Raw genomic sequence first — 72,089 nt, 5'->3', positions numbered from 1 at the left:
CGTGAATACAGTAAAAAACGATGGTAACTTTAACCGCATTTAACAGTACATTATCAACATGCTAACGAAACATTTATAAAGACAATTCACAAATATCACTAAAAATATCATGTTATCATGGATCATGTCAGTTATTATTGCTCCATCTGCCATTTTTCGCTGTTGTTCTTGCTTGCTTACCTAGTCTGATGATTCGGCTGTGCAGATCCAGACGTTAACTGGCTGCCCTTCTGTAATGCCTTTGATAATTGTTGGGAACATGGGCTGGCATTATGCAAATATTGGGGCGTACACCCCGACTTTTACGTAACAGTCGGTGTTATGTTGAGATCCGAGTGTTTTCCGGAAGTCTTTTAAACAAATGAGATTTATATAAGAAGGAGGAAACAATGGAGTTTGAGACTCACTGTATGTCATTTCCATGTACTGAACTCTTGTTATTTAACTATGCCAGGGTAAATTCAATTTTTGAGTCAAGGGCACCTTTAAAATGCACCTGAAGAAGCTAAAGTTAGAGGTTTGGAAAGAAGCTTCATTTTCTAGGCACTAGTGGTATTATAGTATCAGATGGGAAGATGATCGACAGCAATTGTGATGTGAGCACACACTGCAAAAAATGCTGTTCTTACTTAGAATTTTTGTCATGTTTTTAGTCAAAATATCTTAAAGGTGCCCTTGACTCAAAAATTGAATTTATCTTGGCATAGTTAAATAACAAGAGTTCAGTACATGGAAATGACATACAGTGAGTCTCAAACTCCATTGTTTCCTCCTTCTTATATAAATCTAATTTTTTTAAAAGACTTCCGGAAAACACTCGGATCTCAACATAACACCGACTGTTACGTAAAAGTCGGGGTGTACGCCCCAATATTTGCATAATGCCAGCCCATGTTCCCAACATTATAAAAGGCATTACACAAGGGCAGCCAGTTAACGTCTGGATATGCACAGGTGAATCATTAGACTAGGCAAGCAAGAACAACAGCGAAAAATGGCAGATGGAGCAATAATAACTGACATGATCCATGATATCATGATATATTTAGTGATATTTGTGAATTGTCTTTATAAATGTTTCGTTAGCATGTTGATAATGTACTGCTAAATGTGGTTAAAGTTATCGTCGTTTATTACTGTATTCACGGAGACAAGACTGTCGTTATTTTCATTTTTTAAACACTTGCAGTCTGTATAATGTATAAACACAACTTAATTCTTTATAAATCTCTCCAACAGTGTAGGATTAGCCGTTAGCCACGGAGCCCAGCCTCAGATTCACTCAGAATTAAACTTTTAACATCAAAATAAATACTTTACTCACATAATTCGAAGCATGCATACAGCATGCATGACGAACATCTTGTAAAGATCCATTTGAGGGTTATATTAGCTGTGTGAACTTTGTAAATGCGCTGTAATATAGTTGACAGCTCGTGTGACAGGAAGCTCGCGTCTTAAAGGGGCGGAGTCGAGTGAAATCAGTGCATAGTTATTGGTGCCCCAAAATAGGCAGTTAAAAAAATTAATTAAAAAAAATCTATGGGGTATTTTGATCTGAAACTTCACAGACATATTCAGGAGACACCTTAGACTTATATTACATCTTGTAAAAAAACGTTCGTGGGCACCTTTAATTCGGGCATCTCTCATTTCAGGGCTAAGGGCCTGCCCAGATGCCCTCAGTGCTGCTGCCTCTTCACTGTATTTTTTTTTTTGCATCTTCCCCCAATGTGGCCCACCTACCCTTGATGTCATTCATTGTGCCTGAGGAAAAAATAGATGCACAGAAAACATAACACTTTAGAGTCAGCATCTCTTTTTTAAAGTAAATTCATACAACAACAATCTGTCCAACACAGATGGTTTTCTTGGCTTGTAAACCCATTTCTCTGTAACAACTCTGTAAAAACAAGATAACGTGTAAAGATGGCCTGATGATTCAAGACACACTGCAGTCTTAAACTGATGAATGCAACTTGAGTGAGTGAAGTACTTGCCAAATACTATTTTGAAAATCTGTTTCACGACCCCTGTAAACCCCTGATGTAAACGGGGCAACTATGTAAAACAACAAACCATTTAGTATAACAAAAGCATCCGTTAAATATTGTCTCTCACCTTTGTTTGACAGTACGTCTCTACAAAAGAGATTATATGGGGAAAGTTCTCTAACATGTACTTTGGCCTTTGATGGCCGAGGCTCAGAAGAAGCTTTCCTTTTGTAATTACCAATCCAGTTCTGAAATAGAAAAACAAAAAATAATGAAAAAGAGTATTACACCAATTAAACTAAATGTTAAAGGTGCTAAAGAGGATGTTTTGTTGTATACATTTTTGCAATATTACTTGAAACTGTCTTTACTAACTGATAAAAGACTATTTATTAGGTGCACTGAAACGAATAATATTAATATACATCATCTGTGCACGAGGTAGGCCCTTAAAAACATCAGCCAATCGTTTATGCGATCATCGCGTAAACGATTGGCCCTCTGGCTTGTCAATCACTGCCATGACGTTCCTTGTGAGAGACATGCGCGGCTGCGCGCTCCAGTAACTTTCCACACTCTACAGGCGGTAACAACTGCAGATTATGAGTTACCTGCGGTGAGTCCAACATAATGAATCCAACAACATGATACAGCAAATGCCGGTGGTAAACACTCGTGTTCCAATACGAGTGTTTATGATTTTTGGGAGGCGTTCCTTTGAAGGAGGGGGGTTGTTCTTAAGTATGCGCTCATTTAAAAAACAGTCTTTGGTTTCTCAGTCGCCGAAGAGATCCTCTTTAGCACCTTTAATGAAACACTTAATTTATACAGGCAGTACAGCAGAATGATACATTTGACATGTTGATTGTTAGTGTGGCACTAAAGTAAACCTTACTTCTATGACACTGGTGTCCAAACCCCTAGCCGATGCCGCTCTGGGAATCAATTCTGACCCAACTCGGGTCATGCCATCTTTAAAAAATGTTTTCAGGGTTTCTTTCTGTTCGTCATTAATGCGAGTTCTCTCTTGTTGAATAACAAAAAAGAAAGAAAAAGCTAGTCAGTAATAAATCAGTAATAAATAAGACAGCGTTACAGATCATACCATCACACTTGTCTAATGCATTTAGGAACAGTAAGGGCTTACCTCTCTGGGCCATCTTCAACCTAAAACATAAACAGAGAGAAACTTGCACAAGATAGATTTGTGAATGGGCTCTCTAAACAGCCCAAAACAAAATTTGGATTGTTCAACAGACATAGGAAATAAATAAAACAAACTTACCACACACTGGAAATTGATGCTGTAGAGGGAGACAAAAAAGTTAGGTAAAGAGATATTAATGTTATGCAGGCAGACAGATAGACAGACAGCTAAGCAGACAGACGAGCAGACCTGTGCCTTTGGGTTTTATTTTTCAAGTTCAATGTTGAGGACAGCAATAAATGTGACATACAGACACCACAGAATATTTACTTCTAATAGATTGCCAGTGTTCATCTTTTACATAAATCAATTTAATTGTAAGGTTCCTCATGTGTCAAACCCACAGAACTTTATCTTACTTTCTATTCAAGATCCCAGGGTTTCCAAACAGCCATAAAATACGTCTTGGGTTTGACTATTCCACTCAATATGACTATAATATACGTTAGCTTCAGTGAAACGTTAACTAGTGTTACACCTGAAAATAAACAGGGAAAATATCACAAAAGATGATGAGTGATATTTTTGATGGCGTTTAGTCGTATGATTTTCATGTTAAAGATACCACTCATATTCACATACAGGTTGGTCACGCAAAAAATTATCTAACTTAAACCTTTCTCACTCTTTTCAAAACATGAATAGTGGCGTACACTCTTACAAAACTCGTAAACAGTTACAAAACAGTATGAAACAGAATACAAAATATATAAACGCCTTTTAGGTTTTCCACATGGCGAAAACCATCTTACCCAACCATGCGTTAGGCCCCAACTACCATGTGCTCTGCGCATAAACATGCACGAACACACTTAGTAAGAAAATAGTAAAAGTTTTACTATTATATACTCGTTTTCTAAATGCATTATATTAACTTTATTGATCCCGTTACCTGAGAATAAACAGGGAAAATGATAAGAAGAGATGAATGATGCTCTCAGTGATGGCGTTTACTCGTATGAGCCAAGTCTCGCGATCTCACTTCATAACGTTCACTCGCATGGAGAAACTCTCGCGATACTGTGTGAAAGAGCGTGACATAAGCAAAGCAATCGAGCTCAGATTAACAAATCGATCTGACTCTATTATAAACATTACATAATAAAACAATTAAACAATAATGTTGAACTATTAAACTAAATTACCCATAGACACGTAAAACATGCTAATTGACAACGTTAATGCTCACATAAAGCAAGTAACGTAATATATAACACGATTATCTCATGTAAGGATAGGTTAATAAAGTATATAACAAACACAATTGCAACACGATTATCTCATGTAAGTTACGCCACCTTAAAACACATTTTCTGTATTGATTTCGATTATTGACTAATTAATTACAGTTTAAATGCTCGGTTTTATCATGTCTTACCTGAAAAATATCAACCGGCGCAACGATGCCGCGTCATCCAGTGAACTTCCGATCTTATTGGATCTGGAATCGTCTCTTGTATTTGTATCGGTGATTAACCATGTAGATCAGTGGTTCTCAACCTTTTTTGGGCCAACGCCCCCCTATCCATTATCCAGGTCCTTTACCGCCCCCCAAACACCATTAGCCTACATCATGAATCCATTTTCCAAACCGTGTTTTTGTCTTATCCTGAATCATTATGACACACCTATAATAAGAGTTTAGCCTATTTTATATTTATATTTGTACTATTAGACTGGTTCGAGTCGGCACCGCTGCGGAGTACAGTAGGCTACCTGCAGTACCAAGACGCCTGCAATTTTGGTTATTTACCGCTAGAGCTCCAAATGTTACAGACTGCAGCTTTCATAATTAAAAAGCATGTCACTGAAAGCCAAATAACAGATCTGATTTGACTGAACAGTGGCAGGCAGCCGGGACAAGCTGGAACCGGAACCTCCGAAATCTGATCCGGCACCTCATTTGGGGGATCCCCCTCTCATATAACACCAAAAGTGGTCCATGCCGGGTTTTGTGTTTTCCAACACATAAGCAACATATAAAGCAGTGGCTGTCAAACTTTTTTTCAAAAAACAACCTTTTTTTTTTTTTTTTTAATTGACGCGACCAAACCAAGTCAAGTCAAGCATAATAATACTAAAATATATAATATACATGTACAGAACAAGAATAAAAACTTGTAAGTAGCTATAAACAAGCCCAAACGAATTAATCTGAAGCGAAACTGAAAGTAAAAACCGATGTTCTCAAGCAGCCTACCTCTCTCGTTCGGCACGAATTCAAATGTTTCCATATTAGCAATGTATTTGGATGCTGAACTTTTATTTATTGTGTCAAATAGGATTTGTACTTCACTCCCATTTCAATATCAACGAAAAAAAATCATCCTCTTCACATGAGCAAAAATGTGTTTGGCAGTTTCAGCGGTGGTCACGCTGAACGGCACAGATAGGATAGCCTACTACGGAGTATGTATGAGCAGTGTAATTTTTTATATGTTTGGCTGACGGTATTTTATTTTGATAATGAACAGGCTGCGATGTCAAGTTTGCAATGAATAAGTTGAGTGCGCACGCGAGGCGCCGGCGCGATCACTTCAACTGGTTTCCTAGAAACAACTTAAATACCATAATTTACAGATATTAATAAGGCATTATTCGATACTGCGAAGTTTACTTTTATACACACACTAAAAACAGAACATTGTGCTTTTGCAAAATAAAGAAAACAGGATGCGCTTTTTGCCATCTCGGTTTCTTTTCCTTGAACTTGTTTGTGGAGTGCCGCGCCTCACAAAAATGAATCAAACTCAGCAGTATATAGGCTACTATTGGGCACAGTTTTTTCTTTCGCTTTGTTAATCAATTAAGTCAAATATATTTTGTTTATTTATTCATTTTAGACTATGCTTTTATGAAAATGCCAGCCCATTTTTTAAGTCTAGTGACACAGGGTTTGAAAACCTGTGATATAAAGAATACATATAAATTATATAATTACATAAATAGACATAAACTTCGATGACGATGTTTTCTGAAACTTAAGCGTGCAAGTCGCATGCTTTGTATTATGAAGGGAACATGTGACTACAGAGAGAGCTATTTGTGTTGTTGGATATCGTTTTATTGAAATGCTGTGAGGAGACGCAGAAGAACTGATGAAATACTGGTTAAACATGCACTGGCAGTCTCCACATGAACGCGCTCGCGCACAAAATATCTAAGAGTTTAAACATCTGATTTCTATGTCGAGGGCTGTTTGTCAGACTTTGTTGGGCCTAATACATAATGCCATGGTGTTTTACGCACAAATGGTCACTACACACCATGAGTATGCCAATAAATGGTTTCCATCACCTTAACGCGCATTTGAACTAACGCAAAACTCAAGATAATCTGCGTCTGCCTATTGAATTTCTTTGATAATTCTGGACAGTAAAAACGACCATAGGCTGCTATACGGTCATCCCAGCGCTAATGTGTGCACTTATTATTGCACTTATTGTGCACTGAGGATTTATTACGCATTTAGGAGAGTATTGCTCTCACAGCTGCTTACATTAGTCTTACTTTGGAAAAAAAAAATGCAATCATGATTTTTCATTAAAAATTATGTTATAATTATAGGCTTAAATACCTTGGTATCAGCTTAATGTTATCATCAATGGTATAATTAATTCAATTCAAATTTATTTGGTTTGTCATGATTAATTTGTGTCCATAATAAGTAAAATAAAAAAATTAAAAAAAAAAAAAAATCTTTTAACAAGAATAAAGACATACGAACAATTATTAAATTATTAATGTATTTTTAATTATTTTTAACTAGCCTATCTTGAAATTATCCAAGCAAAGTTTTGCGCTCAGGTGTGACGGCGAAATTACCTAAATGTGATTACAGAATATATTTAAAATAATTATCCATCAAATTGTCATTTTCTCCTTACAGTCTTGCGAGTTAACAATAATGCCCAGTAAATTACTCTGTGAACAAAGAAAACATTTTGGCATTAGGCATTAAAAATGTAAAAGTTTTACCTTACAAATAGAATTAAGTTTCATTCATTTTAAAATTCGTCACCGGAGTGAATGGGAACATGATTTATTGAAAACATTTGAAAATATAAGTGGTTCTTAAGTCAGTACTTTTTTAATGGCTTGTCAACTTTCCATTCCTTCGCTACGTGGTTCTAGTCAGCGCTGGATTCAAGCCACCACCGGATTGTTGTCAGCGCAAAACACATTTTTGTGCACATGAATTCATGTCAGCTCTTGAGCGCTGGTGTATGACTGGAAAAATAATCGTTGCAAAAGAAACGATACATAGCCTAGCTTACATGTTGCGTTAAACTGGCAGATTTTAGAATGTTGTAGGCAATTCCTTTGCAAGTAATTACAAGTTTAATCTTGTCTTTCCTGGATCTTTGATGTAAACTCGTGAACGCCCCCCAAGAACACCTAAACGCCCCCCTTTTAAAAATCTTGCTTCCAACGCCCCCCGTTGTTCTCTGAACGCCCCCCTGGGGGGCGGTACCGCCCACGTTGAGAAACACTAATGTAGATGGATGATAACAGCCATCTGAGCCTACCAGTAGGCGCAGCAGGCCCCTTCTGGCCCATATCTATGAGCTGATAACCACTGATAACGCCCATTCAATCGAGTGATAACATCCGAAGCGGGTGAGCCATAGTGGGGTCCTGAACAAGACCACAAAGGCCCATCCTCCATGGCCCCCTGAACTGTTGGATTTTCCCTGGAGGCTTCCTAACCTGCCAGCACTGCCCTGCTCACCTACCCATGACTTCCAGGACTCCATGGTAGGATAGCAGGGTATTCTCATATTCAGGGTAGCTCATTTTTTGCTTTCCTGAAAAATGACAGAAGGAAATGTGATTTAATCTGACCTAAAATGTTTTCATTAGTATAACAATAATTTTGAATAAAAGGTTTAAGGATACTTTCACCTCTCTGATAGAGGCTAGCTCCTGAGATTGACTGCTGACCATAATTGTTAATAAAAAAATATGAATTAAAATATAAAATATTATATTATAAAATACAAATATGTTGGAATTGTTTTTAAAACATAAAAACAACACTATTAGGTATACATAAAAAATGTACGTAAAAAAATCACATTTATTATAATCATGGGACATGGGAGGTTATGTGGTCAGAGGACCACTTTATGGCTGAACATTTAATCTCTCAAGTACATACATTATTCTATATAGTTGTATTATAACCATTGTCAAAATAATAATAACAATGTCATGTCTCTAAGGGTGAGAGAAAATGACTAGTTCCTAACACTGTGCCATGCCTTTAACTGTGGAGGGAAAAACACAAAATGAGATAAAAAAAAAAAAAAAAACTAAATTACCTCATACTATTGGCTTTTTTTCTCTCTCTTTTATTTCTTTTAGATTTTTAAGAAGTCGCATTGTCCTCAATGCCAAGTGAGGAAATTGCAGCCAAAATAAAAGTTTCAGCTGTATTGGTTTAAATGTATGAAATTTGATGTAAAATGCAATAAAGTCTAAAACAACAAAGGTGATGGATCCTCACATGTCATCAAATCCATCAGTAACAACTTAAAAAAAAAAAAACAACATAAAATTTATGTAATATTTTATTTTTGTCAAACTAACTTCAATAACAAAGAAATATATACTCCAATATCATATACTTTTTGTCTCAAATTTCTTACTTTACACAGATTGGAGGTTATGAAGTCTCCTGAAAACGTGGCGGATTTTTACCAGCAGACAAAACTGACAGAAAGATATATCGGCCACTCAGGTTTTCCACCACTGGTATCCACCATTTCACCCATTTGCCTTTCCTTTTACACCAGCAGATCTTATCAGGGCTCCAGACAAAAAAAAAAATTAAAAAATTAATTAGGAGCCATTGGCTCCTATAGGGGGAAAAAACGCCAAATAATTTAAGAGCCACACTAGAATGAACTTAAATTTTTTTAATCACTTACTTTTAGTTATCCTGTGTTGTGTTTATATATGTCCCCTTTATAGTTTTGGCATTTTCATCTTGTGACTTTTCAGGAAAATGAATGTCACTATTTTCACTTAATACTATTATAGTTTTTGTTAATATAAAAATCTAATCTGATTCAAAATATTTTCTGCTTTCATTTTTCGTTAAGTTTTAATATTTTTTTTTTTTCTGTTTTTATTTTTATTTTATTTTTTAACATGTCGGTTTAGTTTGTATACTTTTTTATTTCAGTATTAATCATACGCAAATAACAAGCAAATTTTACAGTCGTAACGTGTGAATTTGTATGGTCTGGAGCCCTGCCTATTGTGATTTGTGTAGAAGCATTAGAGACACTAAATGTTGGAGAAGACCACTGTCCTTGTCCAGCACCTTCAGTCGGGAATTTCTGAAAAATCCGGAAATTTGTGTAAATAAATTAATATTTGTGACTGTCAAATCACTATAAAGAGACACTTCTCCTGCACTCCCTTGTCTGGTCTCATCCATACATACACTAAAGACTCCCTGCCTGCCAGGGGCGGAGCCAGGGGGTGGCCAGGGGTGGCCGTGGCCACCCTTGGCCTAAGCTTGGCCACCCCTTTGGCCACCCCACTCACAACCACTGCTTCAGAATCAATTTTTTTGTTGACAAGAATTGCGTTTATTTAAACGCAGAACCGTCTCTTTAAGACCACAAAAAAAAAAAAAGCGAGACTTTTCAGATGCGCACTCCAACTTCGCCTCAGCGCCAGGCTCAAGTCAAACGCGCGCAGAAATTTTTTATAATGCATAAATAAATGTAAGAACTGTGCATTTGTATTAGAAGATGCTAATTTTGCAATAATTTATAAAGTACAAACAAAAGTTATAACATTTAAATGCTTAAAATAATTAATTTTACATTCTGGCATTTATGTGCTGTTGACTTCTGCATCAGTAAATGGGAATTCAAAAGAGAACACTTTTTTTTCTTTGTATGAGATTAATTTAGGTATGATAGAACTGTTGCAATTATTTATTTTGACTATATAGAAAGTTTAAAATTTAGTTATTACTTTTTTGGTTAATTTTTGAAACAGAATAATCTTTGAACTACAGTATGTAGTTATCTGCATGTCTCGATATGCAACAATGGAGAACAAGTTATTGGGGGTTTTGAGAACTAGAACAAGCTGACTGGACAAGTTGAAATTTAGCTATAGTGTGAGCCACTTTACTAATATGCCTGCAAGTGAGGAACGCAAAAAAATAAAAATAAATAAATAAAATAAAATTACAATTATTAACCAAGTCTACATTCCATCTCCATATTGTTATCTACTCGCCAGTCTGCATTCCTTCCAGTTCCATGCCTCTGATCTAATAAACTCTCTTATATTAACTTACCCTGTATGCATCCTTCTGTGTGACACTGACATACCAATTGTTATCATAATAGTATGCCTTCTTGCTGTAATTTAAGTATTTTAATAGTTTTAATATATCATAACATCACAAGGCAGGGCTAGGGACAGACAACTGGAAAGGAAGTATCTGGTTTACCCATACATGTGTGATAAACATCCATGTTTGTTTTTTTCCCCCTCCCCTTTTTCTTGAAGCAGAAACTGGTTCAGCCAGTTTATGTGTGAAAGGAAGAACATGAACAACAGCAGGAGAGAAAAGCTGTTTGAGGAAATGGATTTATGAACTGTTTGTATTTGATGTTTTTTCATTGTTGAGAGGTAGGTTTAAACCTAAGTTTGAAAAAGACAATTTAATATTTAATATTGTCTACTGTTATGTGAATCCGTTTTGGTATGCTTTGTTCTTTAGTTATTTTTTGTATACCAAATTCTTGCTGATAACAGAAATGTAACAAATGTTAAAAAGAGCTGCTCTATACCAACAGAAGAGGAGGTGCAACCAAAAAATAAAAATACTTATTAGCTCAACACAGAGCTCAAACTTTATTAATTAATGTTCTATTAATCGAAACCAAGTCAATCTCATCAAGTCAGTTTTTTTAAGCATTTCTACATTAATCCAAAATAACTAAAGGCAATAATAATTTAAACAATATATTTTATTTTTGTATTGATGTTTTTCTTTTTAATAGTCAACTTAGGCTATTTTGGATCATCAGTCATGCTGTGGGCTGGGTGACACCTAATGCATTCGCGAGATTTCTATAATATTCATGTAGAGCCTGTGTCCTCTCAGGTACTTGCCTACAGTAGTAGGACCTGCTTGGTGTCATTGCTTGCTGTGCCATTCAACTCTACGGACTGGATGTGTGCACTTTTTTTTCCTCAGGTGAGTTCCACAGCTAGAAGCCTGGGTTCCTCCAGCACTGTTGATGTCTACATGTGCGTGCATACCCCTTCGGTCAGCCCCTGTGTTGGACTAGGTGCCGCCATGTGTGGATTCCCCTCCCTGGGTAATCCTACTTGTGTTCCACAGTAAGTCTCCTTCGGGTGCAAGTGTCTTCCCTTGGTAAGCCCCTTGCCATCTTTGATGTGTAATTCCACCCTGCGGGCTGGATACCTCAGAGTTCTCCCTATCACCGTTGTGCTGGTTGATTTGTCCTTGTAAGACCTCCTTGTAATCATATTCCTGTTGGGGTATGCTTCCCAGTGTATTCTGTATTTAGTGTAATCCTATGCTTGTGCTGAGTCTCACGACAGGGTGCTATCACTTTTACACGTCACTGGAAGACAGCTATTGCGGCGTTTTGTAAGGGACCCCATTTGTCAGTCTCTTCTGACGTAACGTCAAACATGACCGACTGAAAGGGAACATCTAGGTTACGTATGTAACCCTCGTTCCCTGAAGAAGGGAATGGAGACGTTACGTCCCTTTGCCACAATTGCAGCTTTGCTGAAATGCCGGGTCGTTGACTCGGCTCCTCAGCAGAGACTTGAATGCGAGTTGCTCACGCTGCTCCTTACATACCCACACTGTGTGGGCAGAGTTCACGATGCAAATATCACAGAGCAAGGTACTCAGTGTACCATTGGCTTATTTTGTTAACACTAGAAGGTGATTGGGCTCTCAGGGCGAGACCCATTCGTCAGTCTGTTCTGACGTAACGTCTCCGTTCCCCCCTTCAGGGAATGAGGGTTACATGCATAACCTAGACGTTGCATTAGTAACCAAGTATGTTTTTTTTTACCCTTGTCTGGTTGATTTTTTTTTCTGATTTTTTTCTTATTTCTTGCTTTTAATTGTTAAGAAATCAAATACACTCCAGGGGCCGTATTCACAAAACATTTTATCTTACCACTAAGAGTTCTCCTAAATAGCAGTAAAAGTTCTTAGCTAAGAGTTTTCTCTTAAAACCTATTCACAAAGCTGCTGAGACAAACTTTTACTAAGGAATAGAGAGAAGTCTTAAGCTAAGAGTAAGGGTGGGGTTGACCTTGTTGCTATGGACTATACATACAGTGAATGGCTAATGGGGGAGGAGTCAGCGATTTAATCATAGAAATATTGTAGAATGAGGTGTCATGTTTCCATATTAAAATAAAGGTTTTAAAATATAAATGTTGCCCTATTCAAATAAATATTTTTTTAAATAAAAATGTTGCCATAGTCAAAATAAAATGTTGCCATAAAGGTTTTAAGTTAAGTGTCAAGTTTTAAGTGTCACTAATTAAACTAGTATATACGGTTAATTGTCCACCTCTTGGATGTCTGCATCTCAAGAGAATCAGAATTCAAGCAACAAAATATGTTTTATGAACAAAGTTTGGGAGGAACACATTCAAACATTCTTTCTAATCAGCTCGAGAGGAGGAATGTATACACAGACAAGAGTCGACTCGCCTATAGTTATTTCGACAGTTTTCTGGATCCCTCCACCAACCCGCTCCTCACTCGGCTGGGGATACAGGGAGAACTTTGGGTTTGGGCTAAATTCCAAGCTTGGAGCCCTCAATCCCCTTGGACAGCACACCAAATACGCTTATTACATATATATTTTTTTACTCTATTCAATCATTTGTAAATGTGAACTCATGAAAACCACTGCCACAGGTAATCAAACAATATTTGTTTATTTGTTAAAAATTTATTTTTGGCGTCTCATTGTAGATTCAAATCTATAAATCAAAATGTATTGCATTTATGAAGAAAAGGTTCAGCACCCAAGGCTCTATCGCTATTGCCTCATGGTGTTCAGTGTCTTTGGGTGGATTAGGACTGTTTGTGATTTGGTCTTAGTGATTTAGGAGTCCTCTTGACTACTCCTAACGTTTCACAGACTTAGGAGCTAGATTTAGCGCTAAAATGCTTTGTGAAATACTCTTAAAGCAAAAATTTAGGACTCCTAAAATTAGGACTGACACGCCCATTATTTTAAAGAGTTTCTCCTAAATCGGCAAGTTAGGAGCTACTTTTAGTCTTAAGATGTTTTGTGAATACGGCCCCTGAACAATAACAAATTATTTGTATTCTAATTTTTCCCTATATTAAACAAAATATAACCTATTTTATGCCTTATTCTGTGATTAAAAATTAGATTTTTTTATATTATAGATTTTATACAATATAAAAATATATAGAATAAGGCATAAAATAGGCTATATTTTATTGTTTCTATCCTGTAAAAGCTATATGTTACTTAACATGTCTGTAATATTGCTGTGGAAGTAATTAAGATTTAGGGGTTATTCAAGTAACTTGTTTATGCTTTTACACTTTTAAATTTCTTTTAATGTTCAGTGGTTTAAGAGTGAGTTGCATAATGTCACCTCATTGTACCCAGTTTCTGAAATGCTTATTATTGTATTTCCTTTCACTAACCATTTACTTATTGTTTACAGTTTAATAAAAGTTACCCACATTATTCATGCAAAGCAGCATAGGAAAAAGATGGATGGTGTTCACATATTGTTCAGGAGAAAAATTAAATGTGGATGGTATTGTTGTCATCTCAGCAGAGATAAAGTGAGAACCTTATTCTTTTTACAACCTCTCATGTAAACAACAGCTCAAAGTGAAGAGAGATTGTGTAAGATTAACAAGACAAACGTGTCACAATAATAACGAACATAACCAAGTAAAGAATTTAACAGAACAAACAACAACTAACAAAATAAACAAAACAAACAAACAAACAAAAAAAAGATATAAAGACACTTGTTTGCTGGCTAGCCCACAGAAATCTGTTGTCTGCCTCTTTCTCCTCCTTGTTGGCATTATTATCAGTCAGCTCAATCAATCAGCCACTCTCAAAGAACAGGTGTGTCCACCTGAGAGAGAGAGCGTGCGTACACGCTCAAAAAGGATAGAACAACTGCAAGAAAAACAAGGGAGGGGCAAAACAAAAAAAGACAGACCAAGTCACCGACTGTAACAACTCTAAATATGCTTTGTTTTCTATTTTGATTAGATGTGGACATATTCAGAAATGAACAAAAACAGCTCCACCTGATCAGGTATTTTTCATCCATCTGACATTGTTTTCCTCTCTTACAGGTTAAAATACAGACCTGTTGAACCAGTTTATGTTTTAAGTGAAATTAAGTTTAAGAACTCGAGACGACGAACATAAACAATATCAGGAGATGTGGAGTTTGTGTTTGATGTTCTTCACTGTTGAGACAGAGGTAGGTTTGAACCAACACATTACTGGATTCATTCTAATGCATTAATTAGCATAATAGCCTATGTGTTCAGTGATTTCTGAGAAATAAAATGAACACATCAGGGTGGCAGGGGTCAGAGAATCTCCACTTTGAACATTAAGTTTGTATCAAGGAAAGAACTCACACTCAGGTTGCTTATTGGAACAGCTTCTGAAACTAAAAATGGCAATGTGTGTTGTCTTCATTTTTATTTGTATTGTGTAGCAGTAATGTAATATAGAGACTTTTATGTTTGCAACTCCTCGTGGACTTTTTTATTCTTTAATTGATTCATATGAAAATATTTTTAAAGGTGCTACAGAGGATGTTTTGTTTTATACATGTTTGCAATATTACTTGAAACTGTCTTTACTAACTGATAAAAGACTATTTATTAGGTGCACTGAAAGGAATAATATTAATATCTGTGCACGAAGTAGGGCCTTAAAAACTTCAGCCAATCGTTTACGCGATCATCGCGTAAACGATTGGCCTTCTGGCTTGTCAATCACTGCCATGACGTTCCTTGTGAGAGACGAGCACGGCTGCGCGCTCCAGTAACTTTCCACACTCCACAGGCGCCGCATACAATGTTTTTGTCAGGAGACAGGAGTAACAACTGCAGATTATGAGTTACCTGCGGTGAGTCCGACATAATGAATCCACTAACACAACACAGCGAATGCCGGTGGTAAACACTCGTGTATTCCAATCGTTCCCTCGAAATGAGCTGTGAAGGAGGGGGGTTGTTCTTACACATGCGCTCATTTCAACGAAAAGATCCTCTTTAGCACCTTTAATGAATGTCATGATTACTTTTTGTTTTTATAAATGTATTTATTTTTGTTTGTTACATTCTGGGGTTTTAGTTTTTGTTAAATTTGTTACATTTCAACCTTTTTTTCTGTCATAAAAACTAGCCATTGTAGCTGGTGAGCAATTCACTGCCATACTGAAATATGTAATTCACACCCAAAACTTTTGGTCAGTGTTTTTCTAGTGCACTGCCTGTAAATGAGTGTCTATGAGAAGAGAGAGGAGGAGGATGTTCACAGACACAAAGCAGCATCTCCAGAACCCAGCTGTGTGTCTATGAAAAGTGATGCATCCATGGACCCTCCCCCTAAACTCAGTGGAGCAGTGACCTTTGACCCTGAGTGAGTATAAACATGAGATCTAACTTTGAGTTTAACCATTTAATGAAGATGACTATATCCAGTGTTGCGTTACTACCTAAAAAAGAAACCAATTGCGTTAGGCCTACTTTGTTCTCACCTGGGCTGGGTTTGAAAAAAGTTGACAAAATGTAAAGGCCTTTTCACAAAAAAAACTGAAATGAATACTTCAGACTGATGACCAATGTGATGTTTATCTAAAGTTATTTTTTCTTATTAGGATGAATAAGAAAAATATTATATGGATGAATTGGGTTATTGAAGGTCAGCATGATCGACATTGTTTTAATGTTTTATAATGTTTCCTGGGGTGCAATTATAATGTTAGTATGATTTTTATATCAAAAATGGTCATAATTTAGAAATAAAAGGCATTTTTGCCACCATGATTTTAGCCCTCTTATTTGAACGCTCTGTTTTAAAGGGCGTGTCTGCTGTGACTTGTGTAAACGCCCTCTGCTGTGATTGGCTGACATTTTTCCATTTGACATAGCCAAGTATTACTCTCCCTTTTAGCACGTTTTTACTATTACAGCTCTCAAGGTTAACTAATCGTGCAAAGTGCAGCATTACATTTAAATATATGGCATTGTATTCAGATTGTGGCATGAAGGGTTGCAGTGATGAACAGCCAATCACAGACATGTTGAGCACATGAAAGCAGTGATCTCGTCATTGCAACTCAATTTCTGTAAACTAACGAATGCTTTCATCATAACCGTGCAAACACGATATAACTAAGAGATTCATTGAATAAAACAGCAGGTTGAATGAAACGCGCATCCAGAACTCAGTCACTGATAAACTTGCGCTGTCTGATTGACAGCTCCAACGATTGCAAAGGGAGCGTTGTTTGATCATTTTCTTTATATAATTTGATCACCGTTTAAATAACACATTATTTTCATCCTACAAAGAGAAATGACCGTTTAGTCCCTGGTTTGATTTACTGACACAGACAAAGAACATCTGACTGTACATGAATCATTAAATATCAGATCAGGCATTAGAAGGTTTAGTTACTTACATGTTGTCCATATCATAAAAGTCTGTTTGCAAAGCTTTACCAAAGAATCCACAGTGAAATATATCGAATAGAAATAAATATTGTTAGCTGAGACATTCACATAGTTGAAAATAAATAGCGATATTCCTAGCATAAGGATCCTTTGAAAGGTAATTGTAGTAAAGTTTGTTGATACAGGAAGGAGGCATTTTGACCCCCTGCCAGATTATTACATTCGTTCTGACAGGAACAGTACGATGTGCAATATGACAGAGTGCATGTTTTAAAGTGAAATGGACACTGGAATGAATAATTCTCTCTGTCATCTCTGAAATAATCAGCATGGACTTTAAGATCATCTAACTGCATGACATAAATTACATTATGAAGCAATTTCACATGCTTCCATGATGTTTTTGCATTAAATATGCATTATTTTATCACATGCGTTAACATTGACAGCCCTTATATATACATATGTGTGTTTGTGTGTGTGTGTGTAAATATATATACACTGTACATAAGCAATAAGGTACGAGAGGCTGTGCTGTATTGTGAGTAAGTCATGGCTGAAGGGCACAATGCGAGGCGGAGTGCCGGCAACCCCTTTAGCTGTGACTTATTCACGATACAGCACTAGCCTTGAGTACCTTATTGCTTTTATAAAACGGTAACCACACAATACAAATATTAAAGCCAAAAATATGTATCAATGCAACATTCATGAAGTAAACTTTCACTAAAAGCCTTCCTTTCGCCGGAAAGAAATAGTCCCTGACTGTGAAAAGCAACAGAAGTTACATAATTATGCTATTAGATGGCGGCAAAGACTGTCTTTATGAGTGTGTCAGTCAGTAGTGAAGATTTTTATATTGAAAAGACTGAATTGTTTCGAAAACTGAACAAAACACAACTGACAAATGCTTTGACTTGTACTGTCAGTCATGGGAAAACCCTTTAACTGTTAAAAGGACAAGATAATACATCGGACATTGAAACAGATTTTTAATTATGAACATAGGACTGACCTGAAGGAAAATACTAAAACTGAATGCAGGTAATAAACTCGCTCACTCAATCTCTTTCTCACAACACTCCTCTACATAGTACAGTAAGCATCAATGAACAATATCAATTGAGAACAAACAGTTTGTTGCTGAGAGTGGTTGGTAAGGGTGTTGTATACTGATACACAGAACCGTTGGGTGAAGCGGTCATAGCAGTGTTTTATCGTGAATATCAGAATCAAGGACAGGAACTAACTGTTTTATAATTATATGTGTGTATATATATATATATATATATGTATATATAATTATAAAACAGTTAGTATATAAACATATATAAACGGTTCTTTCTGGTTCTCAAATCGATTGGCTGATACCCATGCAATATTCTAGTGATAAAAGCACTCATACCTTTTTACCCTTTTTGTATCACTCCTCTTGAAGCGATTGTCACGGCGGCCATTTACACTGCATGGTTCAAGTGACCCAATTCCAATTTTTTTTCCTCCCATGTGGCACAGATTGGATATGAGTCATGACCGTGTAAGCAGGAAAAAAAAATCGCATGTATTCCAATTTTCACAGATCGGTTTCAGGCCTCATTCATATGAGGTTATAAGTCAGATATGAATCAGATATGTGCGTTTGTGCCTGCAGTGTAAGCACGGACAGATCAGATATTCCCCTGTAAATGCGACTCCTGCATCATTGAAAAGTGAGGGGTTTTTAACATTTCGAGGTACAGACATACCTATAACAAACAAAACCTCTCTAGTTGACTGGCAGATTATTATTTTCATTTGTTTGTGTTAAATAAAAGCGATCTGACATTGAAATGTGTTGCTCTTGAAATGATGGCTCATGCATAGACGTGCACTTCAGTGCCATTGTGGAGACTCTACCAATTTTTCAAGTTTTCCCATTTACAAAGAATGGAGAGATCTGTAATTTTCATCATAGGTACACCTCAACTGTGAGAGACAAAATCTGAAAAAATAAAATATCCAGAAAATCACATTGTATGATTTTGAAATAATGAATTTCCATTTTTATTGCATGAAATAAGCATTTGATACAATAGAAAAATCAAACTTAATATTTGGTACAGAAACCTTTGTTTGCAATTACAGAGATCATACGTTTCCTGTAGTTCTTGACCAGGTTTGCACACACTGCAGCAGGGATTTTGGCCCACTCCTCCATACAGACCTTCTCCAGATCCTTCAGGTTTCGGGGCTGTCGCTGGGCAATACGGACTTTCAGCTCCCTCCAAAGATTTTCTATTGGGTTCAGGTCTGGAGACTGGCTAGGCCACTCCAGGACCTTGAGATGCTTCTTACGGAGCCACTCCTTAGTTGCCCTGGCTGTGTGTTTCGGGTCGTTGTCATGCTGGAAGACCCAGCCACGACCCATCTTCAATGCTCTTACTGAGGGAAGGAGGTTGTTGGCCAAGATCTCGCGATACATGGCCCCATCCATCCTCCCCTCAATACGGTGCAGTCGTCCTGTCCCCTTTGCAGAAAAGCATCCCCAAAGAATGATGTTTCCACCTCCATGCTTCACGGTTGGGATGGTGTTCTTGGGGTTGTACTCATCCTTCTTCTTCCTCCAAACACGGCGAGTGGAGTTTAGACCAAAAAGCTCTATTTTTGTCTCATCAGACCACATGACCTTCTCCCATTCCTCCTCTGGATCATCCAGATGGTCATTGGCAAACTTCAGACGGGCCTGGACATGCGCTGGCTTGAGCAGGGGGACCTTGCGTGCTGCAGGATTTTAATCCATGATGGTGTAGTGTGTTACTAATGGTAACCGTTGAAACTGTGGTCCCAGCTCTATTCAGGTCATTGACCAGATCCTCCCGTTTAATTCTAGGCTGATCCCTCACCTTTCTCAGGATCACTGATACTTGACGCGCCGTGCCCCAGTCCGAGGGAGATTGACAGTCATCTTGAATTTCTTCCATTTTCTAATAATTGTGCCAACAGTTGTTGCCTTCTCACCAAGCTGTTTGCCAATTGTCCTGTAGCCCATCCCAGCCTTGTGCATGTCTACAATTTTGTCCCTGGTGTCCTTAGACAACTCTTTGGTCTTGCCCATAGTGGAGAGGTTGGAGTCTGATTGAGTGTGTGGATAGGTGTCTTTTAAACAGGTAACGAGTTCAAACAGGTGCAATTAAGCAATTAATACAGGTAATCAGTGGAGGATAGGAGGGCTTCTTAAAGACAAACTAACAGGTCTGTGAGAGCCAGAAATCTTGCTGGTTGGTAGCAAACGGTTTGGCCGTGGCGAGGAAACGAATTTATGGCGAGAAAAGAGAAACACGAAGTGGAATAACTTCTGCATACATTAACTGATCTTGATGAAACTTCAGCAGTGTGTTCGTGGTAAGAGGCCGATCAGATGGATGTAACTATTGTGAGTCAAAGTTAGACCTTTGAAAAGAATCGTGATATCTCAAACACTATTGCCATGGCAATGCATCAAACTATAATATTCGTTTTGGATGCTTTTGAGATTCTTAGCATGCTTCAAATTGTATGAAACTCAACACACACATCAGGATTGTTAGAAACGGGCAGGGAGGAGGGGCTCTATAGCTCCACCTTATAGTGCAGTAAATGTATAGTGAAGTTCACATAGTCCTCTGATGTTTAACTGTTTTAAATGCCTGTTGCCCGCTGTGCACAGTTGCCCTGAAGCCACCAGGGTGGCAGGGCCATCGGGCTTGGGCCCACCATCGCTGCTTGCAGCTATATTTTTCTTTAGGATGATTTTTTTCACCTATACTGCCATTTATGGGGCCCTTACCATGCTCAAAAACTGTTGAAACTTTGCACACACATCGGAATTGTTGGCCATCAGGGATAGGTAGACGCTGGTACCTGGACGTGGCAGGGGGGCTCGACAGCGCCCTCTTGAACGGTGTCTAAAAACTTGGTCCATTTATCAAACATGCTTGCATGTATTTGTATGAAACTCTGTACACATATAGACCTCATCGGACAAAACAACTTTAGTGCTCTAAGTTATATGTCAGCTCAACTGGAAGTTGGCTATTATGGGTTGTTTAGAAAACACATGCCCTGCATCCCAATGTCCATACTATCCATCCTAAAAAGTATGTGAGATTAAAATAAGTGTGTCCCAAAGCATAGTATGTTGAAAAAGAGTATGCCAAAAGTCCCCGGATGGTCTACTATTTCCGAAGTGTGGATCCGTACACACTATAAAGGCTAATATTGCCCACAACTCATTGCGCGTTGGACGAGGATTCAGTTCCGAACTACAAGCACGAGTAAAAAGTGTTAAAAACTACAAAACATGGTGGATATGCGTGATCGACGCTGAGAGGTTTGAGTGACTAATAATCAGTTCAACCTAATAGAAAATATTTAATGTTATCTGTGTTATTTTTCATCTGCAAATACCAATGTGGACTTTTATAAAGATCCGAATGGCCATTAACTTTTAAATGCATCATTATGCATTAATATGAGGAGAGTTCTCCACATGAAAGTCCCGCGACTGCAGATCAACACGCTGCACTTCTCTCCGATACGGTAGGAAATTAACTAAATGAAATGTGGAGGATGTAAGATGATTGACAGGCCAGTTTACGGTGACAGGATGCGACAGAGAGCAAAGACGCAATTGAATGACGTGATAGTATGTCCCAAAGCTTGTCAACTCTTTTGCTACACACTAAAAAGTAAGTACTTTTTGTTCACAGAAAGAGTACATACTTTTAGGGCGTAGTGTAAGTAGTTGAATTGGGATGCAGCAACACTCTGGGAATTTGATATACTCTTTCTAGGCGATTAATCCAATCACCACCAAACTTGGTCAGCATGGAGTCAAGACATTGAGGATGCTAAACAGGGCAACGAATTTATGGCGAGAAAAGGGAAACAGGAAATGTTATTACGTCTGTATACATTGATTGATTGATTGATTTTTATGAAACTTCAGCTGTGTGTTCGTTATAGGAGGCTGATCACATGGATGTGATTATTGTGAGTCAAAGTTATAGCGCCACCAATTGGCAGCAGGAAGTGTGTCACTTTCAAAATGCTTTGAGATCACCCTCTTATTTTTAGCTGATTTGCTTCAAACTTCATCACAATAATGTCAAAACATTGCAAATGTAGACCTGTGAAAGTATTTGTGATATCTTAAATATTGTTGCCATGGTAATACATCAAACTTTAATAAGATTCTTGGGTATTTTTGAGGCTCTTAACATGCTTCAAATTGTCATCCAGTAGACATGGGCAAAGCCTTAGAAATGTGCAGAGAGCAGGGGCTCTACAGCGCCACCTTTTAAAAGTGGGGGGGGGTTAGTTTAACCTAAAGTCACCAAACTCTGTAAACATTTTTCTGTGTGTCTGTGTGTGTGTGTGTGTTACAATCTTGATTAGTGGTCTTTAACCCTTTTACTGATTACCTAAATTTATTATTAATAAATGAAATAATGAAAACAGCAACTTGACTTAAAAATATTCGTTAATCATCTATAGGTAGCTTATTCGGTAACACTTTATAATAACTGCACGCTATGAAGCATTAGTAAATAGTTAATTCATCACTTATAAAGCATTAATAGTCATTAGTAAACAGTTTATAAATACAGCTATAAATGCTTTATTCTTGATTTATAAGCATATCTATAATGTGTTTAATAATTGTATTTTCATACTTTATTAATAATCAATTTATCATTTCTAATCATTTATCATGTCAGTGGTTCATACTATCATTTAGGAAGTGTAAGTAAATGATTAATAAACCATTTATGCATCTTATTATTTAGACATATAGTATTAGTTACTTAGTGTGTTAATAAATGCTTTATTAATGATCAATTTATCATTTATTATAAATAAAGTATGAAAATACAATTATTAAACTCATTATAGATATGCTTATAAATCAAGAACAAAGCATTTATAGCTGTATTTATAAATGGATTACTAATGTCTTTTAATGTTTTATAAATTATGAATTGACTATTTACTAGTGCTTAACTAATGCTTAACTAATGCTAATGAGTTATTATAAAGTGTTACCAGCTTATTCATTCTAATGCAATCATAACAGTCGCCTAAGGGCACTCAACGACCACGTCATCTGTGAGCGTGAGATTCTAACAAACTAAAAATAACTTTATTAAAACTAATAAATATATGAAATTTTGTACACTTGTTAATGTTTTTTTTTTTTTTTGCAGTTTTTTTTTATTTATTTTTTTATAGTATTTAATGATTATGAACCCATATTTAGCATGACAAACCATACAATCGATGAAACTACTAAGCTGGCAGGTATGGTATGTATGATTACAAAATAAAGTCATTAAGATTGTTATTAATATTATTTATAAAGTAACATGTAGTATAAAAGTAGTTTTATCACGTGTTGAGCCTTTTCTGTGACAGCTCCAGCTCTCCAGCGCACAATTATAGGCTATGTCAGCGTCCGAATTCACTCACTTCATGTCGTTCACTTTTTGGAGATATAGTGCACTCAAATGACATACACTACATAGGGATTAGTGAGTCAGTGAACGAGTGAGCTTAAACATTCCTTGCTGTGTGTAGCATGTATGTGTGTGGTAGCTGAACTGTTTATGTTTGTATGTAACTGCATTAAAGACAGGAACAAATTGCTGAATACATTTATAATAACATTTGAAAACAGTATTGTTTAGAAATTACCTTCCCTTCCGATCCTGAACAAAAATCCAATCTAGCTTGTTTAGGCGAGGTTGAACCGCTCTCGTCTTGAGAGCGGGTATCCTCCTCCACGCGTTCTTCAGTGATTCATAATGACGCATCCGAGCCAAAAGTGATTTCTTTTAGAAATTCACTTTATCTAATATTTTTTTTTCTTGTAATGCAAGTAACGTAATTTTATTGACATCATGAACTGTAATCAAATTACATAAATTTTAACTGTAATGCCTTACATTACTGCGTTATCAGGAAAAGTAATTAGACTACAGTAATGTTAATTTGTAACTCGTTATACCCAACACTGGTTGTGGTATATGGAAGTTCAATGTTCACTTGATATGTGAGCTTCCACAAGAACCAATGGTTTTGTCATACCAGAAGTCACCACTTTCCACCTGCACACAGGGCTGCAGTCGTGTGCAGACATCACTGTGTCGATTACATTTAGTTCCAGTCAAGTTTTTAAAAATCCTTGTCATCTTTTCAGGCCCAGGTCTTGACTTTTTTTCGGATCTTGCTGGGGTCAGGATTTTCTTTTTGAAAAATTAATTTATGCACGTCAGGATGGGTACAGATCTTGAGGAAACACCTCAAGTAAAGTGTCAGAGGAAACCTAAAGGATATTTCTGTTCTTTGTTTCTATAGAACTGCTTGTAACATGGATAAAGCAGCTTCTCCAGAACCCAGCTGTGTGTCCTTGAAGAGTGACGCATCCATAATCATCCCCCCTAATCTCACTGGAGCAGTGACCTCTGACCCTGAGTGAGTATAAATATGATGAAAACGTTTACCTAAAAATAATGAGCACACCACAAAAACTGGCAACACACAAAAATACAAGAATATCAATTATGTATTTCTTAACTATGAGAAAGAAAAACAAGTGTAAAAAGATACAAAACAAGTGTGAAGGAGCAGTAGTAAGTAAACAAACTTCATGCACCCAGGGTGATGGGTCTCCGTATAGAGTCCAAAACCATTAGTACTATTTGGAAGTATAAGTGCCAGCTACATCTGAAACTAAAATATAAAAAAAATAATGCTACAAGGGCCATTGATTAGTGAATCATGATATCATACTTTTTGCCATGTCATCGACCTTTAATGTGAAGTTTGGCGAGGTCGATTTCCTTTCAACACGGCATGCCGAGTACCTCATTTCTAAATCACGACATACATGCTATGAGCATGGGGAAAAGGCTGGGCGAATAGGCAAAGGACTGCCAATCAGACCATTCCTGCAATCAATGATGAGCAGGGTTCAAAAAATACTGATAGCTTAAAAATTAATTCCCGTTTTCAAAATTTCTACCAGTCACTGTACACCTCCGACTCGTGTGCAGATCCTCCCTTCCTGGGAGATTTTTTTGAAAATGTACGTATCCCAGACATGGAGATTGCTGCTGAACTGGAGGAGGACCTCACTGTTGAAGAAAAAACATTAGCAATTAGATCTGTACAAAGTGGCAAATCACCAGGGCCAGATGGTTTCCCAACAGATTTCTTTAAAAAAAAATTCTCAGAACAGCTCTCCCCTTTATTATTATCAGTTTTTGAAGAATCTCTTTAAATGAAATCCCTACCACCAACCAATGCGTCAGGCAGTTATCTCTTTAATCCTGAAAAAAAGACAAGAACCCTCTTGAATGTGGCTCATTCCGTCCAATTTCCCTTCTTAACACTGATGCTAAAGTGCTCGCTAAGGTCCTCACGTGTCATTTGGAGGGGGTTCTACCCTCTGTCATATCGCCTGACCAAACAGGTTTTATTAAGAATCGCTATTCTTTCTCATCAGACAACTTTTGAATATTCTTTATGACCCCTCTCCACCTGGCACCCCAGAGGTAGTGCTTTCACTAGATGCTGAAAAGGCATTTGACCAGGTGGAGGCTATCTTTTTGAAACATTGGATAGGCTTGGATTTGGCCATAAGGTAATATCATGGATCAGACTCTTTTATACGTCTCCATTGGCTCCAGTGCGCACTAACAATAATTTATCCACTTACTTTGAGCTTCAACGCAGCACAATACAGGGATGTCCTTTGTCCCCACTTTTATTCGCAGTTGCAATGGAACCACTTGCTCTAGCTCTGAGACAAAGAGCCGACATCAAGGGTATTCAGCGGGCAGGATTGGAACATAAGGTTTCGCTTTATGCGGGCGATATGTTACTATATTTGTCAGAACCCCTCTCAAGTCTCCCCAAATGGATCATTCTACTTACAGAATTTGGCAAAATATCTGGCTATAAAATTAATATTCAGAAAAGTGAACTAATGCCTGTTGGTGGGGTCTGTTATCTTTGGGCTCAGTTCCTTTTAAAATTAGCCCTAAGAAATGCAAATACCTTGGGGTTTGGATTACACATAACCATAAATATCTATATGTGGCTAACTATCAGCATCTTTTATCCAATTTGAAGCAAGATTTTGAGCGCTGGGACCACCTACCTCTCTCATTGGGAGGAAGAATAAATACGGTAAAGATGAATGTACTTCCCAAGTTTCTGTATATTTTTCAGTGTCTTCCATTTTTTTAACAAAATCTTTCTTCTCCACCAAGAATTAAAAGAAGTATTCTTCAGAGATCTCGTACACTCCCAAATTTCATGTATTACTATTGGGCAGCCAACATAAGAGCATTGTTATATTGGGTAAGGAATGACACCACTGTGCCCATATGGACAATTCTGGAGGGAGCTTCAGATGGGTCCACCTCTCTAGCAGCTTTATTGTGTTCTAAACTACCATTCACACAGCCTATTTCTAGTTTAACTTCTAATCCAGTTATTATACATTCAATCAAAATCTGGAATCAGATTAGACAATCTCTTTCCCTTAAAGATTTATCACTGGCTGCACCAATTACAAAAAAATATTTGTTTGCCCCATCGATGATGGATGAGGCTTTTGATGTTTGGGCCAGAAAGGGCGTGGTCTCACTGTCTGATCTTTATATTGCTGGAAATTGCCTCCTTTTAACAGTAGGTACAGAAATATGACATTCCCAAATCACACTTGTACAGATATTTGCAGCTTCGGGACTTTGTAGCATTGAATTCTAATTGCTTCTCATCATACCCTCCCACCTCTCTATTAGATTTATTTTTTAAATGTAAATAAAAAACAGGCTATAAGAAGAATTTACGAACTACACAGCATCTATGATTCAGCACTCTTAGACCTACTTAAAAAAAAATTGGGAGACAGATTTAGATGAACCGATTTCAGAGGAAGTTTGGCACAAAATAATACAGGGAATTTCCTCATCATCAATATGGCTTAGACATGCTGTAATACAATTCAAAATTGTACACCGTCTGCACTTGTCTAAAGTCAGACTCTCTAAAATTAAAGCTGACATAGACACCATATGTGATCGATGTAGGCAGGCTCCCTCCACTCTTTTGCACATGTTCTGGACATATTCAAGGCTTCTGGCTTAATACTTTATAAAATATAAACATAGCTTACCTTCCTGCAGCTCAAAACCGAAGATTCCTCATACTCCTTTTTCTTTACATGAATGTATGGAATCTAGGGTTCTTTTAAGCCTAAAAGATCCTCTCATTATCAAACCGAAAAGCGGGCCGACAGAAAAATAATCACTATGGGTCCAGCCATCAGTCTGACCATAAGAAGCATCTGAGCATGATGTATGTTTTTTTAATAATATATATATATATATATATATATATATATATATATATATATATATATATATATATATATATATATATATATAATATATTAGGAGGTGAAAGAAGAAAAGGAGAGGGTAGATATAAATCACCCTTATGTAGCTGGGGGATAGATTACAAACGCAGCGGTGTTTACAATCAATCACCCATCTCATTCTCACTTCTTCCTCCTCCTGTCTGTCTAGGCTCAGATACAAATCTGAAAGGCTAGGGTTTTTTCCATGCCCTCCCGATCTCAAACGCTTATGAAAGCTTAAGGGAGCTGCAGCGTTCATGGACAGAAAGGAACTGCTCGTCGAGCCGTCCGTGTGCAGCCCCTTTCTTAACGCGCTTTCAAGGCAGCCGCAGCCTTCCAGAAGCGTGTCCCAAAAACACCAGCAGCTCCACATACACAGCAGCCAGAAGAGCACTCGCTGCCGGACGTGATGACGTCAAACGTGGACGTCATCGTCATCCAATAACTCATCCTAATCAGCCCTGGAGGAGCTAAGAGAGAATACAACTCTCTCAAACTTCCAGCCGAACTTCCAGATTGCAGTTGGCGTTTTACCTCAGTACAAATGGGGCCAGAATCACCAGGCACAGATGCGGACACCTCTTCCCTCAAGAAGAGTGCCAAACGAGAATGGAGTGTCCCAATATGAAGACGCTCACAGTAAATAACAGAAAAACACAAACCGCGCCCACTGTCTATGCGGGATCCTCTCCCAGACAGAAAACGCCCAGAAATGTGTACACCAAGTGTCAAAAGTTTTTTGATACTTGGCTTTCAGACATCAGCTCACGTGTGATGTTCCCCAAAGTGTTTCATACACAGAGTTGAATTTCCCTTCGAAAGGGAACTCTAGTCTACAACCTCAAATACCCAGAAGTCTTGTGAACACATATAATATTTTTTTATGGCCTTATTTCAGTGACTAACCACACATAAACGTTATTCCTTCAAAAATACAAACTGGTACATACATGTTGCTCACATATTATTCTAGCCTAGTTTGTGCTGAATACAGTGTAAGGACACTTTTTCCATTAATATGTTTATGAACAACTGAAAAAAGCACAGATCTTAGGACCCAAGAAGTCCTCTACTCTTGAGGAAACACCTCAAGTAAAGTGTCAGAGGAAACCTAAAGGATATTTCTGTTCTGTGTTTCTATAGAACTGCTTGTAACATGGATAAAGCAGCTTCTCCAGAACCCAGCTGTGTGTCCTTGAAGAGTGACGCATCCATAATCATCCCCCCTAATCTCACTGGAGCAGTGACCTCTGACCCTGAGTGAGTATAAATATGATGAAAACGTTTACCTAAAAATAATGAGCACACCACAAAAACTGCCAACACACATAAATCCAAGAATATTAATTATGTATTTCTTAACTATGAGAAAGAAAAACAAGTGTAAAAAGATACAAAACAAACAGCTTCTGTGTGAAGGAGCAGTAGTAGGTAAACAAACTTCATGCATCCAGGGCGATGGGGCTCAGTATAGAGTCCAAAACCATTAGTACTATTTGGAAGTATAAGTGCCAGCTACATCTGAAACTAAAATATAAAAAAAATGAATGCTGCAAGGACAATTGATTAGTGAATCATGATATCATACTTTTGCCATGTCATCAACCTTTAATGTGAAGTTTGGGACAGATTGGACATTGTGGGCCCTATTTTAACGATCTAAACGCAAAGTGTAAAGCGCACGGCGCAGGTGCACTCAGGGCGTGTCCAAATCCACATTTGCTATTTTGACGACGGAAAAAAGGTCGGTACGCCGGGGCGCATTTTTTAAATGGGTTGTCCCTATTCTCTTAATGAGGATGAATTAGCAGTGATTGTGTCCGTTATAAGTAGTAATAGGCTGAATTGAAAATAGGTAGCCTAATTCTAATACACGCAATGACTATTCCTCATTACATTTTTATATTTATGTAGCCTACACAATAATATTCTTTTACACTGTAATCCTTTTGTTTTTAATATTTGGCATGTTTGTGTGATGCGCATCCCTGTGTGTAATAAGCAAAGTCAACGCGCACTGTGGACGCGCCCAGAGGCGCAGTTTCTACCAACGCGCTCTAACAAAAGAATATTGCGCCATTGACTTTAGACTTTAGACCAGGTTTGAGTTGGTCTATGGCGCAGTCTATTTTCAGCTCCTTAAAATAGCAATGCACCTGAACACACCTCTTTTTTAGACGCTGAACGGGAAAACGCGAACGCCGCCGGACGCAAACTAGCAAACACACTTGCGCTGCGTCTTGCGTCGCATTGAGCCGAGTGTATTATAGGGCCCTGTATGTTTGAGTTACAACAACTTCCTCTTTCATAGTGAAACATCAAACTTTGTCAGGCTGCCACAGACATGCTGTTCAATGAAAACACAAAATCTTCACAATTTTGCATCACAAAGGTCTTTAGTTAATGCTTTAAAAACCCCATAACTGTCCATTTTCCTGTCGGCGGCACACTGGGTGTATAAGGGGTTAAAGTCTTGACATGCGAAACTCAGAAAAACTGAAGCTGAACATCACATATCTTCAGAAAGATTCTTATGATTTGAATGATGTAAACCATTTTAAGATACAATCAACACAGCAGGTACAATCGGTGTCTTGGTCAGACCACCAACCAACAAATAAACAACGCAAAACTGAAGGAACTCACCCTATGAAGCTTTCCACTCCCAGGAAATTTTGGATTAAGTAGATTTGGATTAAGTGTGATTTCCTTCATTCTAGTGGATTTTTGGGTGGTCTGCTAAAGAAGTGCAATACCTGAACTTATTCTGATTCATGTTCGGCATCATGACTTGTAGGGCCTTCTAGACTTGAGCTGAACATTCAACCATAAAACTATTGTGCCTAAATGGCTGCCTATGTACAACAATAAAGCCTTATTCATAGACTAGTGTTTAAGATTTGACCTAGGTACAGTAGGTTGATTGATATATTGATTAGAATGGTATTAAACTAATTCTTAACTGAAACCTAGCCTATGTTGTGAATAATTGTATTCTTAAGAGCACATGATGATTTATGCTCTGCCAAAAACGACACAAGATTAGTTAGGGAGGGATTATTCTTCATTCAAATCCTCCCACCACATGGTCCATCAGAAACAAATAAAGTGCTTAAACAGTACAACATTTTCAAGCAATAAAACAGATGAAATCATTACAAAAATAACTAAAAATGAGGTATAATCAGTATCAGATGCAGAACAGAAGCTGGGTAAAGTCCTTGTCTATGATCTGTGGGCATGATTATACTGGCCTGTGGCCTTCTTGGAGTAAAGTGACCGGATTTCTGAAATGGAAACCGGGACATTTCCTATTTGAGTGGAATATCACCGAAATCTCATTTGTTATTCTCTATTAATTAATTTTTTTTTTTTAATTGTTGGGGGTTCAACATTTTACATTAATAATTATTATGATTTAATTTTATTATTAAGATTTTTGGTCTGGTTTTATTACAATTCACCAAAAAAAATAAATAAAACAACATAAATATGAGATAAATAAAACAGCATTTAACAAATATTTTTAACATTTATTATTGAATTTAATATTTTCCATTTTCATAAGCTGTTTATATGCCTACTGTAGCCTACAGAAATAACAACTTTTTAAACAACTATTTTTAGCTACTATTTTGCATTTTAGACTCATTTTAAGCACTTAGTGTGTTGCAGGTGTATTGTTATTATTTCATTTATTCATATTTGAGTGTACCTTCACCACATGGTATAGTTAAGACGTGTTTGGAAATCACTGTGTTGTGACTGTTGTGTTTCTGTTTATATGCATGTGAGCATGTAAAAAAAAATAGTAGAATACAGAAAAGATGTAAATAAATAAATACATTTCTAAATTTTTTTTTTCTTTTTTTTATCATAGACAATCATGTGACATTGAATCAGCTAAAAACTGGGAACCAGTCAGCAAACAGCCACATATTGAGGGACATGATGACCGCACATCAGAAGGGAGATCCCACATCTTCCCAAAGAGGTTCTGCCTGCAGAATATATGATTATAGCTATAATGTTATAGCTAAATAGATATACTAAATAGTTTGAGATATAATAGTGTGAGATGTATAGCCTAACCTTTGTGCCAAATCGCAGTTGTCATAATGTGTGCAATAACATCTAAGAAATGTAACTGTAAAATTAGTTAATAGTTTGAGATATATAGTGTAAGTTCTAATAATAATGTTTAATACCGTAGCATTTTTGTATCTTTATTTGCACAAAATTTAGTTTCAAGAATTGAAGAAACACTATAATGTGTTAATGCTTCAGTTACTATGTGTCAGCAATTATTGACAGTAAATCTGGATAAGGGATAGAATATCTCTAAGTGTAACCTTTCATTAGAACCAAAAATTATGACTGTTGTGGTAGATTTTTTCCTACGCACCTGACTTAGTTAAAACCCGGGTGTCCCAAACACCCATAAACCTATACATTTATACTCTACCGGACGTACTTTAATACCTGTTCGAGTCGGCCGACGTCTCGGCCTATTTTGGGGGCCTATCACCTGATACTAAGCTCTTTAGTGCTCCCCACCGGCACTATCACCTGATACTAAGCTCTTTAGTGCTCCCCACCGGCACTATCACCTGATAATAAGCTCTTTAGTGCTCCTCACCACTAAACACTATCACTATAGTATAGAAAGAGTTCTCTAGTGCTTAGTTGTTTGCTGCAGCCTAAAAACCAAACAGACTCCAGTCTATGTCTCAGAATATGCTTTAATCACGGCCGGGAGAGTTCTCATCATTCCAGAGAATCTCTCTCCGAACAAAGGAATACAACAGGTTTTATAGGATTTCAGGTACACTTTACAGTCAGTATGGCATGATCTATTACTCATTATCATCAGTCTCAATATGATTGGTTTAGATTTAAGAAAAACATCTCAGTTCCTCTGTCCCGCTTACTGCCGGAGTAAATTTAGATTAGAACAACTGAATCACAGGATCATCAAAAAATATCACTGGGTTAATAGTTCAGATTACTCAATAGGTCAAAACAACCTCTCAAAGACTATTTTTTATCCCCAGAAGGATGCGGTCTAGCCAGCACAGCAGAATGTTTCTGAATCAGAACACTCAGTCCTAGTGACTGTTTCTCTATTTCTAAGTTAGATTATTATTATTAGGCCTGTAGAAGAAAAGAAATGTTAGTTCATTATTTTTTTAGTTAAAAAATTCCATCACACTGTACATTAAAGCATTCAAGAATAACAGCATTTTATGTGTCGGTGGATCCAAAGGGCCATTTGGAGTCTCCAAGTGACCTTTTTTAGGGAGTGCCTAGACATAAACTCAAATAAACATGTGTAAAACACTCATTTTCTAAGATATTTTTATCAAATTTGAAATAGGGCTTGGTAAGGCTTCATGCTGTGATCCTGGTGTGTTTTCTAGCTAATAGCTGCCATCTGTAGTCATCCACAGGTATCTGTTTACAAAATAATAATAAAAAAAAAAAGTTGGCTGAATATTTTTTTCCATTTTTCATAGTGTTCAAAATTCTATTACTCAATACCACTAAGACGTACAGTGATTCTGACTGTTTAGGAACAAAGAGTGTCACCTTTCAAACGATATCAACACCATGCATATACTCCAAATGGTTCAAGAACAGTATGCAATTTATTTTGGATATGCCTTTTTTCAGGTGTTTTAGGCAAATTTAACAGGAACACTGAACAAAATTATAAAAGCAACATTTTTGTTTTTGTCCCCATTTTTCATGAGCTGAACTCAAAGATCTAAGACTTTTTCTATGTACACAAAAGGCATATTTATCTCAAATATTGTTGACAAATCTGTCTAAATCTGTGTTTGTGAGCACTGCTCCTTTGCCAAGATAATCCATCCACCTCACAGGTGTGGCATATCAAGATGCTGATTAGACAGCATGATTATTGCACAGGTGTGCCTTAGGCTGGCCACAATAAAAGGCCACTCTAAAATGTGCAGTTTTACTGTATGAGGGGTAGTATCTGGTGTGACCAACATTTGCCTCACGCAGTGCAACACATCTCCTTCACATAGAGTTGATCAGGTTGTTGATTGTGGCCGGTGGAATGTTGGTCCACTCCTCTTCAATGGCTGTGCAAAGTTGCTGGATATTGGCAGAAACTGGAACACGCTGTCGTATACGCCAATCCAGAGCATCCCAAACGTGCTCAATGGGTGACATGTCTGGTGAGTATGCTGGCCATGCAAGAACTGGGATGTTTTCAGCTATGTACAGATCCTTGCAACATGGGGCCGTGCATTATCATGCTGCAACATGAGGTGATGGTCTTGGATGAATGGCACAACAATGGGCCTCAGGATCTCGTCACGGTATCTCTGTGCATTCAAAATGCCAGAAATAAAATGCACCTGGTGTTCGTTGTCCATAACATATGCCTGCCCATACCATAACCCCACCGCCACCATAGTACACTTATTGACATTAGCAAACCGCTCACCCACATGACGCCATACACACCATCAAATGTGAGCATTTGCCACTCAAGTCGGTTATGACGACAAACTGCAGTCAGGTCGAGCCCCCGATGAGAAGGACGAGCATGCAGATGAGCTTCCCTGAGATGGTTTCTGACAGTTTGTGCAGAAATTCTTTGGTTATGCAAACTGATTGTTGCAGCAGCTGTCTGGGTGGCTGGTCTCAGATGATGGAGGTGAAGATGCTGGATGTGGAGATCCTGGGCTGGTGTGGTTACATGTCATCTGCGGTTGTGAGGCCGGTTGGATGTACTGCCAAATTCTCTGAAATGCCTTTGGAGACGGCTTATTTTAGAGAAATGAAGATTCAATTCACAAGCAACAGCTCTTGTGGACATTCCTGTAGTCAGCATGCCAATTGCATGCTCCCTGTAAAATTGTGACATCTGTGGCATTGTGCTGTGTGATAAAACTGCACATTTTAGAGTGGCCTTTTATTGTGGCAAGCCTAAGACACACCTGTGCAATAATCATGCTGTCTAATCAGCATCTTGATATGCCACACCTGTGAGGTGGATGGATTATCTCGGCAAAGGAGAAGTGCTCACTAACACAGATTTAGACAGATTTGTGAACAATATTTGAGAAAAATAGGACTTTTGTGTACATAAAAAAAGTCTTAGATCTTTAAATTCAGCTAATGAAAAATGAGGGAAAAAACAAAAGTGTTGCGTTTATAATTTTGTTCAGTGTATAAAAAATAATTTAACAATAATAATTTGAAAGGTCTAAATGCGCTGTCTACCAATACCATTTTTATTAGTTTTATAACAACAACAACCAAAGGCACCCCCCCCCCCCCAAAAGGCCAGACGAAATTACAAATGACATAAATGCCTGGATAAAGTGCAAAGAATAAATATAACTCACTACAATTATAACAGATATCATAAACATAATATAACCGACATATTACTATCTTTAAGTTTTGCTATCATCTAAATGTTGGAGGAAAGGGCCCCAGACCATGGAAAAATTAAGAGACTTTGTTTCATTAAGCCGTATTTCTTCAAGGTTTAAAACAGACACCATCTTAGCCAGCCATTTCTGAAAACATGGGGAAGCAGTGGCTTTCCAATCCCTTAATATAATTCTCTTGGCCACAGCCATGCCCAGCATTAATGCCAGCTGCAAATAATAAGGCTAAATGTGTTGTCAATTCAAATAAAATTTGTGTGTGCTGGGAAAATAATTTACTTTACTGTTGATCTCTCCTGGGGTGGCACAGCAGAGAAACAGCCCTGCAGAGAGTCAAAGACCAGAACAAAACCACCATGAAGAAGAAGTATGAAAGCTTATTTGAGGGAATCAAACTAAAGGAGAATCAAACCCTCCTGAACAGGATCTACACACAGCTCTACATCATAGAGGGAGAGAGAGAAGGAGTGAATGAAGAACATGAGGTTTTACAGATGGAGAAAACAGCTAGAACACAAGACACTCCAATCTACTGCAATGACATCTTTAAACCCTTACATCAATCAAGACCTGAGAAGAAAGACAAAATCAAGACTGTTCTTACTAAAGGCATCGCTGGAATCGGAAAAACTGTCTCTGTGCAGAAGTTCATTCTGGACTGGGCTGAGGGAAAAGCCAATCAGGATGTAGATTTCATGTTTGTGCTTCCATTTCGAGAGTTGAACTTGATTAAAGATCACCAGTACAGTCTTCACAGACTTCTTCTGGACTTTCACCCTGAACTTCAAGATCTGGACTCAAAGATTTATGAGGAATGTAAAGTTGTGTTCATCTTTGATGGTCTGGATGAAAGCAGAATAACACTGATATTTTCAGATGATGAGAAAGTTCCTGATGTGACTGAGACTTCACCAGTGGGTGTGTTGATGTCAAACCTCATTAAGGGAGAGCTGCTTCCCTCTGCTCTCATTTGGATCACATCCAGACCAGCAGCAGCCAATCAGATCCCCTCCAAATACATCAACCGTGTGACAGAAATTCAGGGATTCAATGATCCTCAGAAGGAGGAATATTTCAGGAAGAGAATCTGTGATGAACATCAAGCCAGCAGAATCATCTCACACATTAGAAGATCAAGAAGCCTCGACATCATGTGTCACATACCCGTCTTCTGCTGGATCTCAGCCACTGTGCTTCAAAATCTCCTGAAACTAGATGACAATGCAGAAATCCCTCAAACTCTGACTGAAATGTACATCCACTTCCTGCTGACTCAGATCAACATGAAGAATCAGAAGTATGATGAGATTAATCCAAAGAAACTCCTGAGGTCCAATGGAGACGTGATTTTGAAACTTGCTGAACTGGCTTTCAATCAGCTAATGAAAGGCAATGTGATGTTCTATGAGGAGGACCTGATTGAGAGTGACATAGATGTCACTGATGCCTCTGTGTATTCTGGGATTTGCACTGAGATCTTTAAGAAAGAATCAGTAATTCATCAGAGAAAAGTCTACAGCTTCATTCATCTGAGCTTTCAGGAGTTTCTATCTGCTTTATATGTGTTTTACTGCCATGTTTTCAACCATACAAAACCACTGAGGTTGTTTCTCAATATGAGACATGTGTCACCAAGTTGGAGAATCTCTCTGTGTGAGCTACTAACATCAGTAGTTGATAAATCCTTACAGAGTGAAAATGGACACCTGGACCTTTTCCTGCAGTTCCTGCTGGGCATCTCACTGGAGTCCAATCAGAGACTCTTACAGGGTCTACTGTGGCATACAGAAAGCACTGCTGATACCATCAAGAGAATCACACGGTACATTAAAGACAAATTCAGGGGTGGTGAAGATTATGGTTACATGAGAGATGAACGTATCTCTGCTGACAGATGCATCAATCTGTTTCTCTGTCTGTTGGAAATGAAAGATCTGACTCTGTACAGAGATATTCAGGAGCCTGTGAAATCAGAGAAACACTCAATGAATCAACTCTCTACATCTCATTGCTCACCAATAGCCTACATGCTTCAGGTATCAGAGGAGGTGCTGGATATGTTTGATATGAAGAAATATAACAAATTAGATGAGGGCAGAAGGAGACTGATACCAGCTGTGGAGAACTACAGTAAAGCTCTGTGAGTATTATTATAATTTTTTTTTTTTTTTTTTTTTTTTTTGTGACTGGAGATGATGCTTGATGTGTCTGTTTTGAGACAAAGTAACATTGTAATTCCTCTATCAAATTATAAAATAAAATATAAAACTTTGACATGATAATAATGTAAAAGGAAAGCAGAAGTTGATTTTAACAGTTCTAATAGGTTTCTCATACAATCAGTGCTCAGGCCCTAACAAAACTACCTAAAACTAAAATGTTCAAATACATTTGAAAATAATATTAATATAAAAATGAAATGAAGATCAAAAAAATTGAAAATGCAAAATGATAATAAACTTGGTCTAAATGTGGTGTGATTTCAAAGTACATTTTAAATGTTTGGTGTGCTAGAACAATTAACACGTTCTCATGTTGTGTTCGTGTATTTCATCTCACTGTTTCTGCAGAATGAAGAGAGATGATGTGATCAGGCCATTGACCTGCACTGACTCCTACTTTCAGACCCTCATCAAGAAGCAGGACACAGAAGCCCTGCAGAGAGTCAAAGACCAGCACAAAACCAGCATGAAGAACAAGTATGAGAGCTTATTTGAGGGAGTGAAACTAGAAGAGTATCAAACTTTCCTGAACAGGATCTGCATCATAGAGGGAGAGAGTGAAGTTGTTAATGAAGAACATGAGGTTTTACAGATGGAGAAAACAGCTAAAACACAACACTCACAAGACACTCCAATCTACTGCAATGACATATTTAAACCCTTACATCAATCAGGCCCTGAGGAGAAAGACCAAATCAAGACTGTTCTTACTAAAGGCATCGCTGGAATCGGAAAAACTGTCTCAGTGCAGAAGTTCATTCTGGACTGGGCAGAGGGAAAAGCCAATCAGGATGTAGATTTCATGTTTGTGCTTCCATTTCGAGAGCTCAACTTGATTAAAGATCACCAGTACAGTCTTCACAGACTTCTTCTGGACTTTCACCCTGAACTTCAAGATCTGGACTCAAAGATTTATGAGGAGTGTAAAGTTGTGTTCATCTTTGATGGTCTGGATGAAAGTAGAATTACACTAATGTTTTCAGACAGTGCAAAAGTTTCTGATGTAACCGAATCTTCATCAGTGGGTGTGTTGATATCAAACCTCATGAAAGGAGAGCTGCTTCCCTCTTCTCTAATCTGGATCACATCCAGACCAGCAGCAGCCAATCAGATCCCCTCAAAATACATCAACCGCCTGACAGAAATTCAGGGATTCAATGATCCTCAGAAGGAGGAATATTTCAGAAAGAGAATCAGTGATGAGCATCAAGCCAGCAGAATCATCTCACATGTTAAAAGATCAAGAAGCCTCGACATCATGTGTCGCATACCCATCTTCTGCTGGATCTCAGCCACTGTGCTTCAAAATCTCCTGAAACTAGATGACAATGCAGAAATCCCTCAGACTCTGACTGAAATGTACATCCACTTCCTGCTGACTCAGATCAACATGAAGAATCAGAAGTATGAAGAGAGAGATCCAGAGAAACTCCTAAAGTCCAACAGAGACATGATTGTGAAACTTGGTGAACTGGCTTTCAATCAGTTGATGAAGGGCAATGTGATGTTCTATGAGGAGGACCTGATTGAGAGCAGCATAGATGTCTCATTGTATTCCGGGATTTGCACTGAGATCTTCAAGGAGGAATCTGTGATTCATCAGAGGAAAGTCTACAGCTTTATACATCTGAGCTTTCAGGAGTTTCTTGCTGCTTTATATCTGTTTCTCTGCCATGTCATCGACAATACAAAACCATTGAAGTTGTTTCTGAATCATTGGTCGAACCACTGTCTATCCGAAGGAAACTGCCTGAATGATCTACTAACATCAGCAGTTGATAAATCTTTACAGAGTGAAAATGGACACCTGGTTCTTTTCCTGCGATTTCTGCTGGGTGTCTCACTGGAGTCCAATCAGAGACTCTTACAGGACATACTGAGGCAAACAGAAAACAGCTCAGAGACCATCAGAATTATCACAAAGTACATTAAAAGACACATTAAGGGTCATAAACTTCTCTCTGCTGACAGTAGCATCAGTTTGTTCCTCTGTCTGTTGGAAATGAAGGATCAGACTCTGTACAAAGAGATTCAGGAGACTGTGAAATCAGAGAATCACTCAGTGAATCAACTCACTCCGTCTTATTGCTCAACAGTAGCCTACATGTTTCAGATATCAGAGAAGGTACTGGATGAATTTAATCTGAAGAAATTTAACACATCAGATGAGGGTAAAAAGAGACTGATACCAGTTGTGCTGAACTGCAGGAAAGCTCTGTGAGTATTAATTTATAGGATTGGAGATAAAACTGAATGTGTCTGTTTTGTTTATTAACAGTAACACTGTAATTCCACTATTAAATCATAACACTGTTTTCATTGATGACAATAATGTAATAGGAAATCAGAAGCCTAGAAGGGATATCAGTGCTTCTCACTTATAGCTTTTACTCGGGCGGGCTGCCCAGATATATTACCAGTCACCCAAGTATATTTGGAGATACATTTTTATCCTCATACTTGTATCTGCCAGAGATAATAAAACCACCCGCGATCAATTAACCTACACGTTTTGTACCTCTTCGTACTGTGTGCACAAGAACGGTTTACTAACACTGACATTACCACGTGCTCTGCAGAGATAAGTGGATATTTCACAAAGACAGGGCTTGGCAGTGTAGGCGCTTCTGTGTGTGAACTGGAAAATGTATTTAGGAGCATGTGTGCAAATAAAGCAGTTTCCCTCTGGGAGAGTTTTCTTAAATTTAATGTCATAAAAAGTATTCAATACATTAAATGGTAAAACAAACATCTTAATGATCATTTTAAGACGTTTTATATTTTGGAGATGGTAGAACATTTCTGACAGCCTATTGATTATTAAACTTCAACAGGCTATGATTTCATTTAAAAAAAGTGCGCTATACATTGCAGCGGCACTGTTGCATGTTCTACAGGCTCGCGCAACAGCGCTTAAAAGTGATTCTAAATCAATGGATAGCTCACATTTATGCCAAGTGATTTGCTAATGAACTCGAGTTGATGAATTATGACAATGTCAATTTTATGGCCTTTATATAATGTTTTAGAAGGTTGTAAGAATGCATATTTTATCTCTCTCATCTGAAGGATCAGCCTGCAGTAGTATAGACATTTCAAAATAAGAGTTCTGGTGTATTTCGGCCTTGTTTATAATTAAAAGTCAAACGTTACGTTTTTTTCTTCTGGCCATTATTGGTATTTTGGTTACATAATAAATTTTATTTAATTGTTTTCCATTTAATTCATAGTAAATTATTGTAGTCTCTGGCTGGGATGCCCCCCCAGTATGTAGGCTAATTAAATGTAATTGTAGCCTTATGTAATTAAAATTAATTTAAATTTTTTGGTGCCGTGGGAAATAGGAGGATTATGCATCTGACTACCACCACAAATATTTCAAACCCATGGGAGGCACTGGATATTCAAAATGAAAACTCAGTCATACACTCACCCTCATGTTGTTTTAAAAAGAAACACTTCTGTGGAAGATATTTTGAAGACATTTAATAACCAAACAGTTTAGCTTTGTTCTGGATAGACCTCCATTGTATGTTTTTATTATTATTTTTAATTAACCTTATTATTAAAGTAATAATATAAAACTATGTTCTCAGTGCACTACAAATAAACTGGTTTCATACCTTTTATTTGCCTTTAAACTCTGCAGGACAGCAACACTCCAGGACCGACTTTGCCTATCCCTGTCCTAGTGATGGGGAGTCGACTCCAAAAGAGTCGATTCCTCGACTCTGAATAGCCCCAGAGTCGGGGCCGACTCCAGCACAGGAATCGACTCTCGGTGTCGACTCTGTTGTTGTGTCTGGAATCGCTCACTTGTTTAATGATTCTCGAATCCATAGCCTACATAATGCATGGCAGTTAAGTGCATAATGTCTATGGTTAAGTGCACTAAGCAAGGATTAAACGAAATGAAGCAAGGAATTCGGACACTGACAAATCTCGTCAGAGAGCTGTCGCAGAAACTTTGTCACATACATTTATATAGCTTACTTTAGAAATAGATAACTGTCATAGAGAGTTTGTAATTATACATACCTCTGTGTCAGCTTTAGTAGGCTTACTGATGGCAGCTTTTATTATTGCAATAAAACGATTTGATTTTCCATAGTTAACCATGTTCACTAAACTAACCATACATAAAAAATAATTAAAAAAACTCACATCAATAATAAACACATTAATAAGTGTACATTATTGTGTGCATGTATTGTATTAATTTTAGTAACTTTAACTCTCGTGTCCAAGCACTTTTAAGATTAATTATTGTGTGCGTTTAGCGCCATCCCCTGACCATTATAATGAGATTAATTCATTAAAGAATCCCTGCTTTCTCATTTATTTAATTCTGACACAATATTCGACCACAGATGTTTTTCATGACTTTTCTCTCTGTAAAATTAGGTATCGGCAATTAGCAATGTTGATAGGCTACTCATCAAGTCATCTCTAAATTGGACTAATTTGGACAGTTTCGCTAAACATGTGTTGTTTTAATGAGGGGATTTTAAGGCTTCATGTCAGGGAAAAATAAATAAAGTGTGTAAGGACTGCCATCTTGGCTTATTTATGACCGTTTTGATGTACACTAAATGGAGTCGAGGAGTCGATTCCATCGACTCCAACAGAGGGAGTCGGAGTCAACTCCAAAAAACCTGGAATCGAACACCCCTACCCTGTCCTAAGAGATTTCTTATCCTATAATGTAGGCAAAACCACACATCAATGAAAGGATTAAACTCTAAACCATCAAGAGTGTAAAAAATAGCCAGTCCTAGACTTCTGGCGGCTCTAAGCAAAACATTTAAGTGGCCCCTGTCAGTGTGTTCATAAAAACCCCAAAATGACCCTGCCCTCAAACTTTTCAGCCCATGACCCCCAAAATAACGATACCAGTGACTCACGACACACATTGTGTGCAATGGTGCAAACACACTTACGCCTCTTTCACACATACTCTGTTTGCAGTGCGTATACAAGGCGTATTTAATTCTGTGCCCATATTAACGGATTAGAGCATTCACACTGCACACGGATGCAGTCTGGCAGTGCGTTCCAGGAGCGGTGCGTCTGGAGCAGTGCAGCGGTCATTTACATTTATTTTTGCTACACTGCACCGCGCTGAATTAAAACGATAGAAAACAAAAAGGTTCTATCTACAAAGCTGCACTCTAACTTGGCTCTATAAGGTTCTATCTGCGTGAGCCAATCAGCACTTCGAATGCACACACGCGGACCAATCAGGATCACTGTTCTTTGTCATGTCGGCACGATAGTGGGAGTTATCGCTTGAAAATGCTAAATCGGTGAAGAGAAAACTAAATTTCACACAACGCAATGTTTATTAGAAACCTCATGATGGACTATTTTATTTATGATCTTGTCAATGACAGCAGCCCAAATTCCAGGGATTTACAGTCTTTTTGTGTGTTTTGTTGTATCTGATTGCTGAGGAGTTACTTTCAGTTAGACCATGCTAACGTTAGCCAGCAGCGCTATTAAGAGGATAGATTTGGGTTTTGCTGTCTATATGCTTAATTTCCAGTCATGTCATTTAGGACTGGGTTTCAAATCAAATTTCAAGAATCGATTAGATTCCGATTCTCAAGATCTTGAATCGGTTATCATTATTCGATTCGAAACGATCTGATCCAATCCGATCTTCAAAATTTAGATAAGTGTTTTTGAAGAAAGCATTTTTTTCCAGCTGTTACCTGAATTACAGGTCTGTAGTTATGCAACATATTGATACTATTATTATAGACATTCAACTGCAAATTAATGGAGTATTGATGGTTGTAAAGAACAATCCCCCTTCCAGAGTGTTGATACAACTGCTTTCACAAACTTGCACTGGTGTAGACGACAGAGGACGCACAGGTATATCAGCAGCAGTAGACCAATTATTTAGACGCGAACCTGATGTATTATTAAAAATGACATTAAGAATTGACAGTAAGATGCAAATGCACCTTTATTTTTTATTTTAATGATCAACATTTAGAACACATTTGTCACGGGTAAAGAAGGCTGGATACAGTTGCAAGTTAATATCTCTTTATTAGAGCTTCAAGCCAGATGATGGTAGACAAACAAACACACACAGTAGCAACACAGACAGCAGGAGAGGGGTAACACAGGGACTTCGATGAGTGGTGAATGTCCGTGGTGAATGGTGATCCGAGAGGTGAGTCCGTGTGTCCGTGTGATGATCCGTGAACGTAATCCAGAACGAGTAATCCAATGAAACAGACAGGAACCAGGAAACAGCGACGAGAAATCCAATCCAGGAACATACAACACGAGAAAACACCGGGACAAACACCAGGACTCCAAACAACGATCTGACAAACATGAGACGAAAGACAAGGCGTTAAATAGGCAGGTTGTAATGATCCACAGCTGCCGCTGATCAGTAATCAGCGCCGACGCCCACACAGAACAATCAAGTGACACACCCAAAAACCTTCACACAGACAACAGTATGAGACAGCGGATTAGTGAACCGTGACAGTACCCCCCCCTCCTAGGAACGCCTCACAGCGTTCCCAGAACTCCCTACCTGTTGATTGTAATCATCAATAAGGGAGTGATCCAGAATGTCCCTAGCAGGAACCCAACTTCTCTCCGTGTCCCCTCCGCCTAGAGTCCAGAATACGATTGACCGAATAGGTTGGTTCCCCGTCTACGAGTCGTGGCGGTGGAGGAACCGGAGTAGGCAGATTAAGATGAGAATGGAAAACAGGTTTAATTTTGGACACATGGAAGGCGGGATGAATTCTCCTGTATGCCGGAGTCAATTTGAGGCGGACTGCCACTGGACTAATAATTTTAGTGACAGTAAACGGGCCGATGAATTTTGGAACAAGCTTATTGGCAACGGAACGGAGCGGAATGTTCTTAGTAGAAAGCCACACTTTTTGACCCACGACGTATACGGGAAGCTTCGACCGGTGGCGATCAGTCTTAGCCTTGGTACGCGCCCTCATTTGCAGCAGAGTCTCGCGGGCTCTGTTCCAAGTGCGGCGGCACCTCTGGATGAAGGCGTGAGCGGAGGGGACCGCGACTTCGGATTCCAGACTGGGAAACACAGGTGGCTGGTAACCTAGACTACATTCAAACGGAGAAAGGCCCGTAGAAGACACTGGCAGCGAATTGTGAGTGTACTCAATCATAGAGAGTTGTTGACTCCAGGAGGAAGGATTCTTGGACGCCAAACATCGCAAAATTCGCTCTAAATCCTGGTTGGCTCTCTCAGTCTGACCATTGGTCTGGGGATGGAACCCAGAGGGAAGACTAACCGTCGCCCCCAGTAACTTACAAAACTTCTGCCAGATTTGGACACAAATTGGTACAAATTGTGATCAATGACCGTAACCGCTGTCTCACTAGTAGAAGGTAATTTGGCTAAGGGTATAAAATGGGTCGCCTTCGAGAATCGGTCCACAACGGTCAAAACAACCGTGTACCCTTGGGAGGGCGGTTACAAAATCTAGCACGATATGGGACCAGGGTCTCGAAGGGACAGACAGAGGTTGGAGTAACCCATCTGGAGGGAGGTTGGAAGTCTTACCATTGGCACAAACTGAGCAAGCCAAAACAAAACTGCGAATATCACGAGCCATAGCTGGCCACCAGAATCGTTGCTTGACCAAAAATCTGTTTCGATTGACCCCTGGATGACAAGCCACATTGGAACAATGACCCCACTTGATAACGCAAGACCTTAACCCCTCCGGCACAAACAAATGGTTCGCATGGGTGCATCTTGTTGTCTGAGGGAGACCGCTGGGAAAGAACTGCGCCTACCCCCACCTCTGACGCATCGACCTCCACCACGAACTGACGCGATGGATCAGGGGCAATCAGAATGGGGGCCAAAACGAAGCGGCCCTTCAGTTTGGCAAATGCAGCCTCGGCTGCATCTGACCACCTGAAGGTCGTTCTGGGGGAGGTCAAGGCAGTCAGAGGCGCGGCTAGTTGGCTGAAATTGCGAATAAAACACCGGTAAAAATTAGCGAACCCCAGAAACCGCTGTAGGGCCTTACGGGAATCTGGATTTGGCCAATCCACCACAGCCTTAACCTTGTCGGGATCCATGCGAATTCCCTCAGACGAGACGATGTACCCTAGAAAAGAAACAGACTGTGCATGAAATTCGCATTTCTCCGCCTTGACAAAAAGCCCATTCTCTAGCAGCCGCTGAAGCACTCGTCTGACGTGTTGAACATGCTCCTGGAGATACAACGAAAAAATCAATATGTCATCCAGGTAGACATATATGAACGGATCAACCATGTCTCTCAACACGTCATTGACGAGTGCCTGGAAGACCGCAGGCGAGTTGGACAGCCCGAAGGGCATGACCAAGTATTCAAAGTGGGGTAGATCCAGCGCATAGATTTCTTGGTGGAATACGATCGGCCAGCCCATGCAGGAACACATCCCACTGCGCCTCCTCGTTCCACCGACACTCCGCCGCGAGGGTGCGGAACTGGATCACATAGTCGGCGACCGTGCGGTTGCCTTGCTTAAGGGCGGTGAGTTGACTGGCGGCCTCCTTCCCCGCAACCGCACGGTCGAACACCCTACTCATCTCGGCGGAGAGTGCCGGGAACGAGGAGCAGCATGGGTCTTGGTTCTCCCACACCGCCATTCCCCAAAGCGCCGCCTTCCCTGTCAGGAGGGTTAGTACAAACGCTACCTTTGATTCGTCCTTCTCGAAGGTGCGTGGCTGTAGGGCAAAGTGAAGAGAACACTTGTTAAGAAACGCTCGACAAAAATCTGGCTCACCAGCGTAACTCTGAGGAATGGGAAGGCGGGGCTCCGGCAGATCCCTCCGTTCCGGTGATGGTGGGGGAACAGGCGGTGGGGCTGGCACAGTGGGAGTGCGAAGTTGTTGCATCTGCTGAGAGAGCTCGGACACCTGTGTTACCAGCGCCTGAACCGCACGTCCGGTGGAAGAGATGCTCTCCTGCTGCTGATCCATGCGGGAAATACTGTGATTGATGAACTCCGTGAAAGCTGCTGAACTTGCTGCATCCACGGTTGGTCAGATCGTTCTGTCACGGGTAAAGAAGGCTGGATACAGTTGCAAGTTAATATCTCTTTATTAGAGCTTCACGCCAGATGATGGTAGACAAACAAACACACACAGTAGCAACACAGACAGCAGGAGAGGGGTAACACAGGGACTTCGATGAACGATGAATGTCCGTGGTGAATGGTGATCCGAGAGGTGAGTCTGTGTGATGATCCGTGAATGTAATCCAGAACGAGTAATCCAATGAAACAGACAGGAACCAGGAAACAGCGACGAAAAATCCAATCCGGGAACATACAACAAGAGAAAACAACGGGACAAACACCAGGACTCCAAACAACGATCTGACAAACATGAGACGAAAGACAAGGCGTTAAATAGGCAGGTTGTAATGATCCACAGCTGCCGTTGGTCAGTAATCAGTGGCGACGCCCACACAGAACAATCAAGTGACACACCCAAAAACCTTTACACAGACAACAGTATGAGACAGCGGATTAGTGAACCGTGACAACATTTGGTAACTGGCTTCACAGTAAACAGACAACATTACACAGAATGTAAATACAATTTGAACTTACAAAACCTTTAGAAAACACAACTGTGTCACAGTTTCGTGTAAAACCTTCAAGTAATCCAGGTATAAGACATAAAATTGCCTTTAAAGTGTATTTGTGTAAACTGGTCATTTTAAACTAAAATAGCAGATAAAAATAAATAACAACTGGAAAAGGCCTTGCCTATTAAAGTGAAAATAAAAATAAACTGGAAATTAAACTTGTCTTAACCCAGAGTGTGAAGTGCCATCACTCAGGAATGGAAAGATTCTTCTGCAGGAACAGTAGCTCATTGACATGCCCAGGGGTAAGGCAACTTCTTTTGGCAGTAATGATATCACCTAGAGTCGAAAAAACCCTCTCAGATGTGACGCTGGTTCCTGGGACACAGAGAGCTTTGCCATGCGAGCCAAAAGAGGATACTCCTTTTCATTCTCCCGCCACCAGATGAGAGGATTGTCCTGCAGTCCCGCAGGTCTCCTTGCCCTGTACCTTTTGATCTCGTCTTCTGCCTCTGCCGCTTTAGTTTTCTGTGGTCCTACTTCCTGTTGTGGTCTGTAGGCTTCCCCAAGGAGAGACTCCAAAGCACTGGATTGCTTGAATTGCTTGGGTGCCGGAGGTTGGGGTTCCACCTCTTCCTCCACTCCATCAACTTCATCAGCATCAGCATCTTGCTGTGTAAGAAAAGAGAGAGAGAATTTGTATTTTATGGAGGTGTGTGTGAGTGAAAGAGAGAGTGGACTTTTTCCACTGAGTTTCTTTTTAAAATGATTACTTACACTATATGCATCTTCCTCCATCCCACACACTGCTTCAGTCTGGTGTTTGGAGAAGGTCCTGTCTCGCTCCTCCTCATTCAGGAATGGCAGAGCTTTGAAACGTGGATCAATAGCTGAAGCTACGTACAGCATGTCCTTCGGGTTTACATACCTGGAATTTAAATTTCACACATTTTGATCAATTTATCCCCCCTTAGGAGGACAATAATGTCTTTAATGAAGTTTCCTTATATATATATATATATATATATATATATATATATATATATATATATATATATATATATATATATACAGTAAAATAGTCTCATATCTCTTACTCACTCACACACTCACTCACTCACACAATCACTCACTCACACACGCACTCACACACACACTCTCTTACACACACTCTCACACACACTCACTCACTCACACACTCACTCACACACACACACACTCACTCACACACTCACTCACTCACACACACACTCACTCTCACACACACTCACTCACTCACACACACACACACACACACACACACACACACACACACACACACACACACACACACACACACACAGAGGCCTACCTTGTGCTTAAGTTTTTCTTGATCTCATCCTTCGTGTCCTTAACAACTCTGGAGTCTTCTGGGAGACTGGTCATCTCTTTCAGCAGCAGAGCATGCAGAGGTGCTATCACTGAGAGAGTTTGGCACTTTTCTTCTGACATCACTTGAGTGGCTGTCTTCATTGGCTTTAGAGCTCTGACCACATCTTCTGCATCTGTTATGTCCTCTTCCTTCAGGCTGCAAAGATCCTTTTCATTTCTCCGCACATCAGGTGAGAGCAGAGCGGCAGAGATCGCGGGTTACTGCTCTAAAAAGCGCTCAAGCATTTCTAGTGCACTGTTCCAATGAGTCACCACATCAATTTTGAGCTTGTGTGCATTCAGCTGCAGTGGCTTCTGCTTTTCTTGGAGGATACGGGTGGCCGTTGTACTGCGATGAAAGAACTTTGCGATGTGCCTTACTCTCCCAAGAAGGCGTGCAACATTCGGCAGTTTGAAGTGTGCTGTCACACTCATGTAAGATTCCGTAGCTACGGATGTCCAGGTGTCACTCGTAATGCCCACCCTCTCTGCGGTCTTAAGCTTACACATTACACCATCTTTTACTGGTACATGTTGGGGATCACTTCTTCAGATGTTTGCGAGACACAATGACAAAATTTGGTTCCATTACCTTCATTAGCCGCCTGAATCCCACATTCTCAACAACAGAATACAGGCGCATATCTTTGCAAATGAAGCCCGCAATCGCCTCAGTTATTTTGACAGAGCGTGCAGAATTAGTTGGCAGTTGTAGAGTTTGTTTCAGTGTCATCTGTTGCGGTCCGGTGGCGGGCTTGGATATGATGTCTTGATGATGTCGCATCATGTGGTTCCTGAGATTAGTAGTATTTCCACAATACTTCACCTCCATTTGGCAGGCTTTGCAAATTGCTTTGCTTTTATCAAGCTCGTTCTCTTTATTGCTTCTGAAACCGAAATGTTGCCAGATCGCCGCTTTTAGCGTTTCTGGAGTTTTCAAAGCTGCCATGTTCGTTGTTTTAATGTCCTTCCACCTTGCGTGCATGCGTGAATTCAATGACGCGGCAAATTAAAATTCACAGAGAAAATGTAGGCCTATTATTAAATCGATCCTCTGAGTTACGGATCGATCTTTAGAAATTAATATGAAAATCGATTCATAATTGGTGAATCGATTTTTTTCAACACAGCCCTAATGTCATTGTCGTACTAGGGAAAGATATGTATATATTAGGTTACGTTTTAACCTTGATCCATCCTGTGTACTTGTACTGAGCTGTATGTACTATGTAGCTATAAAGCTATACAATATGGCACACTGGATTAAAGTTAAATTAAAGTTGTTAAATTTTACATTGTTGGTAAAAATGTAGTTGTTGCATAGTTGAAGTAATTTAAATATTTTAAATGTGAAATATTTTTAATATATAGTCAGTGAAACATTTTTCAATGTTTATTAATAACTTTTTTTAAACACCTTTGCTGAAGCATTATCTGTTTTCTTGCAGTTTTTTAGTCTTAAAATGTCTTACATTTTACAATATTAAGGCTTAAAGGTCAAATACTCAACAATTTAATTGATGGGGTCTTAATTACGACAATAAACATCATAATGTTATTTCAGCATTATTGATGTCTAAAGAAAGCCATTGTACATGTCCCACTTTCGGTGGAATAAAGTCCTGTCAGATGTATTACAGTAGCTGCTTTCTGTCTAAACAAAAGGAAACTTAAACTTAAATGGTTCCTGCAATAATGTGTTAAATTACCCACCATATTCCTACCTAAATTTAACATCTGCACTGGACAAAATATTTAACACTGCCATTTATACTTAATTTATGCTTAATTCTTAACAAGAAAAAAATATTCATTTAAAATATGAAATAAATGTCATTAAAAACATTAAGTTGAACTTTCTCATGCATGTCAACACATTGTTACAACAATAATTTTGTTTTAAAACAAATTATAAGTAAACTGTTTGTGTTTCTTGAAAATTGCTTCAATATTTTTTTTTTCTTTTGCACATAGAACCTTATTATTCCAAGCGAAAAGTGTTTTTTTTTTTTTTTTTAGAATTAGAAGGTTCTATCTGCATTTGAGCCATTCCAAAATTCCCTATTTACAAGTTTGAGAGGATTTTGATATTGTACATTTAGAATACATTTAGGGTCCCTTGTCATTTTCATGTTTGAAAGAAACTTGTTCCCCATATAGTTTTTGCTATATGGAATGCAAAAACTTTGAAGCTCAGTATCTCAAAACTGCTCAGAACGCAGATAGAACCTTATAATTCCAAGGGGACGATATGCCGCGTTTGCAGTGCACAACTGATCCATGGCTGTTTATCACAAACACAACATTTACTTATTTTTATTTCAGATCCAAAAGTTGTTGTTGTTCATGGCTTGTCAGAATTGCAATTCTCTTTGTATACTACATTATATTTCATAGATGTCATGTTTAAACACACTACATTTTATTCAATTCATTACTTTATATAAAGTAATACTTTTGATTTATATATAGATTTGTATATTTTTTGTACTTGCACACACAAGTGGCAAAACATTTAAACATAAGTTTTGTTAAAATCACAAACATTTTAAATTAAAACTTAAAATAGACAAAAACAGACAATTCTCATCTTTTCTTTCCATTTAAAAGAACTTTGTTTTTCCACTTCCACAAAGGGTCGAGTGCTATCCATTATGTCTCCTGACGGTGGTGCTTCTCCGCTCTCCTCCGCTGGCCTCCCTGCGTTGTCTTTGGTCGATATTAACCAACATTTCATTTTGACAAAAATAATATCCAAAACATAAAGAATTACCTACGTGCATATGTCTGAATGTTTAACATGGTGCTGTAAATCGACCTGCTTCAACTGATGCTGTTGCTAATATGTCGTTAATCTGTCGTTATCACCTCAGGTCACAGTCGAGGGGAAGGAAAATTTAAAGGTCGATGGCTTTTTTTTATTTGCATGGTTTTTGTTTTTAATTTAATTAATATTTTTAGTATTTTGTTACAATTATTCATAAAGTATGCTATTTCTAATCGTTACATTTTTAAAAATTTTTGGTTCTGGAAATCATCTTCCGACCCCCACTTTCGGTACCACTCTCTTAATCTGTTCTTTCAGAGCAGTTTTACTTTCAACAAACAACAGTGACTTGAAACAGTAATTGTAATGAATCGTCACGTGAGTTGGGATCCATCAGCAAGCTTTTATTAACAGAATGCGTGGTACAAACAGGCAGGGTCAAACAGGGGCAAAAAGGTGTAACAAGGGGTCAGGCAGAAACGTGGTCGAGGTGCAGGCGGATATCAATCACAGTCCAGGCAAACAATAAACAGTCCAAAGGGCAGGCAGCAGAGAATCGTAAACAAGAATCAAACAGGTTATGCAACAGGCAGACAATCAGTATAGAAAATGCTCAGAAATGTACACCGTGGCAATACAAGACCTCACAATGAGGGTGAGTTTGAGTGTGGCTTAAGTAGTCCAGGTAATGCAGTACAGCTGGGTGTGGTAATTAGTCCAAGTTACGGGGCAGATGGGAAATGTAGTGCGTGTGTAAGTGTGAATGTATGCGTGAGTGTTAGTACTCTGGAGAGGGTGCCCTCCGATGGCCAGATGAGGGAATCACAGAGTTTGTCTCTGTGACAGTAATACAATTAAAAAATAATAAGACAAATACAAACAATAGGACAAATACAATGGGAAAAAGTTACAAATTAGTTTTGTATAAGCTCACTAAAATCAAATGTAAAAATTAAACTGCAAACTCTTTACCATATGAATTATACGGTTTCAACATGTGTGGAAAGTTTCAAGAGTGTTTGAGCATGTTATGGGCCCCAAAAGTGCCTGAAGGTTGAAAAAAATTCCTTATGAAAACAATATGGCCCTTCACCCCTTAAGGCTTGGGCCCTAATAAATGGGATGCACCTAAACTAAATTTCAGAAGTCATAGCAAAGGGTCTGAATACTTATGTCAAGTATTCTCTTTTTAACAAAGTTGTATCACTTTGCTGTGTCATTATAAGGTATTGAGTGTGCAATGTAACAACAATGCAACCTAACAAAATATGAAACAAATAAGGAGTCTTGACATTTTCTGAATGCACCTTAGTAAAGTAGATTCAACGTGTCTGGATAAATTTATTTAAGCAGATTTCTCAATAGATTTAGAGTTCACCTCCTGATGAAGAATAGTAGTCAAATGATCAATATGTGATCAGTCTGCAGAATAAAGGACACAGTATTTTGACTCACTCATTATTGAATAATTTTTCATCCTGTGTTATAGGCTAGTTGGCTGTAATCTCACTGATCAGTTCTGTGAAAGTTTGTTTTCATCTCTACAATCATCCAACTCCTCACTGAAAGAGCTGGTCCTGAGTAACAATAACCTGCAGGATTCAGGAGTGAGGTTTCTCTCGGATGGACTGAAGAGTTCGCACTGTCAGCTCAACATACTAAGGTAAGAAAAACAGTTAAATATTCACTTGGTTATGAAATTAAAGCTGCCCTTTTCCTCCTCTGCCATGGTCAGAAAAAAATTCCAGACATAATAAATAGATACAGTGGGTACGGAAAGTATTCAGACCCCCTTAAATTTTTCACTCTTTATTATATTGCAGCCATTTGCTAAAACCATTTAAGTTCATTTTTTTCCTCATTAATGTACACACAGCACCCCATATTGACAGAAAAACACAGAATTGTTGACATTTTTGCAGATTTATTAAAAAAGAAAAACGTCTCGGTTACGTATGTAACCCTCGTTCCCTGAAGGAGGGAACGGAGACGTACGTCAATAGTGACCGACGAATTGGGATATCGCTTGGAGAGCCCTATCATCTTCATGTAAACTAAAACAAGCCAATGGAATTGGCGTGCGATATTTGCATAATGCGCACCGCCCCCGACAGGTGTATATAAATAGGAAGCAGATGCAATCGCACTCTGTTTTTCGCTGAGGAGACAACTGGTGTCCGCGCTACAGCGAGGGTACAGAAACTGTGGCGACGGGACGTACGTCTCCGTTCCCTCCTTCAGGGAACGAGGGTTACATACGTAACCGAGACGTTCCCTTTCAGTCGGTCACGTTCGACGTACGTCAGTAGTGACCGACGAATTGGGATCCCAACTAAAGCGCCACAGTTACGAAACCCCTTCCAGTGCCCAGCGCAAGCTCAGCCGCCCATAGCACCGGCTGGCGGTGAAGGGGCGAGCTTACACCGAGAGAGTCTACTGCTGTCTAACCACTACCCACTAAGTAAACTAGACACACTGGGGAAGCGAACCCGTAAGGGACGCTGCTGAGACCACCACCTACCCAATGGGGGAGGAGTTTACGTGGGAATACACACATGGACTGGCCCGGGGGGCAGTACGCATATGGAGTCCCTGGGATGGCTCCACCTGGTAGGGGGAGACTCATCTGACAGGTGACAGCAGAGCTGGCTCTGCTAAGGGAAAGACACGGACTCGGCCCATAGGGAGTTTTAAACCGTGGAAAATACACATATGGGACCGCTCACGTAGAGGGGTCACGACATATGGGCCCCAGCCAACAGACAGCGTCAGCGACGGATGTAGGCCTGGCATCAGACACTCCGCAATGTCCGAGCCGTAGGGGGAGGCGGAGGAACTCGACAGGGTTCGCCAAGCGGGGAACACGACTGGAGTGAAGTATGCACGTATCCGGCCAGTGGCGGGAATGGCATTGCAAGCCGACACTTAGAGTGGGTACAACACGTCTACCGACTAGTGGATGCGAGTACACGTGAGGATACCGGCTCTACACGTAGGCTATAAAACCTAGCGAACGTGTTTGGTGTCACCCAGCCCGCAGCTCTACAGATATCTGTCAGCGAGGCGCCATGAGCCAGCGCCCAGGAAGAGGCCACCCCTCTGGTGGAGTGGGCTCTCAACCCGAGCGGGCAAGGCACGCCCTGGGATTCGTACGCCAAGGCGATGGCATTCACTATCCAGTGGGCCATCCTCTGCTTGGAGACAGCCTTTCCCTTCTGCTGGCCTCCGTAACAGATGAAGAGCTGATCTGAGGTCCTGAAGCTTCGCGTTCTATCCACGTAAACGCGCAGAGCGCGGACGGGACAGAGCAAAGCTAGGGCTGGGTCTGCCTCCTCCGAGGGCAGCGCTTGCAGGTTCACTACCTGATCTCTGAAGGGAGTGGTAGGAACCTTGGGCACGTATCCAGGCCGGGGTCTCAGGATGACGTGAGAAGCACCGGGCCCGAATCCTACGCACGTTTCGTCGACCGAAAATGCATGCAGATCCCCTACCCTCTTCAGGGAAGCCAATGCAACCAGAAGAACCGTCTTAAGAGACATTAGTTTCAGGTCGACTGATTGCAAAGGTTCGAAGGGATGACCCCGGAGAGCTGTGAGAACCAGGGTCAAATCCCAAGAGGGTACGGAGGAAGGGCGAGGAGGATTCAGTCTCCTGGCCCCCCTCAGGAATCTGACGATCAGATCGTGTTTCCCCAGGGACTTACCCTCAACTGCATGGTGATGTGCGGCAATAGCGGCAACATACACCTTAAGGGTGGAGGGAGACAGCCTTCGCTCCAACCCATCTTGCAGAAAGGAAAGCACGGATCCGACCGAACATGATCGGGGGTCCTCTCGGCGAGAGGCGCCCCATTCGACGAACAGGTTCCACTTCAACGCGTAGAGATTCCTAGTGGAAGGAGCTCTAGCGGAAGTGATGGTGTCTACGACCGCTTGCGGGAGATCACTCAGAACCTCCGCATCCCGTCCAGGGACCACACGTGGAGGTTCCACAGATCGGGACGCGGGTGCCACAGGGTGCCCCGTCTCTGAGTCAGGGGGTCCTTCCTCAGAGGAATCGGCCAGGGAGGTGCTGTCGCGAGGAGAATGAGGTCTGAGAATCAGGTCCGAGTGGGCCAGTACGGAGCCACTAACAGAACCTGCTCCCCGTCCTCCCTGACCTTGCACATGAGTTGTGCGAGAAGGCTCACTGGGGGAAACGCATGTTTGCGCAGACCCGGGGGCCAGCTGTGTGCCAGGGCATCCGTGCCGAGCGTGCCGCCGGTCAGGGAATAAAACCACTGGCGGAGGGCAGTTTCCGGGGAGGCAAACAGGACTACCTGGGCCTCGCCGAAACGCTGCCAAATCAGCTGGACCGCCTGGGGGTGGAGCCGCCACTCGCCCGCAAGTAGATGCTGCCGTGACAGCTCGTCGGCTGCACGGTTGAGCACACCTGAGACACGAGTGGCCCGAAGGGACCTCAGATCCTTCTGACTCCACAACAAGAGATGGCGGGCGAGTTGCAACATGCGACGGAAGCGTAGACCACCTTGACGGTAGGTGTACGCAACGGCCGCAGTGCTTAGTGAGCGGACTAGAACGTGCTTGCCTGACAACAGCTCCTTGAAGCGGGCCAGCGCAAGACGAACCGCTAGCAACTCGAGGCAATTGGTATGCCAATGCAGCTGAGGCCCCGTCCAAAGACCTGTCACTGCATGCCCGTTGTACGTGGCCCCCCATCCCGTGGCAGAGACATCTGTGGAGACCACAGCGTGCCTGGACACTCGTTCGAGGGGTACTCCGGCCCACAGGAACGAAGGGTCCAACCACCGGACAAGGGTGCGACGGCAGCTCGGTGTCACAGGGACACGGAGCGTGCCGCACTGCCACGTCCATCTCGGGACCCGGCCGCGGAGCCAGTGTTGAAGCGGTCTCATATGAAGCAATCCGAGCGGCGTTACCGCGGCTGCAGATGCCATATGCCCCAGGAGCCTCTGAAAATCTTTAAGTGGAGCCGCTGTCCTGCACTTGAGCGAGCTCAGGCAGTTCAACACCGACTGGACGCGCAGTCCGTGCGACCGAGTCTAGCTCGAGACCGAAACAAGAGATCCTCTACCCGGGGGCGAGTTTGCTCTTGTCCCAGTTGACCTGAAGACCCAACCGGCTGGGAGCTACAACCATGTCGGGTAGGACTTTGTACTGACATGCCCGACCCTCGAACGCAGACCGACCTAGGAAGGGTCTGTGTCGAGGCAGAATCGAGACATGAAAGTACACGTCCTTCAGGTCTATTGCTGCAAACCAATCCTGGGGACGGTCCAGGATTGGCCGTAGCCCACCGCCCTTTTACGGTACAATGAAGTAGGGGCTGTAAAACCCCGACTTCATATCGGCTGGAGGGACCGGCTTGATTGTACCCTTCGCCAGGAGGACAGCAATCTCCACCCGGAGAACAGGTGCACTGTCCAACGACACCGGAGTGAAGTGGGCAGCCCTGAAGACCGGGGGACGCCGGGCGAACTGAATCGCATAGCCGAGTCTGATAGTACGAATGAGCCAACTGGACAGGCTGGGGAGCGTGATCCACGCTTCCAGACACTGAGCCAGCGGGACCAAAGGCACCACAGACGCACCGGGGGTGGGGCAGCAAGGCAGAGAGGGACCCGACTCGGACGGCTTGGGGGGCGGCCCGGAGTGGGGTCGGACTCTGCGAGGCAGCAGTGTGCATGGGAGACGGCGCACGGGACGCGGTCTGCACCATCACACCGCCACCTGCTGGCGAATGGGGAGGGAGCTGTCAGCGGCGAGGCGGAGCCTGGCACCCTGGCAGACACCCCTTGTTGTGACCTGGAGTTTGTGGAAACTGCTCTTTTTGTGGCAAAGTGGGTACCGCTGGACTCCGGAGAGCCAGCGGCGGTAGATGGACAGCCGCCACAAAATCCCCCCCGGCCCTCCTCCGGGGGTGGGAGAGCAGATGGAATACTCTCCCAAAGGGCAGGAACCTTCCGCTCCAGGTCGCCACGTCTGCGACCGGCACCCTGCTGTTTGGCTGGTGTAGGCTGCTGCTTTGCCAACTTAGCAGGGGCGGAGGAAGACGCAGGCGGGCACCCTCGGCGACGAGCGGGCTGAGGCTGAGCCACGGGCGGCTGGGTGGAGGCAGCAGCGGACCGCCGTGGCATGACATGTCTGATAGCCTCAGCCTGCTTCTGCTTCCAGAGGTGGCGTTGCTGGGCTACCAGAGTAGACATCGCCTGGCCAACAGAACGTGCTGTCACCTTCCTTGCCCGGAGGGCAAGGTCAGTGGCAGCGCGCAGCTCCCCAAGCAGCTGTTGGTCAGGACCTTCCTGGGGCATCTGCGACAGCGCTTTTGCCTGATAGACCAGCAAAAGGGCCATTGCGTGCAGGGCAGAGGCAGCCTGCCCACAGGCACTGTAAGCTTTCTCAGTCAAACCGGCTGAGAATTCACAGGCCTGGGACGGGAGACGCGGCTCACCGCACCAGCCAGCGGCCGTTGGACACAACTGCGTCGCAACAGACCGCTCGACTGGCGGGATCCTCGCGTACCCCCTGGCTAGCCCGCCGTCCAGGGAGGTGAAGGCGGACGAGGGACCAGGCCCTGTACGAGCCCCATGCGGAGCTTGCCAAGACCTGGTCACCTCATCGTGTACTTCCGGGAAGAAAGGCATTGGGGCGGGACGCTGGATTTGACCAGCGCGACCCCCCCCCAAGTACCAATCGTCCAACCGAGATGGGCCGGGACAGGGTGGAGGGTTCCACTCAAGCCCGACGCACAAGGCGGCCCGGGAGAGCACAGCCGTGAGCTCGCGATCCTACTCGGGCAACGCTACCGTCCCGGGCGGCAGCGCGTCCGAATCCTCCCCCGAGGACTCAGGCTCACCTTCCGATGCAGCGATCGACATCCGATCCACCGCCGGCACACCAAAGGTAACGGCTGGACAGTCCGTAGAGGGCCCAGCGGAAACCAACGGTGGCACGATGGGTTGCGGTGCTGATGAGGCGGCAGGGGCCCGAGGAGCGTTTCCGCTCGGCGGGGAAGCCCTGACCGTAATCCTCAGGTCACCCTTCCTATACAGCACCGTACCGTCATTCCGGTTCCCGGGGCCGGAAAACGGTCGTGCGCGGCATAGGAGAGGGGACCCCCGCTTCCTGAGACTTCAGGAAGGAGAGTCTCGACCTCAGCATCGCGATAGTCATGTTCCCGCAATGGGAACATGAACCATCCACAAAAGCTGCTTCAGCGTGCAGAATGCCCAAACACGAGATGCAACGATTGTGCCCATCAGCAGGGACCAGGGAACGACCGCACCCATTAACGCACAGACGAAATGACATACTGTCAGGGTTCGTCTGTAAAGCTCTTTTAGAAGGGGAAGTCAACTCACTCGTGCTGAAGCACCCAGGGAGCGACGCGATGTGTCAGGTACACCACTCCCTGACACACCGAGGAACCGGCCCAAATCGCTACACGCGCACACACTCTTTGTGTTGCTGTGAAAACAGCAGTTTTCGAGCTTATAGCTCAGCTCCTCGGAGACTCGCGACCTCGCTGAACGTGCCCTTTCACCAGCACTGAAAGCTCGCTGTAAATCCTCTTCTGAGGCAATGTTTTAGAATAAAACAAACGAAGAAAGGAATCTTCTGAACAGGACACCAGTGAATGGCTCCGAAGCGAAAGACAGAGTGCGATTGCATCTGCTTCCTATTTATATACACCTGTCGGGGGCGGTGCGCATTATGCAAATATCGCACGCCAATTCCATTGGCTTGTTTTAGTTTACATGAAGATGATAGGGCTCTCTAAGCGATATCCCAATTCGTCGGTCACTACTGACGTACGTCGAACGTGACCGACTGAAAGGGAACTGAAATATCACATGGTCCTATGTATTCAGACCCTTTGCTCAGTATTTAGTAGAAGCACCCTTTTGATCTAATACAGCCATGAGTCTTTTTGGGAAAGATGCAACAAGTTTTTCACACCTGGATTTGGGGATCCTCTGCCATTCCTCCTTGCAAATCCTCTCCAGTTCTGTCAGGTTGGATGGTAAACGTTTGTGGACAGCCATTTTTAGGTCTCTCCAGAGATTCTCAATTGGGTTTAAGTCAGGGCTCTGGCTGGGCCATTCAAGAACAGTCACAGAGTTGTTGTGAAGCCACTCCTTCGTTATTTTAGCTGTGTGCTTAGGGTCATTGTCTTGTTGGAAAGTAAACCTTCGGCCCAGTCTGAGGTCCTGAGCACTCTGGAGAAGGTTTTCCTCCAGGATATCCCTGTACTTGGCCGCATTCATCATTCCCTCGATTGCAACCAAGCTTTCTCAGTCAAACCGGCTGAGAATTCACAGGCCTGGGACGGGAGACGCGGCTCACCGCACCAGCCAGCGGCCGTTGGACACAACTGCGTCGCAACAGACCGCTCGACTGGCGGGATCCTCGCGTACCCCCTGGCTAGCCCGCCGTCCAGGGAGGTGAAGGCGGACGAGGGACCAGGCCCTGTACGAGCCCCATGCGGAGCTTGCCAAGACCTGGTCACCTCATCGTGTACTTCCGGGAAGAAAGGCATTGGGGCGGGACGCTGGATTTGACCAGCGCGACCCCCCCCCCCCAAGTACCAATCGTCCAACCGAGATGGGCCGGGACAGGGTGGAGGGTTCCACTCAAGCCCGACGCACAAGGCGGCCCGGGAGAGCACAGCCGTGAGCTCGCGATCCTACTCGGGCAACGCTACCGTCCCGGGCGGCAGCGCGTCCGAATCCTCCCCCGAGGACTCAGGCTCACCTTCCGATGCAGCGATCGACATCCGATCCACCGCCGGCACACCAAAGGTAACGGCTGGACAGTCCGTAGAGGGCCCAGCGGAAACCAACGGTGGCACGATGGGTTGCGGTGCTGATGAGGCGGCAGGGGCCCGAGGAGCGTTTCCGCTCGGCGGGGAAGCCCTGACCGTAATCCTCAGGTCACCCTTCCTATACAGCACCGTACCGTCATTCCGGTTCCCGGGGCCGGAAAAAACGGTCGTGCGCGGCATAGGAGAGGGGACCCCCGCTTCCTGAGACTTCAGGAAGGAGAGTCTCGACCTCAGCATCGCGATAGTCATGTTCCCGCAATGGGAACATGAACCATCCACAAAAGCTGCTTCAGCGTGCAGAATGCCCAAACACGAGATGCAACGATTGTGCCCATCAGCAGGGACCAGGGAACGACCGCACCCATTAACGCACAGACGAAATGACATACTGTCAGGGTTCGTCTGTAAAGCTCTTTTAGAAGGGGAAGTCAACTCACTCGTGCTGAAGCACCCAGGGAGCGACGCGATGTGTCAGGTACACCACTCCCTGACACACCGAGGAACCGGCCCAAATCGCTACACGCGCACACACTCTTTGTGTTGCTGTGAAAACAGCAGTTTTCGAGCTTATAGCTCAGCTCCTCGGAGACTCGCGACCTCGCTGAACGTGCCCTTTCACCAGCACTGAAAGCTCGCTGTAAATCCTCTTCTGAGGCAATGTTTTAGAATAAAACAAACGAAGAAAGGAATCTTCTGAACAGGACACCAGTGAATGGCTCCGAAGCGAAAGACAGAGTGCGATTGCATCTGCTTCCTATTTATATACACCTGTCGGGGGCGGTGCGCATTATGCAAATATCGCACGCCAATTCCATTGGCTTGTTTTAGTTTACATGAAGATGATAGGGCTCTCTAAGCGATATCCCAATTCGTCGGTCACTACTGACGTACGTCGAACGTGACCGACTGAAAGGGAACTGAAATATCACATGGTCCTATGTATTCAGACCCTTTGCTCAGTATTTAGTAGAAGCACCCTTTTGATCTAATACAGCCATGAGTCTTTTTGGGAAAGATGCAACAAGTTTTTCACACCTGGATTTGGGGATCCTCTGCCATTCCTCCTTGCAAATCCTCTCCAGTTCTGTCAGGTTGGATGGTAAACGTTTGTGGACAGCCATTTTTAGGTCTCTCCAGAGATTCTCAATTGGGTTTAAGTCAGGGCTCTGGCTGGGCCATTCAAGAACAGTCACAGAGTTGTTGTGAAGCCACTCCTTCGTTATTTTAGCTGTGTGCTTAGGGTCATTGTCTTGTTGGAAAGTAAACCTTCGGCCCAGTCTGAGGTCCTGAGCACTCTGGAGAAGGTTTTCCTCCAGGATATCCCTGTACTTGGCCGCATTCATCATTCCCTCGATTGCAACCAGTCGTCCTGTCCCTGCAGCTGAAAACACCCCCACAGCATGATGCTGCCACCACCATGCTTCACTGTTGGGACTGTATTGGTCAGGAGATGAGCAGTGCCTGGTTTTCTCCATACATACCGCTTAGAATTAAGGCCAACAAGTTCCATCTTGGTGTCATCAGACCAGAGAATCTTATTTCTCACCATCTTGGCAAACTACATGTAGGCTTTCATGTGTCTTGCACTGAGGAGAGGCTTCCGTCGGGCCACTCTGCCAATAAGCCCCGAATGGTGGAGGGCTGCAGTGATGGTTGACTTTCTACAACTTTCTCCCATCTCCTGACTGCATCTCTGGAGCTCAGCCACAGTGATCTTTGGATTCTTCTTTAACTCTCTCACCAAGGCTCTTCTCCCCCGAAAGCTCAGTTTGGCCAGACGGCCAGCTCTAGGAAGGGTTCTGGTTGTCCCAAACGTCTTCCATTTAAGGATTATGGAGGCCACTGTGCTCTTAGAAACCTTAAGTGCAGCAGAAATTTTTTTGTAACCTTGGCCAGATCTGTGCCTTGCCACAATTCTGTCTCTGAGCTCTTCAGGCAGTTCCTTTGACCTCATGATTCTCATTTGCTCTGACATGCACTGTGATCTGTAAGGTCTTATGTAGACAGGTGTGTGGCTTTCCTAATCAAGTCCAATCAGTATAATCAAAAACAGCTGGACTCAAATGAAGGTGTAGAACCATCTCAAGGATGATCAGAAGAAATGGACAGCACCTGAGTTAAATATATGAGTGTCATAGCAAAGGGTCTGAATACTTATGTGATAAGTAATATTTCAGTTTTTCTTTTTTAATAAATCTGGGGTGCTGTGTGTACATTAATGAGGGAAAAAATGAAATTAAATGATTTTAGCAAATGGCTGCAATATAACAAAGAGTGAAAAATTTAAGGAGGTCTGAATACTTTCGTACCCACTGTATGTCAGTAACAGCCAATTTTAAAAAATATAAGACAAATACGTTTAAATACTTAGAAATGCAGTGGAAAAGAATACTGAAGGATTGCATGTTTCATAAAGATACTTCATGCTATTTGTACTCTGGTGTCTGTTTAGGGTTTCTGCATGTAATCTCAGTGATCAGTGCTGTGAAAGTTTCTCTTCATCTCTACAATCATCAAATTCCTCACTGAGTGAGCTGGACCTGAGTAACAATAACCTACAGGATTCAGGAGTGAAGCTTCTCTCGGATGGACTGAAGAGTTCGCACTGTCAGCTCAACATACTAAGGTAAGAAAAACGGTTAGATATTCACTTGATTATGAAATTAAAGCTGCCCTTTTCCTCCTCTGCCCTGGTCATGAAAAAATACCAGACATAATAAATAGATATATCAGTAACAGCCAAATACTTTTGAATACTTAGAAATGCAGTGGAAAAGAATACAGAAGGATTGCATGTTTAATAAAGATACTTCATGCTATTTGTACTCTGGTGTCTGTTTAGGTTTTCTGCATGTAATCTCAGTGATCAGTGCTGTGAAAGTTTGTCTTTATCTCTACAATCATCAAATTCCTCACTGAGAGAGCTGGACCTGAGTAACAATAATCTGCGGGATTCAGGAGTGAGGCTTCTTTCGGATGGACTGAAGAGTTCACACTGTCAACTCAACATCCTGAGGTAAGAAAAACAGATAGATTCACTTGGTTATGAAAAAGATGATGTAATATAGAGTGTGTGTTTGTAGATTATCTGGCTGTATGGTGACAGAGGAAAGCTGTTGTTATCTGGCTTCAGCTCTGAGTTCAAACCCATCACACCTGAGAGAGCTGGATCTGAGCTTCAATCACCCGGGACAATCATTAGTCAAGCTGCTCTCTGATCCAAACTACAGACTGGACAAACTCAAGTATGTTTAATGCTTACAATCATCCTGTCATGTGTGTTTGGGCATGTGTGCACTTTAGACCTTGTGCACTTTATACCTTATGCACCAGATAAACAAGCTCACAAACATCTTTAGAATTTTGTCTTTGAACTTCCATTTTAGAGGTAGCTCTGTAAATTTCTATGGCACCGCTGTTGAAGAGTAATTAGCTGGTGAATTGGATTTACTTACTGTAGAGTTAACAAAAATCATTACAAGTATTGTAACATTTGAAGAGGATTTCCTAAATGTCAGGAGACTGGGAGGCTTTTAAAATAAGCGCTTCTTGTATTGAACTCTGTGACTGAAGATGATCCTGAATCAGCTCAAAGGCTGCTTGAATTGAACAACCTTTGAAGTGATGTTTTGGGATCAGAGACTTGAGTCTTTTTCTCAGATGCTGTTGTTATGATTCAACAGCAGCATCTGAGAAACAGACTCAAGTCTCTGATCCCAAAACATCAATTCAAAGGTAGCTTCTGTTCTAGAAAATAAATTCTCATTGCTGTCATGAAACAAAACAGATCCATGATTCAAACTTAAAAAATTGTTTGATCTCATGATACAATAAAATAAAACAGATCAGCAAGCAATTTCTACAGTTAGTAGATGAAATTAAATGATATAGACATTTAATGTTTGATGCATTAATATATGACTATGTATAGTCACATACTACTTGTCAATACGAGTATCAGTACAGCTGCTTCTGTATCAATTCCGCAGAACGTGTGGAGCAGTAGAATTGGAATAATTTGAATACAAGGACAGCGATTAAAACGAAGTAGAAATGTGCTGAAATTAATTAATAGAATACAATATATGGGCTAGAACAAGGTTTAATTTGACCCACAGAATGGACAACTGGGGTTGCCTGATATCAAGAGACGTAATCTCCCAATCAGAGCTTCACACTTGTGCAAAATCTGAAATATCGAAAATATCTGCTGTGTTTTACTTTTTTTTTCTCAACCTGGCAACTGTGTGCACATGCTCTGTCTCCATTGTGGATAAAAATACTGGCTTTCTGAAAACAAAACAAAGCTTGCAGTTTAGCAATCTCCAGTTTGATATTCTATTCACAGAATAGTGTAATACGTCAACTCTGTGTTCATTAATGGGCCTGAGAAAGAGAGATTGTGCATGTATGAAATGAAAATGTAATCAAAAACAGCGATGTTACCAACTCTGAGAAAAGATAGTAGTTAAAAGATACCAACTGCTGAGAAAGATAATGTAGCTCTGTATTTTATTGATAAAAATTGCAAGGCAGCATTGACAAGTTTCTGTGTTGCTGAATGTTTCTATGTGCACACAGCGCAATCTGTTTGAATGACTGTCTGAATGTGTTCGCATGCACAAGAGCAGTGGTTCTCAACCTGCGGCCCGTCACGAATGTAAATGCGGCCCGCGATATGCCAACCACAATTAAAAAATAAATTATAGATTTACAATTTATTTTTGTTTTTAAATTTAAATTAAAGTGAATTAAACAAATATAAATGAGCTATAATGCTTTATTTGTCATATAAAATAATTTTGGTGAGCATTTATTATTTTCAGACCTCAGACCTATAGGCATGTGCTGACGCAATCACTTAGTTAACGAACACTTACAAGCGGGCGCTTTGGCAGAATTCCAACAGTTTTGTAAATTTAGGGATCAAAATGGTCAAATTTGTTATTAGAGGAGAAAAACAAAATGAGGAACATACAATGGAGGAGCACATGTAAACACGAAGAGTCGTAGTATCAGCAGCAAAGGTAAGAAGAATGAAAGAATCAGTTTGCTGTTAAAGCTGAACTAAGTAACTTTTTTACCTTCATAAAAAGTTTTCTAAGTCCTTACAATGGTTAATTGACTTGTAGTGGTGTGTTTGAGGCATGCACTAACCCCCTCTGGCACGTCTACACCAGAAAACAGCAGTTGCAAGTTGAGCTGCGCCGACACAATCTCGCCTCATGTTCACGTGAGAGTGACAAAATACTTTATGGTAATTCAAAAACAATGTATATATTATGACTTTATAAGACAGAAAGAAAATTACCCACTTCCATCGAGATTTCTTGTACTGTATTTGCAAAACTACTGTGCTGGTGAGCGTTGTAGTTGTTGTAGTCCAGAGCTGCACTTGGAGTATTTACGACAGTGTGATTCACTGAAGGAACCTGTAGGGGGAGCTTCGCAAATCTTACTGAGTTCCGCTTTAATGAGTGAGATGGGCAGCCTTTCTGCTCTGTAGTAAAGTACTAACTTGACATATGCAAAACCTACAATTTCTAAAGACTGAACTGTGAATTCGATGTGTTTATTTGATGTAGGCCTATTTAATAACCGCATCAGCGCACCCGCGGCTGAAATTAGCCCAACTCTGCGCTCACGAGTGGATCCAATGTTGCGCAAGGGATTGGAACGTGACAGAATGCTTGATATCGTCAGAGATTGTAATTACAATGTGCTCAATGTTGTTTGTTAAAAGAGCTGAGTAACATTTGCTTTTTAAGGCGTTTGTGTGATTGTTTCGTGACTTATGCAATGCTGTTGAAGAGTCATAAAGTCATACAGAATTAAATAGCAACTTAAAGTGATTGTATAGTTTGTGTGTTCATTGAGCATTACTACCTGATTATTATTGTAAATCTAATGTCAGTAAGTTATGCTAATACCATAATGCATACCACAATGCCAGTATGCTAATACCATAACATTAAATCTGATTGGTTTGCAATGGTGATGTCATATGTAAATTATATGCGGCCCACTGCGAAAAAAGGTTGAGAACCACTGCACTAGAGTGACGAATGTGCATTCGTTTAGAATACTTCTAATTTTTGAATAATTTTTCTTAAATGTAGAGAGTGTTAATTTGTGCAATGATAACCTGTCAGCAATATAAAGATGATTTTATTAATATATTAGAATGAATACATTACAATATGAATTTATTAGAATGAGTAGCCTACATTAGTATTAATGTGCTTAAAAAACGAGAAGAAATCAAACAGAATATTGTATCTGGTGGGGAGTGCCCAATGTTAACATGAAACCAATGCCATAACCTATATTATTGTACAGTGCTACAGGGGCCCTTCATAATTCAAAGGGCAACTGCCTGCTCTGCCTAATGGCCCTATAGTATAAAAACAGCTGTTATAGTAAATTCTGCTGAGGTGAAATTTAGTGCAGACCCATATCATGATATATATTGTATCATGGCCTCAGTATTGAGATAGATATCGTAATGTGAAAACAAAAAAAATCTTGATTAAAACAAACATGTGAATGATGACTTTTAGCCACAGGCATTCACCTTTACATTCGCTGACCATTTGTTTCTATTAGGGCTGTGTATTTGTGAGCAAGAAACTAAATCTTCCTCCAGGTGGCACTCAAAGACTCAGAAAGACAAAACTCCTGTTGAGCTGCATTCAAATGTCTTTATAGAAACACAATAAAAGTCTGTGGAGTACCTCATTTTGATCAAAGTCAATATGTGTGTGTTTCTTTACACTGAATAGACACAAATGCTCAGTGAATGTAAAGGTGAAGCCTGTGGCTAAAAGTCATCTTTTACATGTTTGTATTAAACCAAGTTTTTTTGTTTTGAATTTCCTTTGAATTTCCTTTGAATTTAATTTTGTTTGTTTGTAATAAAATGCAACACGAGTGTTTAGATTCCTCTTCAATTTAACATTCACTTTATCCACTTAATATAAAATCTTCATTCTCTTGTTTTCTTATAGTGTGAACCATGGAGGAGAGTTCAGGATTACACCTGGAGTAGAGAAATGTAAGATACGCGCACACAGAGACATTCGTTTTTGTGAATTGTGGGGACATTCCATAGGCGTAATGGTTTTTATACTGTACAAACTGTATTTACTATCCCCCTACACTACCCCTAAACCTACCCATCACAGAAAACTTTTGCCATTTTAACATTCTCAAAAAAAAAACAAAAAAAAACATCATTTAGTATGTTTATTAATCATTTTCCCCCATGGGGACTGCTGGCTGGACCCCACAATGTAGGTCATGCAACGTCAACTGGCGGCCCACGGGCCAAATCCGGCCCGCCAAAGTTTCCATCCGGCCCCCAGAATAATACTGAATTCAGGAATAGCCTTGTAAGAGGAAAAAGTTTAGGGCTGGTCCGAATACCATTTTTTGATGAACATCGACTATTCTAAGCTTTCGGAGAGAGGGGCTGAACATATTTTTCTCTCTAATAAAGGCAGGAATCTGTGTCTGTATGTCCGTTTGCATTTTTATTATTTCGAGAACCGTTCATCCAATCGACTTCACAAGGGAGTGCAGTGTCGCATTTGGTGCAATATAGATGGACACGCGAGACGCGACACATTAAGAATTAATAAACTTAGTAAAATACAGTCAGAGCAGCGCGAGCGGGAAGCGGCGCACCTCACGCGGGCAGGGCTTATGCTCCAAGAACGGACACTGCACTAGTGATATTATAAAATGCACACACACACAGGTCTGTTAAATTAAGCAATACTTTTAAGGTAGTCTAATATTTTTCTAACAAATTGGCACAGTAAGGGTAGATTTAAATAAAAAAAAAAACGAAATTTAAATAAAGAAAAAACGAAATTTAAATAAAGAAAAAACGAAATTTAAATCAAGAAAAAACGAAATTTAAATCAAGAAAAACGAAATTAAGTTAACTTAAAAACAAGATTAATTTAAATTGATAATAACGGGTAAAAATGCTAATACATTTTGTTTCTATTATTCTATTTTCCACAACGTCAAAGCAACAAAACACAAGCTCAGACATGCACTTCGATCCATACAAACTCCGCTGTTCTGCGCTCTAGCCAGAGAACACTCCCGTTGCTGGAACCATAGGGCTAGAAGAAGAACACGCGTTTTCTGCGTGGCTCAGTGTGCAAACTCCAACCTGTTAAATATGGGAGCCGAAATAAAAACGGACACGCCACGCAGCTGAGACGTTCACGCAGCCAGTGTGTCGCTGGCCTTATTCAAGGGGGAATGAGAACCGTTTTTTATTTTTAAATCTAACGAAACAAAAAGCCTTGTGAAAAGTAGATTGTGCCATAGCCTGCCTTCAGTCAAGAATGACGATGAACGCGTTCTCTCATTGAACATCTTTTATTGTTTCACGTGCTCATTTTTTCACAAATGTCAAAATTTTCCTTGCCTGGGATTTGCGCACAATTGCGTGACAGTGATGGACAGCTTGACAGCCTCACAAATATGAAGCCTAAAATATCGCTATCGCTCCCTGGTGGCTTCCTGCAGTACAGGTAATATGTAAAAAATAATATAAATTTGGAATTAGAATTAGTATATCAAATAATAACATATTAGGATACAATTCAAATTTTATTTTATATTACGAGTATCTGGCCCTTACAGTGTCTGCAGTGAAAAATTCTGGCCCTTGGACAAATATTGTTGATGACCCCTGATGTAGGTGATCTCAGGTTTTACTATCCTTGTGGGGACCATAAGGCTCGGTTTCACAGACAGGGCTTAGATTTAGCCACAATTAGGCCTTAGCTAAATAAAGGGATTTTGTGCCTTGGAAAAAAAACATTACTGTTGTGACATATTTTAAAGGATTAGTTCACTTTCAAATGAAAATTAGTCCAAGCTTTACTCACCCTCAAGCCATCTTAGATGTATATGACTTTCTTCTTTCTGATGAACACAATCAGAGAAATATTAATAAATATCCTGACACATCTAAGCTTTATAATGGCAGTGAGCGGGATCAACGAGTATGAGCTGAAGAAAGTGACACATCCATCCATCATAAATGTGTGCTCCACACGGCTCCAGGGGGTTAATAAATGCTTTCTGAAGGGAAGTTATGTGTTGTTGTAAAAAAAAAATATCTATATTTAACCAGTTATGAAGTGAAATATCTAGCTTCCGCCAGACCGCCTTTCTGTATTCTACTTATGAATTAAATTTAAAACTCTCACAGTTCAAAAAACTTACACTACGTCTCCATTTTTTTTTTCGTAATTTGAATACAGAAGGTGGTCTGGTAGAAGCTAGATATTTTACTTCATAACTTGTTAAATATGGATTTTATTTTTATTTTTTTTACACAAACATTGTTTCGCTTCAGAAGGCCTTTATTAACCCCCCGGGGCCGTGTTTATAATGGATACATGTGGATGGAGACACTTTCTTCAGCTCATACTCATTATAAATACCATTATAAAGCTTGGATGCATCAGGATCATCAGGATGTGTTCATCAGAAAGGATGGCTGGAGGGTGAGTAAAGCTTGGGGTGGTTTTCATTTGAAAGTGAGCTAATCCTTTAAGAAATGTCAGTGCAAGTTGTTTTCCATTAAAACAGCTCAAACATGCATTTTAGTTTAGGACTAGCTTAAGTCTTGTCTGTGAAACTGAGGGTAAATGTTCTAATCTCTCCTTGTGTTCAGATGCATGTGATCTCACACTGGATTTAAACACAGCGCATACTCATCTTGCTCTGTCCGAGAAGAACAGAAAGGTGACACATATGAAAGAGGAGCAGCAGAATCCTGATCATCCAGAGAGATTTAATAAGTGTCTTCAGGTTCTGTGTAGAGAGAGTCTGTCTGGGCACTGTTACTGGGAGGCTGAATGGAGCGGGAGGGAGGTTTCTGTATCAGTGACATATAAAGGAATCAGCAGGAAAGGACTGTCTGATGACTGTTTATATGGATGCAATGAAAAGTCCTGGAGTCTAAACTGTTTTAATAACATTTTCTTTGTCAGACACAATAAGCAGGGCAGAAACATACCTGTCCCTTCATGTGACTCTAACAGAGTAGGAGTGTATCTGAACTGGTCGGCCGGCACTCTGTCCTTCTACAGCATCTCCGACACACACACACTCATACACTTACACACATTCAACAGCACATTCACTGAACCCCTCTATGCTGGATTTGGGGTTTATTCTGGTTGCTCAGTGTCTCTGTGTGAGATTAAACAGTGTCCTGTGAGAAACAACTGAGACACAGCTATGTGAAAGACACTCACATAATTCCTCTTTTTAACTCACACAGCTGAAAATCTTTCTTCTAATCTTAATTTCAGTGTGTATTGTTGATATCAGCCACACCCTGCTTCATTAGGGAATGCAACTTTTCTATACTACTTGTACCTCTTCTGCTTATAAAGAATAATAATGACAACACAACTGTGATTTGAAGATAAAGAGAAAAAAAAAAAAGGAAAACAGATGTTAGCTGTTTATGAAGTACAGCTGTCATAAGAGATATATACATAACTTGTTTGTGTGTAAACAGTGAAAGAGTTATGAGAGATAACTGTTTATGGAAAAAAACTGAAAAGCGATAAATTGGAGGAAGAGACATGTTTGATAACTTGTGTGTAAGCAGTGAAAAAATGCATGATCATTTGTTTATGGATAACTGTTTATTGAGGAAAATGAGACAAATGGGTTTTTATAAAAGTGTTTAATAAGATAATAGCTCATTAAAGAAGACAACTGTTATTGTAAAAGTACTTTAATAAGAATGTAGTTTATAAAGAAAAGAGACAAAACATTATTGTTGTAAAGCTTTTTTTAAGAATATGTTTATAAAGGAAGACACTACAACTGTTGTTTTAAGATTTTAATAAAGCATGCTAGTAGAACAGTACAGACATAACATGTATTAGTAAGAGAGGCAATCATTACCATTGAAGGATGTCTTGATCAGAAACGCAGGACACAGCAGAGGAGAAGAATCCGAGAACAAAGAGACAAGGACTCTATATATAGACAGATGAGGGGAATTCCAAAGAAGATGACCTCAAGAGGTCAGATAGTCTATAAAAGGCTGGAATGAGAAGAGAACAGAAGGAGCTGCTTCACACCTGAGGCTGCTTCTCCGACACCAGAACCAACACTGATGATGCCTCCATCGCTGATGTTGCCTTGGCTGAAGAACTTTTTAATACTTATACTTTATTTAATTATTGTATAGAATGTTAGTTGAATATATGTAATGCTAGTAATACTAATGTAATAAATAAATGAACTTATAACTTTATAAGTCGTTGAGCCTGAACAGACCACGGAGGTCCGTGTAACGCTTCACAATTTAATTTTCAGATTATACAATGCAAATGCAAAAATGAAAAATTTAAACCAGACGTCATTTTTCTTGTTTTTCGTTTATATCTTTAATGGATTTTTGCCATTTCCCCCCCTTTTTTCAATTTTACTTTTGTTAAATTATGACTTTAGAAACAATCATTTGAATAAATGAAATTTAACTGATTTTCTATTTTTCCATTTTTTGTCTTGTAATTTGTGCCGTGGGCTGTACCATTAGCACGAGGGTGTGGCCGCGGACTACTATCATTTTATTGATGTAACTACTTTATTTACACTGCATGCATGTTGAGGAGTAAAAAGACTGAACACAGAGGATGACCTTTTTCACCTGAAGTGCTATCATTAATATTATTAATATAACTGTGCTAAATATAAGGCAGTCTCGGACTGGCATCACGAGCAGCTGGGAAAAGTGAAATCCCGGTGGCTTGGCTGATTTGGCACATTGTCCAGCTTGTTTGTGTTTACTTATTCGTTATTACTTTATAATATACATTATACCCTTGGTCAGGGGGTGCATTTTACTTGGTATGGTTACAGTACAACCGCGAGATCACAGTTCATTTTCAGAGGGATAGGCAGCAGACGGAGGGCAGATCGAGCAGCAGCGCGTGCCAAGATCCTTCATGTCAATATAGCATGAAAGATAAAAAGACTACCAAGCGAAAATATACTAAAAATTGAGCATCATTTAGTTAAGTTTTTAATTTTGTTAAATTTTTAGCTTTTGTTTGTAATACAATATTTGTACAGTAAAAATGCAGATGTTTTCTCTAGCGGGCATTTTTCGTACCACAACCATTTTAAGCGAACGAGAAGCTTGTGAAGCTTCACAAGCTTCTCGTTTGCTTAAAATGCCATTAAATCGAGCAGTTATTAACTGTTCATTACAGTACAGGCGGTTCGCAGGAGATGAGGCGAATCTGATACATCTATATGCTGCAAGTCAAGAGCACTATGATTTATTTCCAATTATAAATTTTAATAAATAAATAAAAATACTTTGATTTGGCACATTGCCCATCTTGTTTGTAGTTATT

General features: G+C 40.5%; 1 protein-coding gene across 1 annotated transcript; it reads left to right on the top strand.

Moving 5' to 3' along the window:
• The first annotated feature begins 15,765 nt into the window (after nt 1-15,765).
• On the top strand, nt 15,766-70,665 carry LOC137024989 (NACHT, LRR and PYD domains-containing protein 3-like). Its single transcript, XM_067392976.1, has 15 exons — nt 15,766-15,908; nt 17,208-17,212; nt 20,465-20,506; nt 24,346-24,436; nt 28,536-28,652; nt 30,434-30,480; nt 35,141-36,431; nt 37,958-37,968; nt 38,790-39,264; nt 52,316-52,489; nt 62,123-62,296; nt 62,513-62,686; nt 62,754-62,915; nt 66,678-66,724; nt 69,377-70,665. Exons 1-15 carry the CDS (start codon nt 15,766-15,768, stop codon nt 69,934-69,936), a joined length of 3,513 nt encoding a protein of 1,170 aa, XP_067249077.1. The 3' UTR covers nt 69,937-70,665.
• Nucleotides 70,666-72,089: the final 1,424 nt, after the last annotated feature.

The sequence above is a fragment of the Chanodichthys erythropterus genome, chromosome 8 (assembly GCF_024489055.1).
Source record: "Chanodichthys erythropterus isolate Z2021 chromosome 8, ASM2448905v1, whole genome shotgun sequence".
Taxonomy (NCBI): domain Eukaryota; kingdom Metazoa; phylum Chordata; class Actinopteri; order Cypriniformes; family Xenocyprididae; genus Chanodichthys; species Chanodichthys erythropterus.
The sequence above is the reverse complement of the archived record's forward strand: the minus strand, read 5'-3'. Positions and strand labels throughout refer to the sequence as shown.

Bases quoted from the DNA above. Each gene is read 5' to 3' on its own strand.
- LOC137024989 (XM_067392976.1), top strand. From the start codon at position 15,766: ATGAGTGTCTATGAGAAGAGAGAGGAGGAGGATGTTCACAGACACAAA. The intron at 30,481-35,140 runs GTCCATCAGAAA...GGCACAGCAGAG, and splicing joins TCAAATCCTCCCACCACATG to AAACAGCCCTGCAGAGAGTC. The intron at 62,687-62,753 runs GTAAGAAAAACA...GTGTGTTTGTAG, and splicing joins TGTCAACTCAACATCCTGAG to ATTATCTGGCTGTATGGTGA.